Source organism: Aegilops tauschii, chromosome 2, assembly GCF_002575655.3.
Source record: "Aegilops tauschii subsp. strangulata cultivar AL8/78 chromosome 2, Aet v6.0, whole genome shotgun sequence".
NCBI classification, from domain to species: Eukaryota; Viridiplantae; Streptophyta; class Magnoliopsida; order Poales; family Poaceae; genus Aegilops; species Aegilops tauschii.
Window position 1 is genome coordinate 148283447 of NC_053036.3, and position 72089 is coordinate 148355535.

Sequence of the window (72089 nt, forward strand, 5' to 3'; positions counted from 1 at the left end):
TCTGACCTCCGGATGCTGACGACTTAAGTCACATAGTTCAACAGCCCGGAGAGTCAGCCAGGAAGCTCTAGACTAGGTTCTTAATTAAAAAGAACCAAATTGTTGATTGTCCGGATGCCGAAGCCCTGGCGGCCTTTAAGCATAGCGTCCGAGATGAGTGGCTCGCCCGCCACCTTGGCCAGGAAAAACCAAAATCCATGGCAGCCCTCAACGCGCTAATGACCCGCTTTTGTGCGGGAGAAGATAGCTGGCTGGCTCGTCGAATCAACAGCACCAGCAATCCGGGCACTTCCGAAGCCCGAGATGGCAACGGCAAGCCACGACGCAATAAACACAAGCGTCGAAACAATAATGAAGGAACGCAAGACACGGTGGTCAACGCCGGATTCAGCGGCTCCAAATCCGGTCAACGGAAGAAGCCATTCAAGGCAAACAGAGACGAACCATCCAGTCTAGACAAAATACTGGACCGGCCCTGCCAGATCCATGGCACCCCTGACAAACCAGCCAATCATACCAACAGAAGCTGTTGGGTCTTTAAACAGCCCGGCAAGCTCAACGCCGAACACAAGGGGAGGGGGCCGCCCAGTGACAGCGACGACGAGGAGACTCGCCAACCGAACACCGGGGGACAGAAGCAATTTCCTCCCGAAGTAAAAACAGTAAACATGATATATGTGACACACATTCCTAAAAGGGAGCGCAAGTGCGCACTGCGGGACGTCTATGCCATAGAGCCGGTCACCCCAAAATTTAACCCATGGGCGGCCTACCCGATCACTTTTGATCACAGGGACCACCCAACCAGTATCAGTCACGGAGGTTCGGCAGCTTTGGCCCTCGACCCAATTATCGACGGGTTCCATCTTACGAGAGTCCTCCTGGACGGTGGTAGTAGCCTTAATCTACTCTACCAAGACACTGTCCGCAAGATGGGCATTGATCCTTCGCGAATCGAGCCCACCACAACTACCTTCATGTCACGACCGGTTTTCCAATAAAAATATTTATTGAGACACCGATCCCTTTTACGGACCAGTAAGAAGAATTCCTTCTCACTGGTAGACAATATCTTGATCACAGAAGAAAAATGCCAGGAGTACTAAATATAATACCAGGTTGAGCGGAGACTGCTCAACAATTTATTACAAGCACGCCAATAAAACAAAAAGGCGGATAGGGTGGCATAACTACCAACTCACGATAAAAGCGGTGATGGATATATCACAGCGAAGCGGGTGACGTGACTCCTGAAACTAACAGCTCTTCGAGCGTCGGAGTGAGGCTCGAGGATACTTATTGCGGGTGGCGGAAGCGTATATAATACAAGTGACCAATATCCAGGATCGCACGGGACTGACTGGGACTCCTCTAGGCGTCGGACTCGCTATCAAACTCTTCATCCATGAGATCGCCTTCGTCAACATCTGGCCAAATCAACAAGCCAGGTGAGTACTATGAAAGTACTCGCAAGACAGTTCGGACATAAGATATAACAGATGTAAACATGATTCATAAGAACAGTTTAATAGAGCGCACTCAAACAACGGGATAATAATGCATGGAAAAAAATAAAAGGAAGTCGGGCGGTAGTCCTCCCGAAATCCCAAAGTAGTACTGAGGGCCAGACGAGTGTCTGAATGACTCCTCGAAAGGTAACAAATGAAATAACAATACTGCAGTCGGGCGTCAAGGCGACACCACATAAAGGGCTTATAGTGGAAAAATAAATGACAGTGCGTGCCACAGTCGGACGTCTGAAGCGACATCACATAAAGGGCTTATATTGAAAGTAAATAACGGACATGCCACAGTCGGACGTCTGAGCGACATCTCATAAAGGGCTTATCATTAAAAGTAAATAACAAGAATGCCACAGTCGGACGTCTGAGCGACATCTCATAAAGGGCTTAGATTACACAACTAGTAGCTCATGAATTTAATTCATTCCACGGGGATAATCAAAAGCGAGATAAAATAAAGGTTAGTCCATCCACAGGAGTAACAATGCGACCGGGTTTACCACTTAAGCTTGTTCACCGGGGATTTACCACGAGGATAGATATAGATATACTGGCCATGGTCCTTGATCATGGACATGATGACTCGGAAGGATTTGACTCTGCAGAGTTTGTACTTTAACCACAGCCAACGGATTTCAGTAGTCACAAGGACTAGTTCCGTTTATGGTGTTTTAGGAGAAACACATCTAACCAGTACACACCCATTTAACATTCCGATGCCAGGAATCACCCTCGGCCAACGTTCAAAAAAAAACCTTGAGACCGGGAGGCTACAACCTCGCGTAGCATGGGATCAAATTTATATACGCGCGCTCTAAGGGGTGCCCCCCTCTCGGTCCCAACAGGAAACACCCATGCCCCCTGACCGGATGACTGGCTTTAATCCAGGGCCATGGAACCCTCATCCCGGCCCCTCTATTTGGTGTGTACACGGAAAGAGGTTATCAACTTACTAAATCGTACTCTTTGCAGAAAACATGTGGCAGCACGAAAGGGAAAGGACGGTAACGTGGCTCAGTCCACGTTAACGTCGGAGTTTAACAGATGACGTAAGACTAGCATGCTACAACAATACCATCTTACTACCTTTCATGTCACCACATGAACAGGTCATCTCTCATCAGAGATCTCGATAACTTCGAAACACACGGTCAGTTGCCTTGCATGCAACGTCAAACTTACCGATGCTCATATGCCATGCACGAACCATTCAAGCAAACATGCAAAACACCTATCATATCAAAGGTTCAAACATGCTTGCCTGGTTCGGAGGAGTCGGAGTCTAGCTCGGCGAAGTTCACGGCTCCGTCACCTCTTCCGGAACCTACGGCATAGCGAAAACGGGTACTAACGTGAAAACCAACGCGTGCATAAAAATTGTCCCAATTTTTTACCAAATAAATACTATAAAAAACTAGACAAAAATACAAGACTGACAGAAAAAGAATCATTCAAAAATCATCTTTTATTAAAAAGTTATAAGGGTTTTAGTCTAGGGACTAATCTGTGATGAAACAGAAAAGATCCAGGGACTTAACTGAGAAAGCAGAAAACGGTTCGGGGGAAAAAGCGCCAGCCCACAGAGGAAACGTATTTGCCCGAAGGCGCCAACAGAAAACGTTTCGCGAGAGAAACAGAAGAGAGGCTGACCGGGGGGGGGGTCCCACATGTCAGGTTTAAAAAGTTCGCCGGCGCCCGAAGACTGCGGTGGTCGCCGGCGTCGAACCACGGCGAGGCAGGGAGATCGGAGTGTACCAAGAGGTTCAGTGCGTCCTTCCGCATCGGTGGGTGGTGGTCTTGACCGACGGAGAGCACCACGTCGACGGCGACACTTTCTCCGGCGGACGGCGGCTCGGGCGATGGTGGAGAACTCCGGTGGGTGCTGCAAACTCCGAATTGAAGCGCGGGTCAGGAGAGTGGATGCATAAGGAAGCTATTGGCAAGAGATGAGGGGTAGAGGTGCACGCACGGGAGCGAATCGAGCTGGATCCCGTGGCGGGTCGCGGCGGCCGGAGCTGGGGAAGAAGGCTCCCCCGGGGCTCTTCCAGTGGCTTGGCGTGGTCTAGGTGGAGTGCAGAGATGGTGTGGGTTCGAGTTCGAGCTCGGGGCCTCTATTTATAGGCGATTCGAGGGGGTGGCCGTGAACGGGAAATCTTCGGCGAGCGATTACGGCGAGGCAGAGGTTGAGCAGGGGGCTTAAGTGGCCAGGCAGCATCAGTGAGAGTTACTGGTGCCGTTCCACTGCTAACCTTGGTCGGGCATGGCGTAATGGCGCCGGTCCTCGACGGAGCGGCCGTACGGGCACGGCGGCGGCAAAGAGCGCGCTCCGCGCCTAGCGGTTCACGACGAGGGTGGCAGCGCGCACGGGGGAGTGGATGGCCACGCGGCGGCCTCCGGTGGCTTGGGCGGCGCTGGACGGCGGCGTCTGCGCTGCGCCTCTCTCTGGCGGCCGCAAAGCCGCCGCTGCCGTCGCTCACGGGGCGGCGCACCTCCTCCTGCTCGTCGCCGACGCCCGCAACCTTCCAGGCGTTCGTGCGGCGCAGGGACAAGGGGGAGGGGACGGGGAGCAAGGCGCCAACGCGGTTACTAGTGAGATCGAGGAGATGTTCTGAAGAAAACGACAGCAGCTTCTGAACTGCAACTCTGAATTTACTGAACTTGACATTGACAATGCCCTGCAGGTGTTCGACAGAATGATTTGGCAAGGAGAGAACTTTTTCTGGAGCTGGGACTTGGTGAGGTGACCTCTCAATGCACCCAGAGGCTGCCTGAATTTTCTCAGATTTTTAGGAGAAGAATTTAAATGAATTTCATCAAATTTGGCAAAAGAGGTCCAAACTTGCAGTAAGAATAGTTTGAAAAATTTGAACTGGAGACCAGTGGATCTCCATGGTTCTTGGTTGAGGGCTCAAAGGACTAGTTGGGGAAATTGGTTTGGAGGCACAACTCAAAGTAGAATTGGTAGTTCCTTTGAAAACCTCCAAGGATCAAAGTAGAAGGCAGAAATTATATATGATGGGAAATAAATAGAAATAGATATATGGAGAGGTTCAACTTGCTGGATTTGAAACCTAACATGATCCAAAGATGAGGAAAGGCTTATGGGAGTGGATTTTCACTTGGGTCATGGCAAGAGGAATTTTTGAAAAGGGGAGAAGATCACTTCAAAATGCCATAGGGCTATTTAAAAGATTTTTCAAAAGGAATCTTCCCAAGTGAAAAGCATTTGGTTTTGAGCCCAAATAAAAGGGAAAACCTCCAAGACCAAAATCAAGTCTTGGGTGAATCCAAATAAAAACACTTGCCATAAAAGAAAGTTTTTGAGAGGGTGGGTTCTTTAGAAGAAAATTTAAATTCCCTCCTCAAATAAAATTAAAAGTTTTGAAAAAATCCAATTAAATTTTTTGGGTGTCACACTTCAAGGGAGTAATACCTGGCGTAGAGGCCCACTGCACAGGCTCAATTACGGCTCGCCGAACAACTTTCGAAGCGAAGACTTGATCTTCGATATTGTCCCATTCCGCAGTGGCTATCATGCACTACTCGGACGGACCAGTTTTGCTCGTTTTAATGCGGTCCCACACTATGCCTATCTAAAGCTTAAGATGCCCGGTCCACGAGGCGTCATCACGATAGACAGAAATACGGAATGATCCCTCCGTACAGAGGAGCATACTGCGGCTATTGCAGCCGAAGTACAAAGCAGCCCCATTAAGTCGCGTATCTCATCGTCCATTAAGCCGCCGGCCTCTACTACACAGGACCGGTCAATTTCAGAGCTATATTAGCAGTTCGGCCTCCGTCGTTCGCCTCATATACTCGCGAAGTTTGTATCGTTCATACATCATTATGCACTTAAAATAACTTGGTCATCGGCGGAGGCACAATACGGACAGGCTTACAGTACGGTTCGCATTCCTCTAGCCTTCTTCCTTTTTTTCTAACTATTTTTTATCTTTTACTACAGGTGAATCAAAACATGTTCATCCTATGGACTTACAAGGAGTCTTTCTGAGTTCGGCTTCGTATAAATAACCAATGGCTATTCCTGTCAAGGAAGCTTTTAGCTGAGGCAAAGGCAGCGCAGACGTGCGACAGGAGGTCCAAATAATTTTTTGTAGACTGCACACTTTATTTCAAACCTGTAAAGTGCCTTTTCCCCTAGCCTTTGACCCCTGGCATGTCAAATAGCCTGGGTAGGGGTGGTGTAATCTTATAATTGCGTTTGACGTATAAATCAGATTCCAGTGAACATAAATACGTATTCAGTATTTGCCTTTTCCAGAACTGAATTTTGCTTCTCTGGTTGTTTCACACGTGCACCTCGGCTCAAATCGCCAGGGGCTCGATACGGCAACATATGTGTTGCCGAAAAGTCCGAACAGCTTTATAGCATAATTCAGCGTCACGAGTTTGGCCTTATATGCATCAGCTCCAAATCATGTCTTTGGTCAATAGTTGGGTTGCCCGGCTCCTGTCCTTACTACCTTACGTTCCGTCCTATCGGCTAGGGTAGTAAAGGGAGAACTACTGCGATTGTGTTTTCGGTTCACCTGGTCAAGCACCTCAATAGAGAAAGCCGAAAACTGACTGCCATGATGCGGTGAGAGCTGGTCAACCACTTGTTGACTTATCAGAATCTTTTGCGATTTCTTCCGTATTACACGAAGGACCGTTCTTCCGGTCACCTATGTAGCGCAACCGTATTCGGATAACCGCGTACATACAAGGGGCTATATCGTAGACCCACTGTCAAAATCCTATGGCTAAGTGAAGGTGTTAAAGCCCTATAGTCTGATTGCTTCATTCGCCGCATTGACACCTCCTTAATGGACCAAGATGTTGGGTTAAGCGTGGTCAGTTGCTATTCCGAACACCCCCGCATTATATGCGAGGGGGCTGAAGCCGACGACTGGCAAACTTTCAGATTATAAAAAAAACGGCCGCACAGGAGGAAATGCCTTTCAGGCAACATGAATAAATATAACACAGCCTTAATATATCATAATATTGTTATCACACTTCTGATACATTTACTCGAACATAATATCTTTCGAGCATTGACCCTCTATCAAGCGGGCGCCCTCCAGGACATCCTCAAAATATTGCTCCGGTGCACGATGGTCCTTGCCCTCGGGTGGACTGTTTGCTGCAATATCGGTGGCCTTCATTTTTGCCCAGTACGTCTTGACACGGGCAAAGGCCATCCGTGCACCTTCAATGCACGCCGACCGCTTAACAGCGTCGATACGCGGCACTGTATCAACAAGCCGCTGCACCAAACCGAAATAACTGTTCGGAATTGGCTCAGTTGGCCACAGCCGGACCACAACTTCCTCCATGGCAGCTCCAGACACCTTATGGAGCTCAGCCCACTGGGCCATTTGTTCGTTCAGCAAGGCGAACGCTTTGGCCCGTCGAACTGTGCCCAGAAAAGCTTCTCCACTGCACGTCCGTCTTGTGCTTGGTGAAACTGCGCCGCATCGGTGACACTCTTCGGCAGGTCCAAGAACGAGTCTGGAGAACTCCACATTTGGTTAAGTGGGCATACTTCGGATCGCCGAATTTAGTCTGTAAAAGAAAGGGCTTACCAGCTGCTATCTCCCCAGCTTGCCGAATCTCTTCTCGAGCCGCTCTTGACTCAGATCGTGCCTCCCACGGCTCTTGTAAGGCCTTGTCGAGATCGGCTGTCTCGGCTTTGTTATCCTTTTCGAGTGATTTGCATTGGGCAGTGGCATCCTTTAGCTCTCGCGCCATGGTAGATATTCTCTCCTCGCACTGGCGCCGAGTGGCCTGTTCGGCCTTTAAATCAGCAGCTGCCTTTTTGACAGCCGCATTGCTCACTCTGGCTTGCTCCTTGGCCCGGGCAAGTTCAGCCCGAAGGGTCTCAACCGCAGCAGCACCATCTACAATTATGCATGTCCCAGTTAAAAATTCTCAGCTTCGTGCTTATATTATTATACATGCATAAGCTGACTGCCCCAAAACATACCTTGTGCCTCGTCGAGCCGCCTGTTAATAAGAGTAATGTCCTCATCCGCTGACTCAAGTTTTTGCTTTAAATCTGCAACTTCCGCAGCGGGGGCAGTCGTCATTGACGTAACAACCTGTTTTTTTAAATTATTCATGTTATTTCCTGAGCATATCTTTGGATCCTCTGATCGCCTCCCTGTGGAAGCCGACAGAGTCTCAGGGGCTACTATCTATACACTGGCACATTTTGCATGTAAAGAGCAGTCAAGATATTACATTGCATACCTCACAGCCTCTTAGTAGGCCCGTGAAGGCTTCATTCAGTCCGCTTCTTGTGGACAGAATCCTCTCAACTACCATACCCATTAAGGTATGATGTTCCTCTGAGATGGACGCATTATGCAAGATGCTCATTAATGTATCCGGCGCCTCTGGACTCGTGGAAGCGTCTGTAGGAATACTAACTCCCTTCGAAGGGATATGTTTATTCGACCCTAGAGTCACTTTTGGTTGTAAATCAGATAGTCTGGGGCCTTTATTGTCGTTCCCCATAGGGGCTGCACACCCCAGACCCTTGACGACCGAAGTCTCACCTTCGGGCGCTGCCTTTATTGCCCCCCGCGCCACTTCGTGATCGGGGGGAGACCCTCCGGGATGACACCTCGAAGTCGTCCGCCCTAAGGGGCGAGGAAGCATGTGGAGGCGTCTCGCTTTCCATCATCTCCGGAAGCAGGTCACCCGAGGAGGAGGACTGTTGAGGAAGACTGCGGGCCGGACTGCAAACATATATTTAAGATGTTACCCTTGTGACCTAAAAAGAATGGGATATGTCTAAAACACCCTTGTTCACTTATGATTCGGCTAAGGGCTTGTCCTTACGGAAGAACTGTGCAGCATCATCTTCCGAACCGGCTAACAGGGACACCTTCCCTCTCTTGGGATCCTCCACCTCCAAATCTTCAGAGGCAGTCCTTTTCTTCCCATGGGGAGAAGTGATATCAGTTTCTTCTTCCCCTTCGTCTTCTTCAGAGGGAGTTCCAGTCTCCCCGGACATAGCGTCCGGTGTACCTTTCGAGTGGAGGCCACCTTTGGCCTTTCTGCTCTCCTCCTGGGCCTCCTCCACCGGCACTTGATACGGTGCCAGGGCCAGCATCCTTGTCAACACAGGATCAGCTGAGTCTTCGGGGAGTGGAGCCGAACACCTAATTCGTTCCGCCTTCTTTATCCAGCCCTGATCGGAGACAGGTTTCTTAGTATATTGTTACGGGATAATTAACTAAGCTGTGTTCAGGAGTCGAGTGCTTACCGAGGTATCCGGATGGTTGCAGTCGAGGCCGATGTCCTCGGTTGTATCCGGGCACTGTTTTCGGGTCCCGAAGAATAACTTCCACATCCCTCTGTGTGTTGTGCTGAAGAAGTGTTGAAGGGTCCGTGGTCCTTCTGGATTGAACTCCCACAGGCGGAGAGGCCGTCGCTGGCACGGTAGGACCCGACGGACTAGCATTACCTGGATCACGTTGATGAAGCCGGTGTCCTTTTCAAGGAGACTCCGGATACGGCTTTGTAGCGTCTGCACTTCATCAATTGGTCCCCAGTCCAGCCCCTTGTTAATCCATGATGCGAGTCATAATGAAGGGCCAGATCGGAACGTAGGTGTAGCTGCCCACTTGGTACCGTGGGGTTCAGTGATGTAAAACCACTCCCGCTGCCATAGGTTGGAAGTTTCTGTGAAGGAGCCCTTTGGCCAAGGAGTGTTGGCGAGCTTGCTCACCATAGCACCGCCACATTCTGCTTGCTCCCTATTGACTACCTTTGGTTTCACATTAAAGGTCTTGAGCCATAAGCCGAAGTGTGGGGGAATGCGGAGAAAGGCTTGGCACATGACGATGAACACCGAGATGTGAAGAAAGGAGTCCGGAGCTAGATCGTGAAAATCTAGCCCATAATAAAACATGAGGCCAAGAACGAAGGGGTGGAGAGCGAACCCTAGCCCCCGAAGGAAGTGGGAGATAAATACGACCCTCTCGCCGGATCTAGGGGTAGGAATAACCTGCCCCTTAGCAGGAAGCCTGTGGAGGATTTCCGCGGTCAGGTACCTTGCCGCCCGGAGCTTCGCGATATCCTCCTCAGTGATAGAGGAGGCCACCCACCGGCCTTGGAGGCTGGATCCGGACATGACTGGGAGGCTTGAATCGATTGAGTTGAAACCTGGGTGCTGGAGCTCGAGGTTGGAAAGGTTGAGGAAGAAAAAGACAAGTCTGTGCCCCTTTATAAAGGCAATGAATATCGAACGCCTCCTCATAAGCCTTGAAACTTGCCTATTCCCAAGGAATCGTGCCAACGGAGCGGTTGGATTACCCACGCCCGTATTGATGAAAATCCCGTAATAAGGGGACACGATCTCTGCTTTGACAAGACGTGCCAATAAAACCGCATCTCGAAATATGGAGCGGGAGGCTAAAAAACGGTTCAAAATAATAACCGGGCAGGGATGTGATGTCACGCTACAAAAAGTTGTCAGTAGATTGGACTCGTGAAATATTATACTCTCTGCGGTCGTGTGTGATACTTGTTTTGCAGAGCCGGACACGTTTTCTGTGTTCGAAGGCCGCTTTGGAGTATTCGGAGGAGGAACCCGCCTTGCAATGCCGAAGACAATCTGCGCGCCGGACACCTCGTCATTGAAGCCTGGTTCAGGGGCTACTGAGGGAGTCCTGGATTAAGGGGTCCCCGGGCGTCCGGCCTATGTGACGTGGGCCGAACTGATGGGCCGTGAAGATACAAGACAGAAGACTCTCTCCCGTGTCCAGATAGGACTCTCCTTTGCGTGGATGGGAAGCTTGGCGTTTGGATATGAAGATTCCTTTCTCTGTAACCGACTTTGTACAACCCTAGTCCCCTCCGGTGTCTATATAAACCGGAGGGTTTAGTCCCTAGAGGCAATCATAATCATACAGGCTAGACATCTAGGGTTTAGCCATTACGATCTCGTGGTAGATCAACTCTTGTAATCCTCATATTCATCAAGATCAATCAAGCAAGAAGTAGGGTATTACCTCCATCAAGAGGGCCCGAACCTGGGTAAACATCGTGTCCCCTGTCTCCTGTTACCATCGACCTAAGACGCACAGTTCAGGACCCCCTACCCAAGATCCGCCGGTTTTGACACCGACACCTGCAGTTAAGTCACTGAAGCTCAGTCCGCTGGAGAAGAAGCTTATGTTCGGCTCAGCCGGACACAGGTGGGTAGCTTCGGTTATTAATTATACCTCCAGCGCACCCCTTTTTAATTGAAGAATGTAGGAAATGTAATGAAATCCGGCATGTTTATATGAAATCCGACCGTGTATGAATGAATTTAGTTCGATTAGTTCGAATTCTTGTATCACTGGCATTGGATGAACATGCAAAACAATATGTACTAGCATTATTCCCAGGGTGATCACCTCGTTTGCAGCAGTTTCACATGTACTCCCTCCGGTCCTTTTTAGTCTCAATACAAGTTTTGTCTGCAGTCAAAGTATCTCTACTTTGACCAATAGAAAAAAGTATGAACATTCACAATGTAAAATCAACTGACTTGAAAGAAATCTAATATGCGAAGTAAAAAGGAACAGAGGGAGTACAAAGAGTTTGAGCAGCTTTTTAGCGTTCCTGTACATTGCAATGAAACACACAGGCCTGGCAATCCATAGAGAACATTCAAAATAATCGATGATTATGCATCTCAGCAATTCACATGTCAGAGCCAATATTGACTTCACAACTAAAGAATAAGGAAAAATCGATCGATGCTGCTGACAGCAAAGGGCGTCCCATTCGAAAATATCAAATGCATGTCTTCTTGCTAACATCAATGAGAAAAATTTGACAAGGTTGTCCCATTCCAAAATGTCAAATGCGTGTTGTTTTGCGTACATTAATGAGCAAACTTTGACAAGGTTTTCCCATTCCAAAATACCAAATCCTACGATTGTGGAATGGGCAGGGTTTGCCATCAGTTCGGACATTGACATGGCACCTCGTGCTAAATAAACCAGCTGTTCTTTTTGTGCAGTTCCACCAAAATCAACCAAATTCGCACGTAGCTTGTATGATTTCGCCTTTATATGTTGCAACGCCTTGAACATATCGGCACCTCCTTTCTTGTGGTGGAAATGAATGATTCGATGTATTCATGAACATTTTCTATAGTTCCCATTAAAATCAAGCTGAGCACCCCTGTTTGCACAAATACAAAAAAGTGATCAGTATAAAGCAAACTGTACTATGAATTGACAGTTTAAACAGGCACCTACATGGTCCATGTAGAGCACACTTTTAAAAAAATGGAACTCACCAGAAAGAATACTAGAACAACATTGTACTTGCGCATCACAGCAAAAAAGATGGAGATCTGTCAGACCTTCTGAGATGAAATTAGTTTGGGAGTAATGTAACCATCCTTCAACTGCTCCTTCTGATGAGAAGATAGACAGGAAAAGAACCAAATGGAGATCTGTCATTCCTAGAACAACTGCTCCTCCAGTTTGCTCGAAAAAAGGAAAGGAAATATTTAAAACAGCACAGATGAAGCACTTCTAAAGGACAATATCACTTTCTCATGACAGTATCTAAACAGTAGCACAACACCAATAGAGATGACAAAGCTAAATCATATGGATGAAATCCATGGGCGAGTACCAACCTTTGTCAGGAGGCTTATTGTGTAGAGCATACAGATCAAGCACTTCTCCGGAATCATCTGTTGTTATCTAATGTGGTTGCCATGCTTACTATATACTCCTCGATTAGTTTAATGTTTCCAACATCTTCTTGTGCAGTTCAACTAGAATATACGGTATCTTCAAAGAAGATCCCTGTTTGCACAAGTAGATATAATTACATATTACATTAAGAGTGGCATCAAATCAGTGGCAAAACAATTGCTCGTTCCAGCCATAGCAATAAATTAAGATGCAAAACTATATCATTACTTGTGTCATCACAGTTCCAGTAGTTCATTACAGCACCGGGAGTTGATTTTTGTTTTTCTTCTGCTTGTTCTTCCCCTTCATCACTTGGTTCAATAACAGACAAGCTTCGCCTTCAATGTAAGATTTGGCATGTCAATTAGGGAGCACAAGTATAACACTAAACAATGACATTAATTTTCTGATGAAAGTGGCAAAATACAGGCCAACAGTTGTGAAATATCCTTATCTTACCTCAATGGGATATTATGGTGCACATACAGATTGGAAGTCTTGTCTCCATTTGTGCAGTTCACTAAATTCAAGCAACATTACCGTACAAGTAGCACAACATATGAAAGCACACTGCACAATCATGTGAAAGAAGGCTAGTACTGACCTCTCATGATGCGGAATTCAAACAACTCACAAGAAGAAGATCTGAACCAAATTTGCCAACACGGATAGGAAGTAAGATCTCCTCTTGTGCAGTTCCACTAAGATCAAGGAATCAAGCAACATTGTCGGTGTGACATTTTGGTTAAACTGCACAAAACACTCTTAAAACAAAAGTGTTTTGTGCAGTGCAACAAAAGGTCACAATAGCAACAAGGTGAAGTAGATAACCCTGTTTACACAGAGGTGCAAAGGAAACAACTAGTGGTCAATAACGGCGGATGACACAGAAGCCAACAAAAAGAAGCATCTAACTTATCTAAATGGGAAAGAAAGCAAGACAGTAGCATTTCTCAAACTGGTGGCATTGATTCATATTAACAGAGAGATTATATTAACAATAAAATTCGTTAAACATGTAATTTGCTTTTAACTGTGGCATTGCATCAGTTTTCCAGCGGCATTATTAGAGGGTGTTTGTTTACAGGGACTTTTTGGTGTATGGACTGAAAAAAGTCCCTTCAGTCCCATCTAAACCAAACAGGAGGGTCTTTTAGGGACTAAAAGTGGGCATTTGGGACTAAAGAAAGAAGACCCTGAGGGAGAGTCTTTTTGGGACTTTTTCCAACAGTTGCCCCTGCCCTGCACCACACCTTATCTCTATTAGTTCATTACTAGGGGTAACATGGTCTTTTAGCATGTCATTTAATAACCTCTAGTCCATGTTTAGTCCCTGGACCCAAGCAGGTAGGGTCTAGGGACTTTTTAGTTGGGACTAAAAAAAGTCCTAGGACTTTTTAACCAAACAGGGCCTTACATTAACAATAGCTAAACATTTGCACATGACAGTGGACGCACCAGCACCATGTGCATCTACCGATGTATGAAGGGGTGATGCACAGTCTGTTGCAACAAAGAACAAACAACCAAGGAGCATATTTGTGTTGGTCCCAGATTTGTTATCTTTAGACACCTTTTCCTATGTGAGCGCAGCAAATCTAGTCCTGCTCAAACTCTACAGCCTTGTCCCCCAAAACAAAAAGATAAGTTTGTTACAGATGTGCGTACTGCATTTGTCATTGTTTTCCCTTTTCGACCAACATAGGTGCTGGATAACCAGTCTGTACTAGTACTTTCCCCCTTCCTTTCCTCTTTGAACCACGTCCTAGATTCATGCTATACAACTTTCCCCACTACTTTCCCATATTCCTTTCCTCTTTGAACCACGTCCTAGATTCATTCTATACAACTTTACCCACTACTTCCCCCCTTCCTTTCCTTTTTGAACCATGTCCTAGATTCATGCTATACAACTTTCCCCACAACTTTCCCCCATTCCTTTCCTCTTTGAACCATGTCCTAGATTCATGCTATACAACTTTCCCCACTACTTTCCTGTTTGATCCAACACCTAGATTCGAGTGCAGAAGCGGAAAAAGCCCACATGCAGCTAGAGCAATGCATGTGCAATAAGTAAATTATACCTTAAGGTTCTTGGGCTGTGGTTCGGTGGGCGACCGGAGGCCGTTCTGCCCACACTATGTATGGCGGCGAGGAAGAAGGGGTCGGAGGCCCTCCCGCGCCACCGCTGGGTGAAAGAGAACAACTGCGCCGGTAGTAGATTCCCTTCCTCGATGACGGCGACAACGTTAAGCCTCCTTCCCTTCCCGATGGATGGATCCTGCCGGCTCTTTGACCAGCAGTGAGGCCAACGAAGTCTTGTTTAGATCTGGAGAGGGTGAGAGAGTGTGAAGAGAGCAACTATAAGTGCTGAGGCTCCAGCGTGTATATTATAGTGGAGAGAGAGTGTGAAGAGTGCAAACCCTAGAAAACAAGCGTCGAGGCTGCAATGTATACGTGATGAGGTGATTATACGGTCACTATGAGATCGTATAGCTCCGTATCCATCCATTTTGACCAGTCAAAGAATCCTCCTGGCACCGCCCCAGATCACTTTCTCTCTCTGTCATGTGGGGCCTACCTGTCATTGGGTGGAACAAAGAAGTCGAACAAAAACAAAATTATGCTCAAGTGTGGTTATTGGTACGTCTCCAACGTATCTATAATTTTTGATTGTTCCATGCTATTATATTATCTGTTTTGGATGTTTAATGGGCTTTAATATACCTTTTTATATTATTTTTGGGACTAACCTATTAACCGAAGGCCTAGTGCAAATTGCTGTTTTTTTTGCCTATTTCAGTGTTTCACAGAAAAGGAATATCAAACGGAATGAAACCTTCGCGAGGATCGTTTTTGGAACAAACGCAATCCAGGAGACTTGGAGTGGACGTCAAGGAAGCAACGAGGCAGCCACGAGGCAGGGAGGCACGCCCAGGGGGGTAGGCACGCCCCCCACCCTCGTGGGCCCCTTGCAGCTCCACCGACCTACTTCTTTCGCATATATATACTCTTATACCATGAAACCATCAGGGAGAGCCACGAAACACCTTTTCCACCGCCGCAACCTTCTGTACCCATGAGATCCCATTTTGGGGCCTTTTCCGGCGCTCCGCCGGAGGGGGATTCGATCACGGAGGGCTTCTACATCAACACCATAGCCTCTCCAACGATGTGTGAGTAGTTTACCACAGACCTTCGGGTCCATAGTTATTAGCTAGATGGCTTCTTCTCTCTCTTTGGATCTCAATACAAAGTTCTCCTCGATCTTCTTGGAGATCTATTCGATGTAATTCTTTTTGCGGTGTGTTTGTCGAGAACCGATGAATTGTGGGTTTATGATCAAGATTATCTATGAACAATATTTGATTCTTCTCTGAATTCTTATATGCATGATTTAATATCTTTGCAAGTCTCTTCAAATTATTAGTTTGGTTTGTCCTACTCGATTGATCTTTCTTGCAATGGGAGAAGTGCTTAGCTTTGGGTTCAATCTTGCGGTGCTCGATCCCAGTGACTGAAAGGGAAATGACACGTATTGTATTGTTGCCATCGAGGATAAAAAGATGGGGTTTATATCATATTGCTTGAGTTTATCCCTCTACATCATGTCATCTTGCCTAATGCATTACTCTGTTCTTATGAACTTCATACTCTAGATGCATGCTCGATAGCGGTCGATGTGTGGAGTAATAGTAGTAGATGCAAAATCGTTTCGGTCTACTTGTCACGGACGTGATGCCTATGTTCATGATCATGCCTAGATATTCTCATAACTATGCGCTTTTCTATCAATTGCTCGGCAGTAATTTGTTCACCCACTGTAATATATGCTATCTTGAGAGAAGCCACTAGTGAAACCTATGGCCCCCGGGTCTACTTTACATCATATAAGTTTCCAATCTATAATCCTAGTTTACTATTTATTTTGCAATCTTTACTTTCCAATCTATACAACAAAAATACCAAAAATATTTATCTTATTATCTTTATCAGATCTCACTTTTGCAAGTGGCCGTGAAGGGATTGACAACCCCTTTATCGCGTTGGTTGCAAGCTTCTTGATTGTTTGTGCAGGTACTAGGGACTTGCGTATAGTCTCCTACTGGATTGATACCTTGGTTCTCAAAACTGAGGGAAATACTTACGCCACTTTGCTGCACCACCCTTTCCTCTTCAAGGGAAAACTGTCGGCATCCTGGGAACGGGGGTCCCCAGACTTGCCTGCCTGCGACCCACGACGTGGCTCCACCAGCGGCCCTGTACGACCCATTTTCACCAGCAAACACTTAAGACCCTCGCGAGGCGGACAATGCAAGACCTCCTCGGGGGCAGCCTCACCAGGCTGGCTCGCGAGGGGCGGAGAGATCAAGGCAAGGGGCACCTCGCGAGGTTCCTATGATGTAAGCCATGACGACCGGTGCCAGGTGGGCACCAGGCAGGCGCCAGCGCGCGCAGTGTCCTCGTTTCCTGTTTGGTGCTAAAGAGGCAAGCGCAGGCGAGGAGTCCCGAGGCATTAGGCAAAGGTTTCCATATCGGTGCAACGAGACCAAGACCAGCAGGACGACAGGATGGGGGTCACCGTGGAGCCCAAGACGGCGTCACCAACAGAGCCTTTGGCAGGCGAAGACCACCTTTAGTCAGGATAACTTGTACTGGCTGTCTCCCTTCAAATTTGGCCGTTGTGGCATCCCTTCCCGCGCAATATTTGGGAAGAGGACCAGGGCCTCTATAAATAGGACTAGCCACCACCTTAGCAGAGGACGGATCATTCAGACCACCAGCCACCTCACAAGCTTACCAAGCACAAGAACACCTCTCCTCGGGATGCTGTTCTCCCCTTGTAACTGTTCGTCCTCAGCCCAAGAGGCAATCCACCACACCACACTGGAGTAGGGTATTACACCACATCGGTGGCCCGAACCAGTATAAACCTTGTGTCTCTTGTTCTGTGAGTTCGACGCGTCGAGCTTTGAGATCGCGGTGAGGGCGTGAGCTAAGGGGAGGAGAGATCTTCGTGCGCACCCCAGTCTTCGAACCTCAAGGGTTTTGCCGGAAGCCGAAATCCAACATTTGGCGCGCCAGGTAGGGATGCGCCAAAGCTTTCCTTCCGTCAATCCACGCTCCTTCACCGCAGCACCTTGCCCCCATGGCCGACGTTGCCTTCCAGCTGTGATGCGGATGCCCATGGCGGGGACAGGGGCTCAGAGCCTTAGCCCCCGCCTTGCCGCGGGTGCAGTGGCCACCCAAGTTCAAGCCAGAGATGCCGCCGCGTTACGACGGCGCGGCGGACCCGTCGGCCTTCCTACTGGCGTATGAAGAGGCCGCCCTGAAGGCCGGGGGCGACGACAAGGTCATGGCCAACTGGCTTCCCGTGGCCCTCGCTGGTGCACCGCGCGCTTGGCTGCTCAACCTCCCAGGATCCACGGTGACTTCTTGGGAGGAGCTGCGCAGACTCTTCGTTGCGCGCTTCGCGGCACCGGCGCTCCCCGCCGTTGCGGCCCTCCTCGGTGGCTCGCTAGCGCCACCCTTGGGCCGTCACACCAAGCCGTTCTTTCGCCAGATCGGCGCCACCTCCGCGCGGCAGGGGGCTCCCCCGAGTTGGGCGGCGCCCAAGGCCGACCTGACCTTCGACTCGGGGGATCACCCTATCACTACCGTCGTCTCGGGCGTGCTCCCGATGCTTTGCACGCCCACCATCTGCAGCGTAGCCGTCACCAAGACCCTCATCAACGGCGGCGCCGGCCTCAACGTGCTCTTTGTGGAGGCTTTTAGCCTCCTTCACGTACCGCTCGAGCGGCTCCACCCCAGCAAGCCCTTCTCCGGGGTCGGCGGTGGCTCCTCCAGCCCCCTGGGGCAGATCCGTCTTCCCGTGACCTTCGGCACCCGCGAGAACTATCGCACTAAGCTAATCGAATTTGACATCGCCCGTATTGGCCTCCCGTACAACGCCATCCTCGGGTACCTGGCTTTGGCTCAGTTTATGGCGGCAACCCATCCGGCCTACAACCTCATGAAGATGCCCGAGAGCAAGGGCGTCCTCACCGTAGTTGGAGATACCAACGAAGCTCTGGTAGCGCTCAAGCTTGCCCTCAAGACTGGCGCGGCAGCGCCGCCGGCCGGCGAGGTCACCGCCGAGGTCGCCGTCGGAGTTAAGGAAGTAGTTGTTCACTCAAGATCGGGCAGAGACCAAGCAGGTGCCGGTCGAGGAAGATGGGACCTCCAGAGCTACCTTCACCATAGGTGCCAACCTCAACCCAGATCAAGAGGAGGCATTGGTGAAGTTCTTGCATGCCAACAAGGAGGTATTCGCCTGGGAACCTAAGTAGCTGGTAGGGGTCCCGAGAGGGGTGATCGAGCATCACCTGAGGGTGTGCCCCAATGTGCGGCCTGTGAAGCAAAAGGCGCGGCGACAGTCCACGGAGAAGCAGTCCTTCATCATCCAAGAAACCCGCAAGCTGGAGGCAGCAGGTGTCATTCGCGAGGTTCGGTACCTTGAGTGGTTGGCAAACCCTGTCGTTCTGCCGAAGAAAGGCGGGAAGGAGCGCATGTGTGTCGACTTCACCAACCTCAACAAGGCCTGTCCCCAAGATCCGTTCCTGCTTCTGCGCATCGACCAGATCGTTGACTCCACCACCGAGTGCGACTTGCTATGCTTCCTGGATGCGTTCTCAGGCTATCACCAGATCAAGATGGCGGTAGAGGATGTAGAGATGACGGCCTTCCTGACCCCGTGCGGGGTGTACTGCTACACCTACATGCCATTCAGGATGCGTAACGCGGGCGCGACCTTCCAACGGCTGATGCACATCGCCCTGGGTCAGCAGCTCGAGAGGAACGCTGAAGCCTACGTCGACAACATTGTGGTAAAATCTTGGGAGGCAAGGACTCTGATTCAGGACTTGGAGGAGACCTTCGCGAGCCTGCGCCAGGTGGACTTGCGGCTCAACCCGGAGAAGTGCGTGTTTGGCGTCCCCTCCGGCAAGCTGTTGGGCTTCCTCGTGTCCCACAGGGGGATCGAGGCCAACCCGGAGAAGGTCAAGGCGATCGACGACATGAGCCCACCGCAAACCCTCAAGGAAATGCAGAAGCTTGCCGGCTGCGTGACCTCACTAGGGCGCTTCATCTCTAAGCTGGGAGAGCGCACCCTACCATTCTTCAAGCTGATGAAGAAGAAGGGCCCATTTGAGTGGACCCCGGAGGCTGACCAAGCATTTTAAGACCTCGAGAGATACCTGACTAGCCCCCCGGTGATGGTGCCACCCCGCCCTCTTGAGCCCCTGGTGCTCTACCTCGGCGCCACTCCTTACTCTGCCAGCGCAGCTCTGGTGGCGGTCTGGGAAGAGTGCCAGGTCAAGGATGCGTCATGCCGAGCCGCGCCCCCAGCTGGGGTGATACAAGACCCGGAGGGCACCGCAAGGGCTGCGGCGACGCCAACGGACAACCAAGTTCCGCAAGACGGCGCCCTCGGGCCTGCAGAGGCCCCAATGAGCGACCAGGCTTCGGGGGTTCCATCACCTAAGGGGGCGCCTCAACCTTCGATGGATGTAGGCCCCGTCGACGCGCAAGGGCACAGCACCCTATGCCTCAGAAGCTCTTGCTCGCGCTCTTGGTAGCCTCGCGTAAGCTACAACACTACTTTCAAGGTCACCCAATCAAGGTCGTCTCGGCTTACCCACTGGAGAGGGTACTCAGGAGCCCCAATGCAGCTGGAAGAGTCGCCGAGTGGAACATCGAGCTGCAAGCATTCCAGTTGGAGTTCAGCACAACCAGGGTCATCAAGGGAGCCGCGCTCGCCGACTTTGGGGTAGAATGGACCGACGCTCCGGGGTTTCAAGCAGGCGAGGATCGATCCCTCTCGCCAGGAAGTGAAGCACCAGATGGCTGGGTCATGTATTTCGATGGCGCGTTCGCACGCCAGGGCGCGGGAGCTGGAGCAGTGCTCATCTCGCCTACTCAAGACAAGCTCTGCTACGCCATGCAGCTCTGCTTCCAGTATGGCGAGAAGGTCTCCAACAACATCGCAGAGTACAAAGGCCTCATTGCTGGCCTTAAGGTTGCGGTAGCCCTGGGGGTGAAGCGCCTTACCATCAGGGGCGACTCGCAGCTCCTCGTCAACTTCTCCAACAAGGTATACGAGCCAAGGGACGAGCACATGGAGGCATACCTCGCGGAGGTACGCAAAATGGAAAAGCATTTCCTGGGTCTAGAATTGCAGCACGTGCCCCGTGGCACCAACAAGGAGGCTGACGACATCGCCAAAAGGGCATCCAAGCGACTACCCCAAGGACCTGGCGTCTTCGAGGAGCGGCTCTTCAAGCCGTCGGCAGCACCTCCGCTTTCGAGACCGGCGCCGCCTCGGGAGGAGCTCCCCCAGCCACCAGCTACCACTACAAAAATAAGACACATCCGTGACATTTTGGGCCGAATGAATTTTTTTTCTGTCATACTTATGACACTTCTATGACGATAATTGTGACAAAACCCGGTATCATCATCGATGTGGTGGGGTCCTACTTCTATGACAAAAAATCATGACAGAAAATGGGCTTTTCGTCCTGGGCGGGCCGGAGACGCAGCTGCATGACATTCTTTCGGCCATCCATGACGGAAAAAACCGTGGTAGAAGCGAGGGCGAGGAAAATATCGGGGTGTTCCTGGTTACGGTGGGTGGTTGGGGCCGAGCGATGCGCGTTTCTCTCGTACATGCACGCGCGTGGGTGCGAGGCGTTGGGTTCTAACTGAACCCGAGCGAGGCATTGGGCTCTAACTGAACCCGAGTGATTGCACTGCAGGCTACGCGTTACTGAACCCGAGCGATCGATCGATGGCTGTTAACTGAACCCGATCGAGCGATTCCTTCGCTACTGCTGCTAACTGAAGCCGATCGATGCTGCCTCTGGATGAACAGTGAGCGTTGCTGGGGGGGTTGGATGAACAGTTCACGGTGGGGGTGGATGAACAGGACCCCGTGGTGTTGCCTCTGGATGAACAGGACCCCGATCGATCGAGCCGGTTGGGGCTGGATGAACAGGACCCCGTGGAGGGCAGGATGAACAGGATCACCCCGTGGAGGGCAGAATGAACAGTAGACGGTGGAGGGCTGGATGAACAGTAGCCCGTGGAGGGGTGGTTGAATAGGAGCCCGTGGAGAGGGCTGGTTGAACAGTAGCTGGTGGAGTAGCGCGTGGTGGAGGCTTGATGAACAGGAGCCCGTGGATGAACAGTCGTAGGTGGAGGCTGGAGGAGGTCGACGGTGGATGAACAGTAGCCCGTGGAGGCTGGAGGGGGTCGACGGTGGAGATGAACAGTATCCCATGGAGTCCCGTTTTGCGGTACGCCACACCCCTCCCGATGAACAGGACCCCTGTTTCGACCGTAGCGCTCCAACACAAGTCCGTTTCCTCCGTTTTGCGGTACGCCACACCCCTCCCGATCAACAGGACCCCCGTTTCGACCGTAGGAGGTCCGTTTCCTCCGTTTTGCGGTACACCAGACCCCCCCCGATGAACAGGATCCCGTTTCAAACGTGGCCGGTCGAACACAAGGCCGTTTCCTCCGTTCTACGGTACGCCAGGCCTCGTTTCCATCGGCTGTTCCGTCCAAGCCGTCCCGATGAACACGACGATGCATTCCGTTCCGACCCAGCCGGTTGGCTCCCCATGAACACGACGACGACGCTGTTTCTCCGTTCCGACCCAGCGATGTACACGAGCCCTGGCCGTATGTATGCGCGAGTAGGCGTTCGAGACCCTGCCCGTATGTACGTACGTGGCCGTATTTTCTTTCTTGCACACTGGCCGCTGTACGTACGTGTACATGCTACAAGCGCGCCTCTACTACGACACGTGCGCGCCTCTACATCGACTAGTATGTACGTACACGTTCGCGACCAGAATGACAATGCTACGTACGCTTCGACCAGGTGGGTCCCGACTGTCAGGCACTTCCTTGCGTGCGAAGATCTAACTGGTGGGTCCCAGCAGTCAGGGGGGTGAATCGTTTTTTTTGCCCGGACGCACTTCCTTGCGTGCGAAGATGTAGCTGGTGGGTCCCCGCAGTCAGGAGGAAACGTTTTTTTCGCGAAATACGGTGGCCCGTTCGGTGGGTCCCCACTGTCAGGTGGAGGAATAATTATTTTGCGCGTAATAAGGAGGCACTTCCTTGCTGCGGCTGTGGACCCAGCTGTCAGCCTCTCCATGTACAGTCCACGTTCGATGGAAGCCGTTCCTTGACCACATTGACCACGCCACGCCGAGAGCACCAGGGCGGTGGACGACGGCGAGGCCTAGGAAGGGGATGACGCAGAGTCGGGGAAGACGCGAAAGTGGAAGCCCGCGCGGAGAGGAGTACGAGGGTTCACTGGTTCGGCTGCGGTGTGAGGCTACCGTCGCCGCAGGGCCTGGCCAGCGGTGGGAATAGTAGGGGGCGGTGAGTTCTCCGCGGCAGCACAGCCGGCCACGAGAGGCAGGAGCATGCGGCACGACCGGCGCTGCTTTGGGCGGCTGGAGCAACAAGACCAGAGGTTGAAGAAGCACTACGGACGTTGGATGGACATCATACGATCACTTGAGCTAGAATCGTGCATATTGACTAAGTTGACAAAGCCCTCCGTCCCCGTCAACTTAGTAGGCCCACAAGTCAGCTTGCCACTATACTGGGTCCCAGCTAGCAGGGGGAGTATTCATTTTTTTGTGCGTAATAAGGACGCACTTCCTTGCGTGCGAAGATATAGCTGGTGGGTCCGAGCTGTCAGCGGCGGTAATGTTTTTTTCGCGTAATACAGAGGCCCTTTCAGTGGGTCCCAGATGTCAGGTGGAGGAATCATTATTTTGCGCGTAATAAGGAGGCATTTCCTTGTGTGTGGCCGTGGACCCAGCTGTCAGCCTCTCCACGTACAGTCCACTTCAGATGCATGTCGGTCGTTGACCACGTTGACCAGGCCGCGCCGGGAGCACCAGGGCGGTGGACGACAGCGAGGCTTAGGAAGGGAACATCATGGAGGCAGGGAAGACTCGGCAGTTGTTTCCCACGCGGAGGGGAGTACGACTATACGAGGGTTTACTGGTTCGTCTGCCGTCGCCGGAGAATAACAACACGTGTGGGTGAGTAGAGGGATGGCTAGGCCAGTGATGGGAGTACGATGGGGCGGTGAAGCCTGCGCGGCAGCACAGCCGGCCGCGGGGAGGAGGGAGCAGGCTATCCCACCGGCGCTTGTTTGAGCGGCTGGAGCAGGAAGAGCAGAGATTGAAGAAGCACGACGGCTGTTGGATGGACATCCAACAGTCACTGCTTGTGCGTCAACTTTTTTTAGGAAAGCCTCAAATCTGTGGAAAACAGCATACAACCCATCTGCCATTATTTCTAATAATTTACAGCCTATTTGCTAATTCTGAAGGTTTTTTTGGAGCCCATATTCTTTTTGTTAGCATTACAGCCCATATTGTCGCCACGGTTAAAAAATTATACGAAATGTTGCATATTTTGGTGCGGCCCGAACTGTTTTTAATCCCGAAATATCAAGTCACATTCAAACTGATTTTAAAAATAAATGTATATCAATATAAAATCCAACAAATTGTCCACGCATAAAAATTAATGCAATTTAAAATCTTGAAATGAAAAAAAGAAATTTGAAAGTAATTGCCGGTTTGATGTGTTTTAAAAATGTACAGCCCATTTCTCATTACTGATAGGCCATTTTCTCGTCCAGCCGAATGAAGCTCTCCTCGTCGAAAGATTTGCAGCCCAATAGGCCTGACAAAGCGACTTACTTGGCAAATCACAAAAAAACTGGGCTAGCCATTTTCAGAAAAAAAAACTACTGGGCTGGTTTGTGGTAAACATAAAAGAGGAGGCTGTCTAGACATGCCAGAGTGCCCTGCACAACCCAGTTGACACCCTGCTTCCGTCTCAAAAACAAATTAGATAAATGCCACAACAAATATGGCAATTCATAAAAATGCCACTGCAATTTCCAAACTTTGAAAAATGCCACTGCAATTTCCAAACTTTGAAAAATGCCACTGCAATTTTTGCAAACTTTGGAAAACGCCACTGCAATTTGCAAACTTTGAAAAACGCCACTCCAGACTTCGAAAAATGCCACTGGGATGGCATGAAATGGCATTTTTCAAAGTTTGGAAATTGCAATGGCATTTCTTAGAAACACCAGAGTTGGAGTGGCATTTATCAAATTAACCCAAAACAAAAATAACTGGGCGAGCTGTTGGGTCCCTCATGTCAGCCGCTCGTTGTGCAACTCTCTCGTTTATTGACTATGTTGACAATGGCATGGGACCCAGATGTCAGAAATCCATTACGAGGAGCCATTTTTTTATTGGATTGAAATAAGGAGGCACTTTGCTTGCGTACTGCCATGACCTTGGCGGGTCCCTGCTGTCATCCTCTCCACGTACAATCATCTCCTGGTTGTGTACGCGTCAACTTGGTAGGCCCACAAGTCAGCCTCTAAACCCGTGGAGGACAAATACAACCCATTTAAAAAAATAACAGCCCATTCCATATGTTCAAATGGAAAGTTCAACATTCAGAGCAAAGTAACAGGTCTGATCCACATATAGAGTAGTGAACTTCCATGTTGACAACCATCATAGCCAAGTTAACTATCTACTTCCACTAATACTCTAGTAGCATACAATTACTAACTTACTCTTAGCTAACTAGACGATGCCGGCCGCCATCTGCGGTACACGCTAAACACCGGCACTGGCGTCCTCTGCCTCGCCTCGGACTTGTCAGGTGGGTCCCAGCAGTCAGGGGGCAAATGTTTTTTCACAAAATACGATGGCCCGTCGAGTGGGTCCCTGCTGTCAGTTGGAGGAATCATTATTTTCCGCGTAATAAGGAGGCACTTACTTGGTGCGGCCGTGGACCCAGCTGAGACTCTCCACGTACAGTATACTTCCGATGGAAGTCGTTCCTTGACCATGTTGACCTTGCCGCGTTCCGTTGCATGCATGCGTCCATGGGCGTGGTGTGTCCCCACTGTCAGCCTCTCACGTACAGTCATCTCCCGATGACTCTCGGTTGTTGACCACGTTGACCACACCATGCCGAGCGCACCCAGACTGGAACGACCCGGAGATGGGGAAGACGGGGCAGTGGAGTCGCAGATGGAGAGGAGTGGGAAACTTCACTAGTTTGGGTGCGCGGCAGCACAGCCGTGGTGCCGCCCACGGGAGACAGGAGCAAGAACAGAGGTTGAAGAAGGAGCACGGCTGTTGGATTAACATCCAATGGTCCAGCTGCTAGAATCATTTGTTGATTAAGTTGACAAAGCCGTGCGTACACGTCCGCTTAGTAGGCCCACAAGTCAGTCACCAAATCTGACGGGTCCCAGCTGTCAACGGGATGAATAATTTTTTCGCAAAACAAGGAGGCACTTCCTTCCGTGCGAAGATACAGCCGGTGGGTCCCAGCTGTCAGGTGGAGGAAACATTTTTTTCAGCTTAATAAGGAGGAACTTTCCTTGCGTGCGACCATGGACCTCGTGGGTCCCAGCCGTCAGGCTCTCCACGTACAGTCCTCTTCCGATGACTCTTGTTTGTTGACCACGCCGCACCGAACGCAGCGAGGCGGTGGACGACGGCGAGGCCCCGGACGGCAACGACTCGGAGATGGGAAAACGCGGCAGTGGAGTCGCATATTGAGAGGAGGAGAAGGGTTATAACTGGTTCTGTTGCGGCATGGGGCTATAGTCTGTGGAGAATAACAGGAGGTGTCAAGGGGTGGAGGGATAGCCTGGCCGGCGGTGGGGTAGCGCTTCGCAGCGATGCGTGCTAAGCAGAGCCGCTAGCCGCCGAAGGCCGGACCAGGCGGTCCCGGCGACGCTGGAGGAAGAAGACGAAAGATTGAAGGTGCATGCCGGCCGTTGGATATAAATCCAATGGCTGTGGACGACACAATCATTTGTTGACCAAGTTGACAACGCCCTGCGTAGGCTTCGACCTATTGGCCCACATGTCAGCCTGCAAAAATGTGGCATATATTTAGCCCATGTTTTCTAGAATGTAGAGTCCATTTGCTGGGCTGGGTGAACAAATAATTTCGCGTCAATCAAGCCCATTTATATTTTCTAAGAAATCCCAGCCCATTTGCACTTCCTTGAAATACATGTATTAGGTGGGCTCGTTATATATAATGTTATGTTAGAAGGAGTAATTAATATCAAAGAATAAACCGGAGAGGCACATTATATATATATATAATTAAGAAATCAGCGAGTTATTGCTTAAAATAAAAAATGAGCGCATTATTATTAAATTGGTCCTTAAAATCTTCGCATGCTTTTGTATGCAATCACTAGGATTTTCCTTGCCTGTGAGTCAAAAACAACCAGGATTTTCCTTGCCAACTTCCGTTAAACATTTACTTTTATAAGTTAATAACACATGGGATGTTTTTATAATGTATATATAAGTCTCTATAAAATATACGATGATAGTAATAATATAAATATATATAATGTGGTTAGAAGGGAAAACATAAATTGGACACAACATTACTTTTATAAGAGACATGCGTTTTATACTCCACAGTAGGCATACTAACAAGTTCACACACAAATACAACAGAAAAGGTAAACATTCATATGAAACTCAGGTTCACAGGACACGTTCATATTCCTAGCCAACATTCACTATCAACAACTCAAAAGATTCATATATACACAAGCTCAGCATATCTATGCATCCAAATGATTGATAGATCACACGACAATATTCATACATAATTCACAAAAAGATTCAGATATACACATGTTCAGTATGTTTATGCATCCAAATGATTGAGATCATAGCCAATATGATCCATGGACGAACTTTAATTACCTAGGGTACAGACTGGTAAATGGTGTTCAATCGGAGGTACTTCTTGCTAAAATTAGTTCTTGTACGAGTAAACTTTCGAGTACATAAGAGGCAGCACAGACAATCTGAACTTTGCTTGTAGGTTTATCCTCAAATAATGGCCTCGTGCCGAGGGAGGTTTGAGCAACTTGGCCACTACTTTCATCCAACTAGTTTACTGGCTCATCTTGGTCCTGTATCTCGCCAAAATTCTACATTGCAGACGAGAAAGGAGGCGGTTGAGAAAATGAACCACCCAAATTTTTTGTGCAGTTCAACTGAAATGGAGCACCCTTGGCGTGCAGACTGATTAAGTGCCAGGTGAATATACGCGTCAACCAACTTGTCTGGAATCCTTAGACTCCATGCCATATAGTTCGCTACCATATGTGCCGATAACCAAAAGGCACAAGTTGGGACCAAAGACTGGACTGCATTTTTCTGGGCTATGCACCAAGCAATATTTTTGGCGTTCACTCTCCTAATACTTGGAGTTTGACAATTGGTTGACGCTGGTTGATACTCGAATGAATATAAGCACTTCTTGTCAACATCGATGCTTGTTTGAGTGAACTTTGGAGTACATAGCAGCAGCATAAGTACCTGTCCATCTGATCATTTTGTGCAGTTCTACTGAAATCACCCGATGTAATGATTTGCCTGCGAGTTCAGGCTCCAAATTACTCCTTTATGAAATCGGCAAACAGTAGCACAATACCAAATTACCAATACATATGACAGGCACAATAATCAGGATAAAGACCAGTACCAACCTGTGTGAGGTAGCATATCAATTACTATTTCCTTTGACTGGAAGCCGAGATAAGCCAAGCGGCTGACAACAAAGGAAGAAAGCAAGCGGAGATTAGCGACTAACAGGAAAGGACGGAAGCTGTCGAGGCAATGAAGCACCCAAAGTTTTTGTGTAGTTCCACCAAAATCGAGCATCCCTGTTGGCACATATATTGAGAGAGTGAGATTACTGTAATAGTGGGACCAGTTGATGGAACATACACTAACAACTAGAAGCACCCTAATTATCTTAATGGGTAAAGTTAGCAACATAGTAGTCTTGCTTAAAGAGAGGTATTAGTTTATTTAGTCAGTGCCAATTAGCTCAACTCAACACTCAAAGCATTGCCATTTATCATAGGTTGCAAAACTTTAACGTGCAAAGATAAAGGAGTTTCTCATGACAGTAGCATGATACAAATAGAGATGACAACAAACTAATATGGATGAAGGCCTTAGGCCCGTACCAACCTGAGAAAAAAAGCTTATTCATGTAGTCCCATAAGAGATGATAAAGCACTCACTGGAATCACACAATAGTATATATTTTGTGCACTTCAAATGTATGGTTGAAATCACTCTTGTTTACCAGTGCTGAGATTATATCGAAAGATTATCAAGAACTTCCAGCAGAGTTAAAGCACTGGCTGGGATACAGTTCATTGTATTGTCTTGTGTAGTTCCACTAAAATGTATGATTGGCACAACATGATCCCTGTTTGCACAAGTAGGAACAAGGTGAAACCTTCATTAGCTTAGTGAGAAAGGATAGGAAGACATTAGCATATTACTCAAACAGTAGCATCAAATTCATGATGGACAATACGCAAAACATTGCCTCATTGAACCAATGGCAATAAATTGACATGCAAAACAATAGCACTATTATGTCATGACACTAATAATATTCCCTCCCTGCTCCACCACATGATTCACCTCCATAGACAAACATACACACGTACATGATTCAGCATAGGGTCCTACTAAAGATTTGTTTAACTCCAACAGGAAAATTAGGCAGTAATAAATTAGTGGTACTTGAGTACTCCTAATTAATTAAGTGAGACAGCAGAAGTGGAAGGGCTCCCTGGAGGATCGTCTCACATGTAAGGTAGTCATTGCCGGAGCCCTTGAATGGCCTTGACTGAGGCCTCTGGCTTCAGCAAGATCGCCTTGGCACTGTTTATTCTTCTTCTTCTTCCTCTTCATGCTCTGTTTCTCTTTCTCCTCACCAGTTGGTGAAACCAAGTACATGATTGGCCTTGTAATTCAGAATTGGTTTTGTCAGTGAGGGAGTACAAGTGTACTAGTAAAAAACAACATTATTTTCTCATGGCAGTCGGAAAATAGAGATGAACACATGCATTAAATATCATTCTTACCTAAAGGAAGGTTATGGCGCCAATATGTATGATGAGGATTGGAACATAGATCTCCCTTTGTGCAGTTCCACCAAAATGAACCAACTGTTCCATTCTGACATTCCAGTTAAACAGCACAAAAGTCACTTCTTTTAAGAAGAGTTTTGTGCAGTGCACCAAAAGGTCACAACAGCAACCAGGTGAATTGGATATCCCTGTTTGCACAAAAAGGCACAGAGGAAACAGTCAGAGTCTCAAACAATTACAGGCAAAAACATTTGGCTAAACTTGTCATGGCTTATAACAGTGGCATGGCTTCATTTTTACCAGGGACATTAGATTAAGAACAGCTAAGGCTGCGTTCGGTTCACAGGTTTGGTGCAGGATTTTCATAGGAACACAATTCCTACGGTATTCTTTCCCTTCCAACCGTTCGGAACACGGGAAAGGTGAATAGTGTTTCATAGGAAAGCTGGTCTGGTAGTATTGATTCCATAGGATTAGAAACATCCACGCGCTGCTCATTTTTTGGGCGAAAGCCCGAGGGAGGCGCTCGCTGCCATGCGTTAGACAAGTTGTTGTGCTGTGTTGCCGGAATAAAAGAATCAACCTATGTGTGGTACGTGAGGTGAGGACAAGAGTAGTCACTGTGCAGCTGAATAAACAAATAGCATCTCATACTGCCAAGCATGCTACTCTAAAAAAACAAATATGTACATTTCGTAGTCCATCCGAACACATTCTCTTGAGAGTTTCCTCCGGTTCGCTGTTCCATAGTTTTATACCTACATTCCTTTCCTATTCCTCTATTTTCATCAAGACCTATGTTTTCTGCCCCTTTATTCCGAACGGAGCCTAAATATTTGGTATAAGGGCATGGGACAGTAGGTGCACCAGCAGTCCAGCACCATGTACGCAAACAGGGGCATAAAGTGGTGATTCATAGTTTGTTGCCCCGAGAAACAAACATCCAAGAAACATATATGGGTTGGTCCCATTTTTGTTCACTCTATCCACCTACTCCTATGTGTGGATAGAAAATCTAGCCCTGGTCATACCACTGTGTACAGCGTTACCTCTATATTTCCCTTTTCGACCAAGAGACCGGTTGGATGACCAGTCTGTACTACTTTCACCCCCTTTCCTTCCTGTTTGTACCAAGTTCGATGTACATACTAAATTCCCCCACCCCCACTTTATTTCTTGTTTGAACCAAGTACTCCCTCCGTCCGGAATTACTTGTCATCAAAATGGATGTGTCTAGAACTAAAATACATCTAGATACATCCATTTCAATGACAAGTATTTTCGGACGGAGGGAGTACAAGATTCGACTCCATGAAGTAGCTTTGCCTCTAACAATAGAAAAAAATGTGATGTTGGACCATCCGATCGAGAGGGGCTGAGAGGTAGAAAACGATGCACATGCAGCGACGTAGCCAGCTGGGCAAGTAGAGCTAAGGCGGTTTCGAACGAAGATATACCCGAAGGTCATCGGGATGTGGATAGGTGGGCGGCGGGAGGCCGGATCCGCCCACAGGCAACGACGAAGGGATCGGAGGACCTCCCGCGCCGGCGCTCGGCCAGAGACAACGGTGCGGCCGGCAGTGGGTCTCCTCCCTCGCTATCGACGACGGCCTAAACGCTGCCCCTCCTCCCCTTCACCGGCGGAGGGGGATACGTCCGGATCTGTAACCAGCAGTGAGGATAGAAAGCCAGTGTTTTTTGAAGGGAGAAAGAAAGTGTTACTACCCCTATCTTGTTTAGATCTGGAGAGGATGATAGTGTGTGAATAGAGCAACCCTAGCAAGCAAGCGCGGAGGCTCCGACCTATATATACGTAGTGGGGTAGTTTTCCTTTTTCACTCCATCAAAACAATCGTTTAAAATTGTGTACTACTACATGCCAGGTCGCGGGTTTTTTTAGTTGTTGATTGTTTTTTGAGATAGCTACCCGCTTGTTCCAAGTGGTGTTACGGTGTGCCAGGTCGCACTTTGTATCGTTCAAGTCTGGTACTACAAGTCCCTCCATTAAATGAACAACCACCCCCTCGTAAAAATTGTGAACAAGCCCATGGCTAAAATTAGCGAAAACGTGGGTTGCCCCAACATGCATTATTATTTATATTTTCTACTCCCTCCGTTCCTAAATATAAGTCTTTTTTATTAGCCACACCTAAGACAAGAATTTTTCTATTAGCAGTGAACCCCACATGTCATAGACACAAAAATTGTGGCAAGATTCCCTTAGGCAAGCCAAAGTGTGTCTAACAATTTGAGCAACTCAGGTTAGGCAAGTGTGGCAAGTGTGGGAAAAATAATGTGGCAACACAAGACAAACATAGTCACAATCCAAACAGCCCCGTATTTTTTTGTGACATGCATGAAAATTTGGTTAGTTAAATTTATAGTCAAAATTTGGCAAGGTGCATCAAATCAACACATGCAAGTATCAAAAGGAAAGTCACGGCATGCATGCATGCGTTGTACTCCCTCCGTTTCCAAATATAAGTCTTTTTAGAGATTGCAACAAGTGACTACATACGAAGCAGAATATGTCTACTCCTACATACGAAGTAGCCCATTTGAAATGTGTAAAAAGACTTATATCGAGTGCAGTGCTTTGATGTGTCGCGTCAACTCGTACAAGACCGAGAAATTTGATTACTACAACGCCCTCTCCCTCGCGGACTGAGCTCCGGTGCCTTAACTGCACCTGCCTTTGGCTGCATGACAGGAGGGCCAACCACCTGTTGGGCCCACCTGTCATAGACGCAAAGGCAGGAGCAGTAAGTAGAAGCTTTCGCTACATGCTATCCCTCCCGCACGAGGTGGACGGACATGCAGCAGTGGATTCGATACTGTAGAAGTAGGAGTAACATCATTGTTCGTCTTCTCGAAGAGGCGAAGAGCCAAGCGCAACCCGAACGTGGCAGTTGCGAACGCTCGCGTGGTGCGGTTCCTTGGAGTACTAGCCAGGCTCTTGCATGAGACAAAATTGCTATTGTTTAACAATTAAACTCCATTATCCATTAGTTCATACTCATTCTGCATAGGTCCACGCGCTTAGCACCGTTTCCTCCTAGGGTCACCAATGTTTATTTGCTAATTAATAGCATTGCATGCAATGAACTAGCCATTGCAAGTCATTAAAAGCATGCACACCTCTCATCTCTTATTGGTTGATATGTCAAGAAACAAGAAACAAGGTAGAAGTTAATGCACCGTGCCTAAGTGTTTTGGGACTATTTGGTTTTCGTAAGATGACTTACACACCTAGACGCAGGGACTAGTACAGCCCTGTAAACCGGAAAGGAGTATTTGCCTTTCTAGAGATTTCAACAAGTGACTAGACTACACCGTGTGCAGTACTCCCTCCCTTCCGGTTTATAGGGCTCAAATCTCAAATCTCATGAACCAAGGCATTTTGCGATTGGAGGAATGTATCTCGTACTTTACAAAACTACCCTAATTAAACTCATGCATTAATTACGTAGTTCTCTCATTTTCCCCTCTGCCTTGGTCGCGGTGCACAATATTGAGCACTCCTATATGACTAGCCGCTCTATCTACATGCGGGACATTTCAAAGCATCCGGGCCCGCGTGCCATCCACCAAATCACAGCGAGGTGCTACAGTCGAGACTCACCTGTCACCCCGGTGTGGCTGTCCTGACCCGTCATATCACAAAACCCACACCTTTACCAGCAGTGGTAAGGTGGCCTCCAAGTTGGACTGGACGAAGCAACCATCATTTCACTAGAACGCTTGTTCAAGCCCTTTCTTCCCTTTCTTGAAGAAAACCTCACTCCAGGCTACTCACTTCTGCCATTTTTCTTCTGTACCGACGAAGGAAAGGTGGGCGAATCAGTTATGCTGCTATATTTTCATTCCAAGAATCTTCTTTTTGTGAAGCACCGACCGATTCTCACATACTATTCTTTTCCCGTTTTCATTGCGATTGTGGTTTCCTTTCGATTGCTTTTTGTTTGTCAGTTCATTGATGGATCCTGGAGCACTAGGCAAAGAGTTGTCGGCGGACAACCCACTGGAGACAGCGATCTCCAGGAAGCGAGCACCGACCAACGAGTTGACCATGTTGGCGGGCCAACCCATGGAGACGAAGAACTCCAAGAAACAAGCACTGGCCAAAGAGTTGAGGATGTTGGCGGACGAACTCCTCAAAGAAAGTTGGAAGAACAGCAAGGGCCCCACCATGCCTACCCCAGGAACTCCGATTGCCACCTATGTGAGGCTCAAGACCGAGTTTGAGGAGATAGTCGCCGTTGAGAAGCAGTATTCCCCTGGCAAGGTGATAGCCCCCATCGAGGACGAGGAGATGGCCCCCGGAGGGATGAGATCCCCCGATGAGCTGCGCAAGGTAAAAAATAATGGCTTATTACCATAGTTGTGGTTTTTGAATATTTGCAATGTGCTTGCTAATATGTTAGGGTTGTGCATGTGCCGGTGGACGTCCTTGATGATTCCGATGTTGTGGCCAGTCCTGTTGGCATCGCCCCGGAGATCGATTCCGATGCCGCTGTCCATCCTGTTGACATCACCCTAGAGATCGATTCTGATGTCGCGGTCAGTCCTGTGGACATCGCCCCAGAAATCGATTCCCATGCCCCTGTCCATGTTGTGGTCATTGCCCGAGAGATCGATGACAAGAAATAGTTGGTCGCGCTAATCCTTCAGGGTAGTTTGCATTGCCCTGTGTTTAATTACCAAAACGATGCGTGTTATCAAACCATCTTAGGGCTAGTGCACTGTCTTGTGTGGGCGGATCTTGCTACTTTTCTTTGATAGTGAATCATGCGATGAATCATGCGAACCCTCTCCGAGTTATGGAAACAGATGTATCCTCACCAGCTTTTGATGTAATATATGGCATGCTTAGATGTAAGTTTGAACTGTTTATCATATCAGCAGGGCTTGTTTGATTATTGTTGGTGTTAGTAGGCTAGCTACTGTGCAAGCTATACTACTTGCAAAACACTCACCGAAGAGAAACGTTGGGGCTGATGAGCTCGTGGTACGCTTATACTTATCCCTCATCGATCGACCAATAGCCCTAGCTCCTAAAATTGTAGGCTTAGCGATTGATCAGACAATAGTCGACATACATTCAGGCCTCATTTGGTTCATAGGGTAGGAAAATCGTAGAAAAAGTACAGAGAATGTGCAACAAAAAATCATAGCAGTGCAGAGATGTACTCCCTCCATTCCAAAATAGTAGATGACCTAGGCGGGCTAGTTTGGCCTAGTGGGTTTCAGTGATATGACGTGGTACAGTGTCGTCCAGTCTTCGCGTGTGGTAGCAGTATTGCGGGTACAGTAAGTTTTCTTGAAGAAGCGGAATTCAACGAAGTCATGATGGTTCCTTCGTCCGAAAAACTTACAGTGGGAAAGGTTGGGCCTGCGATACGACCGGGGTAGACCAGGATAATTTTGTGCATGGCAGGTGGACCAGGATGGTCGACGTCCCACATGTCGGCGAATGAAAGTATTCTTTTCGATATAGAGGACGAGCAACGAGTATTCATTGTTTATTTTTGATGAAAGCTATTGTCTCCACTGTTACGACGGAGGAGTGTGAAACACGGCAGCCCAGTGAACACTGCATGTGCACCACTCCCTCCTTCCTCATGTAATGCCCAGGTTACAGCTTTTTCTCACTTTCTCTCTATCTATTTCCTCTCAAATGTTTTTTACCTTTCTTTTTTAAGACACAATTGTTTTTTATGCCTTTTTTAGAATTATTTTTTATACCTAGGAGCACGTGTAGAGACGGGCTCTTGCAGAGCCCACTCCTTGACTTTGTCAATGCCTCTCTCTCCTCCACATAAGGAGTACTACTTGCTATGCATGCATGCGGCGGGCAGCTGGTGTCTTGAGGGGCCAGGGCGGTGAGAGCGGGCTCCGGAAGCGGTCCGGACTCCAGCATGGCCCACCTCACATTATCATCATATATTTCTTGGAGTCCGTGCGCGGCGGGCGGGCGATCTCTTCTCCCTCCCTCGTTTCTCTCTTCTCAGCCGACGCCCGCCGAGCGATTAGATTTCGGCTATCGACGGTTTATTCAATTGCGGTCCCACATGTTAGTGAAATTGCAAGACAACACATGTCCCCTCTGGTGAGCGGCGTGCGAGCCAGACTGTCGGGGTTGCGACGCGTATGAGTCGTAAGTGTGCTGCCTTTTCCTTTAGAACTTGCGAAGCGTAACATTTTCACGCGATCGATCGATAGAAATCCAGAACAAAATGACGAGGGCGGTGCTTTCCCGCTCGTTAGGCAGGCTAGTTCGAGTGATATGACGTGCTACAGTGCCGTCCACTTGCTCCATTTTTATGTAAGCAAGAGTTTACACTCTTACGCGGGAGGAGTGCGAAACACCGTGGATCTGATTTTGATCGAGGGATAACTTTTCCCTGCCAAATAATGGAGGATTGTTAGCGATTATAGCATGATAGTTAGGGCATCTCCAGCGCTGGCCCACAAATTTACACTGGCATCTGTCCGAGGACACTGATGGATGCCATCCGATGCTGCCCGCATACCTTTCGACAACTATATGAACTAACCGGACGAAATTCGTGCAAACAAAGCAAATTTCAAATTAACCGGATGAAATTCATTACATTTCGAAAACTTTTCCTACAAACTGGACGAAATTCATTACATATTTCGCACAAACCATACTAAAACCTACTGTAAACCTAATCTAAACGTTCGCCGGCGCCCGACCACCATGTCCGGCCATGAACCCGAGAAAGCCGGCCATTGCCTTTGCCTCCTCCTCATCCGCCTCGATAACCTCCTCCTCCAGAGCGGCGGTGACCTACCGTGTACTACTCTTCCTCGCAGCCGGCTGCGCCCGCGCACGCGCGCCGGCTTCGTGGTCGTGGCGGCAGAGGGCGGCCGGGGGGTGCCGGTGATCTCCTTCGTTTGCTCTTGCGACAGTACGTCGAAGAGAGCTTTGGAGCGCGCCCGGAGCGGAGCCGCCGATGTCCCTCGTCTGCTCCTGCGACAGTACGTCCAAGAGAGCTTCGGAGCGCCAGGAGGTCATGGTTGAAGTGGTGCCGACAGAAGGAAGGGACCGGAGGAGAATAAGTGTGGGTCTTTGGCTATGGCTGGGAGCTGGGGCTCAAGTTAATATAGCAGGCGAATGGCAATGAGCCGCGGTAGACGGATGGACAACTGGCGCCAGAGTAGGTACGTCGGGCGTGAATGCGGACGCTGCTTCAGTGACTTAACTGCAGATGTGTTTGGGTTACTGACATGTGGGCCCAACAGGCATCTGGCCTGCATGTCAGTGACACACCAATTGCACCTGCAGTTAAGTCCGGTGAATGCGGCATTGACATTCTGGAGAGACGGTGACCGTTTCAGGCGGGAAGCGCGCGCTAGCGATGGAAGGGGTTTCGGTGTGCAGTGGCACTAAGATCGGTCACTCACGATAGTACATACTCCGTACCATACTACCATAGTACCCTCTCTAGCTTAGGCTGTTTTATAGATTGTCATTGTGATGGACGATATACATGAGCAAGGCAGTCCGAGTATGACCGTTGGTGTTGAGCCAGGTGAATACATGCTCGGCGTTCGCGTAGGCCTCCATCAAACGTCTAAACAGTAATGTCAGGCACCGCCAGGGCGCGCAGGTGATGGGCTCGCCGTTTGCGTTGCGCCATGAGCAGGACTTTGATTTAGAGGGCGATGTGCATGCATTAGCATGCTTTGACAGCATGAGCGTGAGTGTCTGACGCGAAGTATTTCATTTTCCTTTGGCTGACGAGGGTGCGTTGCAGCGACGAGTCCGTGGTTTGATTCCCCACATACGCATAATTTTGGTTTTTACAGTATTTCTTTCTCCGTTGACAGGTAGGCCCGCGTAGATAGATAAAGAACACAAGCTGATGAGGCGCATGCAGACTGTTTGACTGGTCAACCAGACAAATACGGAGCTATACGCTGAGCCACTGACCGTATAATCACCATATCTCATATACAATGATCAAAGTGAGATATCAAGACAAGTTCAATGACCGCCAATGCATTTTACTCGGTAATAAATGAACAGGATTGAAGGGGAATCCAAATTTGCTTCGTCTTCTGTCCTTGAGCTCTTGACAAACCAATGCACTATACGGTTGTCCGGCCACTCCACCCCAGAGCTCTCACCAAGCGTCGTTCATGCCACCGCGCTGCACACTAACCGGTAAGGCAGCGATGGCATCCCACCGCGCCGAGTTCCTCGCCGCCCACGACCGCACACAAAATGGTAGGGAAGCGATGGCATCCCGCCGTGCCGAGTTCATCGCCGCTCGCGACCTCACAACTATGTGGGAGGAATTTGAAGATGCCAAGGCCGAATGGGCGGTAGAGCAAGAGGCGGCCAAAGCCGCACAGAGGGAGCGTAAAAGTCAGAAAGCACTCAAGAAAAGAGAGGCCCGCCGCCGCAAGAAAGAAAAGGACACACGCCGTGCTGCGGAGAGGTCGGCGGAGATCCAAGCACGGTAGGGTGTCGCCGACAAAGCCGGGAAGGAGAACGACGGCGTCTGGCCAGCATGTGAGAAGTAGTAGTACTAGTAGTTAGTGTGTGTGTCTGTGTCTGAGTACGAGCATGTACCGATACTACTAGTTACTACTGTAGTTTTTAGAGCAAATTACCAGTACATTAGCCTAGACTAAATGGAAAAATTCCTATCCTAAGCATCAAATGACATCTCTTTCTCTATAGGAATTGAGATGCATGTCATCTCACTTCCTATGCTTTTCATATTCCTATCCTATGAACGAAAGGAGGCCTCTGTTGGAGTAACTACTGTAGCTAGCAGTACTGCTGGTACAGTAGTTTTCTTCAAGAAGCGGAATTCAACGAAGTCATGATGGTTCCTTCGTCCGAGCAACTTCAAAGTGGGAAGTGGGCCTGTGATTTGATGGCTCATTAGTCATTGTTACTGCGGCGCGACGACCTGGGTGACTCTCCCTTGGATTTCTGCGTGCATGGCAAGTGGACCAGGATGGTCGACGTCCCACATGTTGGCGAACGGAAGTATTCTTTCCGATATCGAGGAGCAAGGAAACCGCGTGGTATAGTATCACTGCTGATTGGTTCGCAAAAAATAGTATCACTGCCGATTTATAATTATTTTTTATTTCTGATGAATGCTAGCGTTTCAACTCTTACGACGAAGGGTGCCAAACACGGCACGTGCTGGATGTCCCACACATCAGCGAAAGGAGTGGGACATGAACAGCGTGGTAGAGCCCAGCGTAAAAAAACAGCGTGGTAGAGCGTCTCCACTTCTTCCACTTCTGGGTTGGAGGCCACACGTAGTAGTACTTAGTGGTATGAACGATACAAAGTGCGACCTAGAGAGAAAGACACGTCTAGTTGGAAGGTCTCGGGGCATACACGTAAACAAATATAAAAGTTAATATGTGCCTCCAACTAATATAGTAGTAGTAGAGTACTGAGGCACGTACTCCATAACATCACCGTGCATTGCACATACAACATTTAGTGGTAGTACGCAGTAAGAGACAAATGCCGCCCAAGAGTTCCCTTCTCGACCTACTTTTGGGTGTTTGGTAGAGTGTATGGAGGGTGCATGAGTCCACACTAGTTTAGCAAAAATACACTAGAAGCATGCATGAAGAGAGCATGCATGAAGAGGGGTGTTGAGTTGAGATGCATGAAGAGGGAACAACTATGCTAAGACGAGAACACAAGCAAACACACCCTATATGCCACGCATGTTCATACCATTTGTGCCTTTCTACTTCACTTACTGCGCTACATTACTCAGGTTCGTACGTCCACTCCTGGGTACATGTCCGTCTCGTAGTTCCAGTCCCACGTGTTCTTCATATAGATGGAATGATCCTTGCATAACACGTGCACCTTGATGCTAGATGTCTCGCGTGTTGGCAAAAGGATGAACAAAGCTCACGTAAAAAATAGAGTGGAAGAACATAGATTCCGGACGACCGAGAAGGAGCAAGGAACCTCGTGGTGGAGCATCTGCACTCATAATATTTAATATTATTCAGCGATATAAAATTAACCAATCATCTCCACAATGGACTGGAAGAGTACGAAACACGGCAGCCCAGTGTAGTTACATCATACTAGTACATGGCTAACCCACGCTATCACCATATTTCTTGGCTTCCGTGCGACACCTATCTCTAGTAGTCCAGGAGCCTGTATCGCTTCTCCCTCCTCATCTCTATCAAAGTGCGGCGGGTTGGCGTTTCTGCCGTCTATTGAGGTCGGTTAACTATCACATGTTAGCGACATGCCAAGAGCATTCTAAAAAAAATTCCTTTCACGTTCCGTTTTCAAAAAGAAAAAAATCCTTTAACGTACGAATTTGCCTGTATGCTTTGAGCAACTTGCATGTCCTATACTGCTCCTGTTTGATACTCTAACTTAGCTAGAGGTTAGACTAACTCATGACTAACCCTGAACTAACTATAGCCAAAGAGGTGTTTGGGTGACAGGGTTAGATTGACAATAAATGCACTTCATGGAGAGAGAAAAGTGATTTTTCAGTGGTCCCAATGAGAACTATCTCCAGTTAGCACCTCTTGGGTGGGATAGTTTTTTTTGGTGGGTTCGGTGCAACTTGCTCCAATTTAAACCCTCATGCTTGGATACTTTAGGGCTATTTGAGCCCCAACTAGCTCAAACTAACTCTAACCCATGGATCCAAATAGGGCCTATGGCCAGTCTCGACGCGGAGCAGTCGCGTGCACCGGGAAGCGGCGCTCTCTCGGCCGTCGCGCCACTTCGAAGCCGGCGCCAGTGAGAGGTCGCCTCCGCTCTGGCCGGGCATTAATGCGGCACTGACGCTCTAGGGCGACACTGACCGTTTCACGCGGGAAGCGCGCGTTGGCAAGGGAGTATAGGTTTTGAACCGTTTCAGGTGTAGTACTGGTAGTTTGCAAAACTACTCAATTATTGCACTCAGTTTCCTAAGAAATTGTGGTAAAAAACGTTATTCCACAGCCCGCTTCCCTTCTCCTTCCTCTTCCACAGCCCGCTTCCCTTCTCCTTCCTCTTCCACCGCCCGTGCACGTCCGCGGGAACCGACCGGTCGACCCTTATATAGGAGTGCTAGCACAAAAAGATGCATGCATGACCACTAAAATTTCCATATTAAAGCGCCGCTCCGGCGGGAGTATGGCGTATGTTGTTACCTTCGGCCGGCCCATGGCTACCGGGCGACGGCGACCAGAGAAGAGGCGGCGGGAGGGGAATGAATGCAGCTACTGTTTGGGTTCGCCTTCCGGCTTAAATAACTGCGCAGCATCACGTGTATCCGCGGGTGCACAAATTGTAACATACGTGTTTGCTTAAGTGGGCGTCACGTAACTGGTGTGTGTGTGTGAGAGAGATTCTGAGAGACAGAGTGCGTGTGTGCGACTCTACTCTTCGGACATGTACTCAACCTTTTGCATCGGGATATAAGTATAATGGTATTTACTTTAGCTAGTGATTTACGTGGCCATGTTAACGTGGTTGTGTCAAAAAAATGTCACTTCCTACTCGTGATTTGCGTTATATAATTACAAGCAAGATTCTCGTGCATTGCACGGAACATCAATATGCAATTTTTTACAGAACACCTGTTGTGATTGACCCATGCAGGAGTAATCCCATGTGTAAAACTAATGATATCTCGAGAATTTTATCGGAAAACTGGTATCTCAAGAATGTCATCGAAAAAATGAAAGATGAGAGATAAGGCGAGGAGGAGTGGAGCGTGGTGGTGACTGGTGGTCGGAATGGGCGAAGGCATGGGGATGGACGGCGCCGGTAGGCGGCAGCGGCCACCATGCATGCTAGATTGTTCCAGAGACTTATTCCTTTTTTAATTGCTGAGCAATGAGGTTGCGGGAGATAATGATGTGGAGATAGGTGCGGGTATCTTTTGTAAAATTATCATAGTTTGCTTTCTATCCCCAGATATAGATCATACGGTCTGTATTACAAGATGGCAGGCACACCATCACCGCCAACTCGTTTTTTATAAGGGTACAGATGATAAGTTTGCTGACTACTAAAGTAAAGTGGAATTTGTCCATGTTATGCAAGTAAATAAAGGTGATTGTTTATCATACGGGTAAGGTTGGATGAAGGGTGGTAGGAACAAATGCTCCGCCTAGAGCATGTGTGTGTGAGATGGAGTCTTAGTGTGTGTGTGGGGTGTGTGTGTGTGGGGTGTGTGTGTGAGAGAGAGAGAGAGAGGAGAGAGAGAGATGGAGTCTTAGTTTGTGTGTGTGTGAGAGAGAGAGAGATGGAGTCTTAGTGTGTGTGTGGGGGGGTGTGCGTGCGTGTGTGTGTGTATGTGTTTGTGTTTGTGTGTGTGTGTGTGAGAGAGAGAGAGATGGAGTCTTAGTGTGTGTGTGGGGGGGTGCATGCATGCGCGCATGTGTGTGTGTGCGTGTGTGTGTGTGTGTGTCGCGGGGTCCTCTGTGGCGGATGTAATTTAAGTGTGCATGGCTTCATCATAGAGAGGTGATGTGTATGGCAGAGGCCACCAACGATGGGGTGCGAGAGAGAAAATGCCCGTAGAGAGGGAAGAGAAGGTGTGTGCGCGTGAGAGGAGTCGACATCGAGAGAACGTGTTTGTTCGAGAGACACCGAGGAAGACTACTATATATCGATGGTGCATGTAGGTGGGAATTAAACAAAGGGATGGTCTTATTGGTTTCGGGGATATAGGGGAAGAGTGAGAGCCGGGGGGGTAGCTAGAAGGAGATTGTTAAGTGTGAGTGTGTGTTTTACCCATCCAGGAGGAAGTTATGTGCACAAAAGAGGAGAACGATTCGATGTGGCGTTAGGATTGAGGGTAATTAACTACGTATGGAGACATAGAAACCTTGAACGTGCATGTGTGAGAGGTATACATGTATACGTGGGATGTGTGTGTGTGTGTGTGCGCGTGCGCATGATCGAGATAAAAGAAAGAAGACATAAGTCATAAGATCAACGACATGGGAGAGACGGATCGGTATGACAATATGCATGCATGTGAGAATGCAGGGAAGAAGGCCCGACAATTGAGCATGTGTTTTTGTCTTTAAGAGATAGTGGCGTGGGCTGGAGCATGCATCTATGGCGAGCAGAGGGAGTGAGGCGCAACGATTGTGCAAAAGAGACCAACCTATAAATGCATATGTATGGAGAGACATATATAGTGTGAGTGATAGGAAGCAAGACTCCGTGCGAGAAAGAAATGTTGACGGAGAAACTATAGATAGATACAGAGATGGAGATGCTAGCTAGAGGGACATCCGCTAGTTTGGGTGTTGGAGATGACCGCCGGGTGGTTCAAAGGGTGAAGTTATATATGTGTGTGAGAGGGCACTTGACTACATGTAGAGAGAAACATATGTAGTGTGCGTGATAGGAATCAAGAGTGAGGGCGAGAAAGAAGGTTGATGGAGAAACAGATAAATAGAAAGATAAAGATGCTAGCTAGTGTGCGTTAGAGATAGGAGTCAAGTGGATCAGAAGGCTGGGTTATGTGTGTGGGTGTGAGAGAGATAGAGAGAGGATGCATGTGAGTCACATACAAACAGATATCAGAGAGAAATGAGATCCAGAGAGACGGAGTTTTGTGTCTGTGAGAGAGAAAGATATTTCACAACGAGAGTGATAGCTAGAGAGACATACGAAGGAACGCAAGATATCTCTAGGGAGAGAGGGTGTGTGTGAGCGACATACAAGAGAACAATGGAGAAATATGAGACCCTGGGAGACAGAGTTTGTGTTTGTGTGTGAGAAAGAGATATTGAAGAGGAAGAGTCGTAGGTTCTCATATCTAAAAAGCGAAAGACATCTCTGTATGAGGGGTGTGCGAGTGGCACACATGGGAATAGTAGAGAGAAATGAGACCCCGGGAGACAAAGTTTTGTGTTTGTGTGAGAGAAAGAGATTCCACATGGAGAATCATAGTTAGATTCACATAGCAGGGAGCGAGATATACTTAGAGAGAGATAGAGTGATGAAGGTCGAGGGAGAGAGTACCACCAGTGTGTTACGAAGATAAAAGATCATTGTCGACATACAGGTAGCACGAGAGATACCTGAGAGACGATGAACGCGTATAGGTCCAGAGAGATAGTCCTATATAAGCATGAGTGATAGCTATATGAGACGAATATCTGGATTAAAGGGGATTCAAATATTTAAACTGGTGATCACGACATCGATAATATCATAACGCAAATTGGTGTATCAAACATGCATATTCTTTGAATTTGGGCACACGTGTAATGTTATATAGTTTATCAATATTGGTGATCCATAGATTCTTCAATTACAAACAATGCATGGTTTATATGTAATTAATGTCTAAACGGGATTACACTATATGTTGCGTGTGTGAAACACATTATACATGTTTGAGAAGTAAAAAAAACCCGCATGAAACACACATTAATTGGAGACAGTTAGCGAGGAATGCATACATTGGATTTCAACATAAAGTGGTTTCAAATATTTGAAAATCCGAATTGATGGATACAACCTTATGAATCTGAGAGCATGCCATTTGTAAACCATATTTAGGTATAAATGGTGTTGTGCTTTTGAAAGTATATAAAAAAATGATGTATATAGAATGTAATTCCAATTGAAAATGGATCCCGCCCGGAAAAAAATAGAATACAAACGGGATTCGAACTGAGTTGGCACGGTAAACGTGCACTCTGCAAAATTTGAACGAAGCGGGGAAAGTCGCAGTAACCGCCCGAAACCAAAATCTGCGAGATGGAAATCACTACTGCCTATCCCTGCCACGCAATGCCTATCTGCTGGATTTCTAAAGGTTTCGATAGGGGTAGGTTTGTAATTTCACCCAAACATGACGTAACCGCCTCTCACCCGGATTCATACACGGTGACGGCCCGTGCGGTGTTCTGTATGGGAAGAATCAGAGACGAGGAAGAAGAGGGGTTAGGAGACGTAGGATCTTCATCCAACCGCCTGAAATGGTCGAGAGACTGCTGGGAGTTGCATTCTTAATGCGCTCTGGTTCATCATGTGTGGGCACTGTGCAACCAATACAGATACATTTTAGAGTGTAGATTCACTCATTTTGCTCCATATGTAGTCCATGGTGGAAATCTCTACCAAGACTTATATTTTGGAACGGAGGGAGTATGATAGTAGTACAGTATGTTCCTTGTACTGAAGATGAGCAGGGACATTTGCAGTGTAGAGGTCTATACGGTCGGTTGTGATGGACACTTTGAGCCTCTTTGATTCGTAGGATCTTGTAAACATAGGAATAGGATTTGTAGTGGCCTGCCCACTTGAATCCTATAAGAATAGCAAGGAAATGCGGGGAGCTGTGTCGCCTTTGAGAGTTACACTAATATTAACAGTACCGCACCTTCACTTTGATGGCAAGTCTATAAACGAATTTCCGGTGAAGTCTCCTGTGCTAAATTTAGAAGACATTGAATTGAAAAACCTTGTTATGCACTGGTCTCGTTCCCAGGATGAGGTACTGTCTATGAAATCACATGACAATTTGAACTTCTACTTTTCCGCATGTGCCTTACGGATATTTTTTGCAGGAAATCTGCTCGAAGAAGAATTCCGGTTTGACAAGAACGACAGGATATCGCAAATATGCTGCCCGCTGCTTTGCTCTTGTTAGTACCTGTTGTCCTGTATCACTGTACTTGCATACATACCTGGTTCATTATGTGACAGCAGTATGCATGATAGCTTGCTTATCAATTGTTCGCTCCAAATTATCTGATCTGTATGAATGGTTACATTAGTGTAGAATATATCCAATGCCAATGTTTTTTTAGCTCTGCATTGTTCTTGTAAGTACATGCTGTCCTTTATCAGTGTACTTATAATGACAGGTAGTTGTTCATGTACCATCACTCTGCAGCTTATTTTCCTTTGCCCTCCATTTTCTACACATCAGATCTATATTTACTCTTACCATAAGGTTGGTACTGAAGAAGTTTAGTAGTGCATTGCTCTTGGCTGTACCTTTTGCCTGTATTGCTGCACTTACATTTATAGCTACTTGGTTATGTAGCATCACTCTTCATCTTATCTTAAATATTCTCCATTTTTTCGTATATTATCACATCTATATTTACTCTTAACAAAATGTAGAATAAAGGCAATGCTTTTGAAGAAGATTATGTGGTAAACTTCTTGAATTGCACCCCCATCAGCATGGACAAGGCCTTTATAGAGCCTGTCTTCACCAATAATGTAAGTTTGTCCATCTCAAGCCTTCAAATGTTTGTTGTATATATTTGGTTAGGCATGACTGCAACAACTGTTTATTTTTGGTGTTTGCATCAAATTGCTTGTTTAAAGTTTATTATGTAGTTCATAAACAAAAGTTTGTCCTTTCTCAATTTAAGTTTTCAGTTGTACAACCAAGTTCCTTCTTCATACCATGTAAATTAAACTATACAAAGCAAGTGATCTTCTTTTGCACTGCATGTATGCTTCTGTTTTTCATCTGTAATCCAGTGGTGTGGTGAACCTACCCACTACAGCACACTGTCATATTCTGCAATGTCTTAACTATGAACAATGTCATATCATTCTACTATTATTTAAACCATCTCTTTATTTGCCAATCTGAAATTGTATAAATTGACACCACACTAACCATTGATACTTATGAGTTCTTGATCTGTAATCCAGTGGTGTCGTGAAGCTGCCAACTCCTTCACAATGTCATTTCCTGCCATGTCTTGCCCTGAACAATACCATATCGTGTTAATGCAATTTTAAACTGTGTCACTTTATTCGTCAGTAAGAAATGTGATGAATTGTTAGCACTGATACTTTTATGTGCAAAACCTGTCATCTGTCTGCTTGTTTATCTTTCAGAGTGAGGAAGATATGTCACGACCGGATTTTCGGGATGTAATTTCCCAGAAAACGGCCTTTGTGCTCACCAGCCCCAGGATTACTGTTAGCTGATGAGGCACCAACTTGATACAAGAATTCCAAGCAAGGTACAAAAATATGTAGTACAAGACCATTATGGCCTAGGAGTACAACATTTGGTTTCTAATGGTTGAGGGCGGAAGCGGTTGGGTACATCTGCATCTATGGGACTCCATTTCCCACAAGAACAGCTAACCAGGATAACTCCTATCTTCGTGAGGCTGCTATCGTCAATACGTAGATTCCGAGGCTGTCTCCGCGATGCTCATCTCCATGCGCGAAAATCTGGCCAAGACAATAGCCAGGGACAAGCCAGTGAGTACGTTTGAATGTACTCGCAAACATTAAGAACACGGGTATAATATAACAGGAGATAATCGTACTCCGAATCATTTATGATGATAAGTCTGCCATGAAGTAGACAAAAATCTGTGATGCACGCGTGCAGAGAAAATCTGGACGTGCAATACGGAAGTAAAAGAAATGCACTGAGCGAGTGTCTAAAATGACTCCTCGAAAGGTTGCAAATAAATTAACGGTGCCGCAGTCGGGCGTCTGAGCGACACCACAAAAAGGGCTTATAAAAGATAAATAAACAACCAGTATGCCACAGTCGGGCGTCTGAGCGACACCACATAAAGGGCTTATAAAGGATAAATAAACAACAAGCATGCCGCACTCGGGCGTCTGAGCGACACCACAGAAAGGGCTTATAAAAGATAAATAAACAACAAGCATGCCGCAGTCGGGCGTCTGAGCGACACCACAGAAAGGGCTTATAAAAGAATAATCACAGTGAATATCCAGGAGGTAGAACCATCCCAGGGATACTCCATAAAATACATAATGTAAATGGTTAGTCCATAATAATAACAAAATTAAAACATGATCCTCAGACGTCACAGGTCATAAACAAAAATCTAGTCTAGCCGTTTCTCCATCCGAAGACCGTCACTGAGTTCTAGCTAATTCGTTCTCCATCCGAATACCGTTACTATGATCCAGTTAGCCGTGTCTCCATCCAAAAAACCGTCATTAGATTCCACTCAGACTGTGGTCCTTACCTATGAACATGGCTATCCAACAGGATATATCCTCTGCAGAGGGAGTACTATTTTCCCACGAGTAACGGATTTATTTAGTCCATCGGGACTAATTCCGCCTACGGCCTTTTAACTGAAAACACGCCCGACCTGCACACACCAGCTTAACTCACCGGTGTCTGGAATCACCCACGACACCTGCCAAGCAAAACTCTAAGTGGGGAGGCTACAACCTCGACGTAGCATGGGATCAAATTTCTATACGTGCGCTCTAAGGGGTGCCCCCCTCTCGGTCCCAACCGAAAACACCCATGCCCCCGGACCAGGTGGCATGCCTACCGGATGCACCCGGTATCTTCCACCATGGCCTCTCTGTACGGTGTGTGCTTTGGTAAGGGGTTGACAACCTACTGAACCATACCCCGTCTGCGACAGGGACAAGTGGTGGTACCAACAAATAGGGAAGCTACTGACCAAGACTCGACTTATGACCGACTCAGGTGGTCCAAGTATCCTCCAACAATATTACCATTAGTGGAATAAATCACCACTCATCAAGCCTCACCATGCCATACCGGACATACTCGTCTCAACGAGGGACTAGGGACAAGCTCGTGTCTACCCAAGACCACGACTTTCCCGGCTTCCTTCCGGCATACATGAGAAGCTCACGAGGGTGAACATCATCACCAGCATATCCATTACTAATAGCAAAAATATCTCCCTTATGCACTTACGCGATTGATTTTTATTGTCACATAAAAATAATGTATGCTCCAAGTCAAATGGTGCTGTAACCATATCAAAACACCACACAAAATATTATGCCAGAGTTCAGAAATGCTTGCCTTCAAGAGTATGCAAGGGATGCACTTTTTGGAAGCTTTCCCTTTTCTCCAAAAATCCTATTTTGAGAAATATTCAAACAACACATATTTTAAACACAGTACAAAAGGTTGTCTCAAATATTTTTGAAATAAATCTTAAAATAAACTAGGTGGAATTTGAGAGAGGTAGGAAAAAGAATCAACTCATTTGGAGTTTCATTTTAAAAGTTATAGCTGGTCAAAGTCTGGTCAAAACTCTGTTTTTAATAAAACCAGAAAAAGGAAAACGCTTCGAGGGGAATACGCTTTCGCAGCAGAGGAAACGTACTCAGGACGTCTGCGTCTTCACTTAATCAGAGGAGACGGGCGCGCGGGTCACTGACAGTGGGTCCAGAGGGCCCACTGGTCAGGTTTGACCGTTCTTCCCTCTCCCTCCTCTTCTCTGCCCGACGGGAGCGGGACTCCGGCGATCGCCGGCGACGAACGGCGGCTCCTCGAGGGCATCTGAGGGCGGGGATGGACCGGCCAGACCGAGGCGGTCCTCTTGGTGGTCGCTGGGTCATCGGGGGTGGGAGAAATCGCCGGCGGCAAGCTCCGCGGCGGAGGGGGCTACGGTGGTGAAGTGGTTTTTGGGCTCCGGTGGTCTCCGATCGAGGTTGGGTAGTTGGGCAGCTCCGCAAGGACCAGGGGAAACTACTGGTGGCGTTGGTTGGGCGAGAGAGTGGCTGGCTGCGACGTATTGCACCGGAGTTCGGCGGCGGCCGAACTGGCCGGAGTTGGTGAAGACGGTCTTCTCCGGTCAATCCACTGCTAGGGAAGCTCTACGGGGAGGGTCTGAGGTCGCCTGAGGTCTTGAACGAGTTCGGGGACCCTTTAAATAGGCGCTCGAGGTTGGACCGCGGCGGCTGGGGATAAGATCACCGGCGACAGCCGTGCTGTAGCCGCAGGGCGACGTGGTGGCGACGAGCGCGTGCCGACGAGCTTCGGGATAAGACTGAGCTGTTCACGGGGGCAGCTGGCGCGCTGGGGTGGCTTGGGCGGCGCCGTCCATGGCAGAGGTTCGCTGCCGACGCCGGCGTGCCGCCAAACGCTCTGCTAGCTGCGCTGCAGGGCGCCAGAGATGGCGTGGAGAGGGGGCGAGCTAGTGCGCGGTTCAGCGGTGGAGCAGGGGCCAGGGACGGGTCGCGTCGAGTGCGGCAGTGCGGCGCGGCGGCTCAGTGTGCGCGCGTGCAAAACGTGCGCTCTGGGCGCGCCCAGAGCACGCACGAAACCTGCTCGACGAAATGCCAGGGCGGTCTAGAGCGCGAGGGTGGAGCTGGCAATGAACAGGACAGGGGTAGGGGTAGCTAGGAGCTCAGTGGACATGGTTGCTGGGTCAGTGGAACAAGATCACAGTGCAAACAAAGAACTCATGCCAAAATAGGCTGTGCACACCAACTGTTCGACAGAATGCCAAGTGCATTTAGGCAACTCTTGGAGTGGCCAAAATCTCCAGATCAGGGTCTCTTTAGGTGTAGGAGATGATGTCAAGATCATAAGGGCAAAACCAGAAACTTGTTAGTGCAAGTTTTGCAAAACTCCAGTTTTGGACAGAAAGAAAAAGGGTTTATTGCATGCACTTAAAAACCTCCAATGAGTCCACTCTCCTGGACTTAAGGGTTTTGAAGGGAGGGCTACAAGTAGGAAAAAGCTCAGGGTCACTAGAGCAAAATAAAATAAGGTTGCAGTACAAACCACCAAATTGGACCAGAATGCAAAAGAGGGTGATTCACTCAAATTTTTCAAAGAACATCACTGGGTTTTTGCATAGAGTTGAATTGTATGCATCCACTGACATCTCCAAACACTTGGAAGAATTTTTAAAGAAATATTTAAATGGGTTGTAGTACAAAAGTGCCTACTGGACCAGATTGGAAAAGTTGGTGTAGAGCTCAAAATCTCCAATGGCCAAGAGATATTTTTGCATAAATGTGATGTGGAAACATCACATGACATCCCCAAATTTTTGTGGAAATTTTAAATGCATTTGTCAAATGGTTGGAGTGCAAAACAGGCTCCAAATTCAAAGAAATCATTCTTGAGAGAATAAAGTTCTGAGAAAACAAATCTTGCAATTAAACCCACTATTAAAGAATTGTTTTATAAAGAGGGCATATAAGTCCAAAAATACTCTTTGAAGGTTTTCTCCACTATAGGTAAAAATCCAAAATAACAAAAGGGTAAATCTTGACAGATGGAAAAGTTTTATTTCCTGGCAAAAAATTTAATAAATAAAACAAGGTCAAAATTTTGGGGTGTCACAACACTACCCCCCTTAAGAAAAAATCTCGTCCTCGAGATTTGTTAAAAGCTGTTTTGAACAAAAACTGTTTTTATCAAAAGAAATCATTCAACTGCACCAAAAACAAAGCGGCTATAGTGAGAGGGCAATAAGTGGTGTAAAACCACAGTGTGATACACTGGCGTAGCGTGGAAAAAGATCCAAGGTCGGGGAAAACGAGATATTTCTACGCGAACACAGTAATTTAGAATAAATTCTAAATTACTAAAATGCGCTGGTCGTAGCCGAGAGCACAGTGCTCTCACTGGCTGACTGGTGGACCCGGGGCCCACTGTCGGCCTCTTCCTCTACCTCTGGCTCTCTCTTCTCTCTCGCGTGCTCTCCCGCACTTCCTCCACTGGCGATGCCTAGCTTGTAGGGCATCGAGGCCGTACCGTGGTAGTGCGCGGCGTGCTAGCTGCCGGTGCAGCGTGCACTCACCTCGCGGGCCAGTGCGCTGTCGGCACTGCTCGCGGACTCGCCTCCGAACACCGGCGGTTGAGCGACGAGTGGCGCTGGTGGACCTCGCCCACCGTACACCGATCTTGAGCTATAAAATAATCGCGGTGCTCCTCTCTCTTCCTCACATCTGGTCTCGTTCCTACTCCTCCTCCCTTCTCCTCCATTGCTGTTTGCAGGAGCTCGAGACGAGGCTCTAATGGCGGAGGCGATGCCGGACTGGTACGTGGTCCTGGTGTGTGGAGGTTTGGCAGTGCTGCTGGGGTTCTCCGTGCTCCTGTGCGCGATGATCCTGGATGATCGTCGTGATGCTGCCGCTCGAGTGCTAGCTCTTCGCGGCGGCGGCGCTCACGTGGATTAGGCGCGGCATCGGGGCTAACTGCTGTCGGAGTGCTGGGGCAGCTCGCGCCCGAATGATCACTCACAAATCTCTCTTACTGAGACTGTGGAGTACTCGGGTGTGATCCATTAGGCGCAAAAATGTGCTCAAGGATTTGTAATAATGCCCGAGGTCGAGTGGTTGCTGCTGTGAGTCTGCTGTTACGATGCTGCGCGAATAAAAAATCTATGTCGTGAAAATATATACGCTGCAGCAACTCGGGGAAAGAAAATCTCCTCAAAAACATGCTGCGGGAGAAAAATAATTAAAACAAAACTAACAGCAGTAAAACTGCTCACATAACTGAAACTAAAGCAAAATCGGATCCGTCGCACAAAATTCGGGAACCACGAACATGCTACCACACATAAAGTACTGGGATAATAAATACAGCGGAGGCGTTTACAAGGAGAACGGCAAAAAGACAGGGTCCTGAGAAAACGCCTCTGGTACTGGGGCACACTCCTCTTCTATCGGGGGAAGTGGGTTGACCAGTCGATGAATGCGCCTCTCCTGGTCAGGCCTCAGTGGTCTGCCAATAGCGATCCGGGGATTTAAATCAGCGAGGCTGTGGAGATAGCCCATTACCCGCTGAGTCAAACGCTCCTGGGCGATAACGTACTGGGCAAGGTTGGCCAGTACTGGATCTCTCTCAATTCGTCCACCGGGAAAAGATGCAACTTCACCGGGTGCTGCACGACTCGGAAAATAATAGTATCCTCGCTCGCTGGCATAGGGTACTGCGAATCGAAGACGAGTGAGCGCCTCGTACGCGGCAGCTTCTATGGCCATATGCGGAGTCGGCATGGATTTCCCCACGAAGGAGACTTCCGTTGGGTCTTGGTTTGGGTAGGCTGGAGGGATGTGCACCACTGCCCAATATTTCGAGGTGGAGGGGGTGATCCTCGATTTGAGCAACTCGTACTAGGGTGGACGGGTGGCACTCATAGTACTGCAGGTAAAGTCCCACAATAATTTAACAAAACTACCCGGGGTTGCGTCTGGGGTTCTCAGATAAATACCGGGGGTCGGCATGGCAAAGGAATGGCTGTGAGTGCTGCGCACAAAGGTGAGGGGTACTTGGCAAGGTCACGAAGTGGCCTTTATATAGCATCGGGGCTGGGTTATCCACCGGGGTGAAGGGTAACTGGTTGTCGATCCTGTACTTGGGCCAAAGCCACAGATATACGCATCACATAAATGTGACGCATTACTGTGGGTGCCGTCGGGGTTGGTCTTGGTAATTGTGCCCGAAATTTAAAGAAAATGCAACTGTACGCTAACGTACACATGCATAGCTACTACTCCAAACTAGGAGCGTTCGAGCAGACAGCATGTAATAAAAGCGATATAAGATCACACCATTACAAAGCGTAGGGAAACTAAGGCTTGATACAACTCGAGCAACTTAGTCTACTTCGTTAATGTCTAAGTGAGCTGGCCTGGCGGGTGCCGAGGTTTCTCCACTGGTTTCTCCGTCGGGATTTGCTGGTTGAGGCTGAGGGGATGCAGAGTCGGGGTAGTGGTGATGACCATCGCGGGGGTTGTTGGCCACAATCCTGTTGGAATGGGTTCCCAAAAGGCGACGAAGCGCTTCTGGTGACACCAAAGTACTCTGGTTGATGGCTGGGGTGGACCTCAAGGGATCGATCGGGTGTCCGAACAGCACGACTGGGTTGTCGGCGTCGGGCTCTGCTTCTCTTGGGGCTCGGCGGACCAGTTCTCCACGAGCTGCGATCAGATCAAGGGTGACCTGATCGAACAGTTGCTCTAGTGCGCTTACATAGCGCACCAGATGTAACAGCGCAGGATCTGTCTCGTGGTCTCCGTTGGCAACCTGGGGCGGCCTACCATACCCGTCATGACTGGGGTAGTAGTAGAATGAGCGACAGTTAACTCTGGGCGACAAGTGCCGGAGTTGAACTGTAGCTTCTCGGGCTGCCAGTTGGATGGCTTGTGGCTCAAAGGAAGTTGTCCTTCCAGTGAACCTGTAGGGGCGTTCTGGCGACAGACCCCTACAGTAGATGTGCACAGTGGCCCAGTACTGACGGCTCTCACCATACATGGGTCCCTGGTACACAACATATTCAGGAGGCTCCTCTAACGCATAGGCACGGCGGGTGAGGTTTGCGAGCACGGTCACAAAACCTCCAAGGTTGGTTGCTGTGGTCTCATTGTGAACAATGGGGCCAGGCATCGTGGCTTGGTTTGGGGAAAGAGTTTGTGATGTGTTGTGGCTAGCGTGCCCTTTTTATAGGGAAAAGGGGACGGAGTCTTCCTCTGCACGCTTGCGATAGAGACGGGTTGGGTGTCGGTCACTGGCGCGTGATCGACGGGCTAGGCTGATAGGTTGGGCACCGTCCGCCGAAAGGCGTCGGGTCACTGTGGGGCTATCTTACGCGGGAAGCTTGACCGGGGTTAGGCTAAGGTCTGGTGGTTTGGTTAACCTAAGCTTATTGACCTGGCTAAGATAGGATTAGCCAATGGTTAGCCAGGCTCTGATACCAAGTCTGTCACGACCGGATTTTCGGGATGTAATTTCCCAGAAAACGGCCTTTGTGCTCACCAGCCCCAGGATTACTGTTAGCTGATGAGGCACCAACTTGATACAAGAATTCCAAGCAAGGTACAAAAATATGTAGTACAAGACCATTGTGGCCTAGGAGTACAACATTTGGTTTCTAATGGTTGAGGGCGGAAGCGGTTGGGTACATCTGCATCTATGGGACTCCATTTCCCACAAGAACAGCTGACCAGGATAACTCCTATCTTCGCGAGGCTGCTATCGTCAATACGTAGGTTCCGAGGCTGTCTCCACGATGCTCATCTCCATGCGCGAAAATCTGGCCAAGACAATAGCCAGGGACAAGCCAGTGAGTACGTTTGAATGTACTCGCAAACATTAAGAACACGGGTATAATATAACAGGAGATAATCGTACTCCGAATCATTTATGATGATAAGTCTACCATGAAGTAGACAAAAATCTGTGATGCACGCGTGCAGAGAAAATCTGGACGTGCAATACGGAAGTAAAAGAAATGCACTGAGCGAGTGTCTAAAATGACTCCTCGAAAGGTTGCAAATAAATTAACGGTGCCGCAGTCGGGCGTCTGAGCGACACCACAAAAAGGGCTTATAAAAGATAAATAAACAACCAGTATGCCACAGTCGGGCGTCTGAGCGACACCACATAAAGGGCTTATAAAGGATAAATAAACAACAAGCATGCCGCACTCGGGCGTCTGAGCGACACCACAGAAAGGGCTTATAAAAGATAAATAAACAACAAGCATGCCGCAGTCGGGCGTCTGAGCGACACCACAGAAAGGGCTTATAAAAGAATAATCACAGTGAATATCCAGGAGGTAGAACCATCCCAGGGATACTCAATAAAATACATAATGTAAATGGTTAGTCCATAATAATAACAAAATTAAAACATGATCCTCAGACGTCACAGGTCATAAACAAAAATCTAGTCTAGCTGTTTCTCCATCCGAAGACCGTCACTGAGTTCTAGCTAATTCGTTCTCCATCCGAATACCGTTACTATGATCCAGTTAGCCGTGTCTCCATCCGAAAAACCGTCATTAGATTCCACTCAGACTGTGGTCCTTACCTATGAACATGGCTATCCAACAGGATATATCCTCTGCAGAGGGAGTACTATTTTCCCACGAGTAACGGATTTATTTAGTCCATCGGGACTAATTCCGCCTACGGCCTTTTAATTGAAAACACGCCCGACCTGCACACACCAGCTTAACTCACCGGTGTCTGGAATCACCCACGACACCTGCCAAGCAAAACTCTAAGTGGGGAGGCTACAACCTCGACGTAGCATGGGATCAAATTTCTATACGCGCGCTCTAAGGGGTGCCCCCTCTCGGTCCCAACCGAAAACACCCATGCCCCCGGACCAGGTGGCATGCCTACCGGATGCACCCGGTATCTTCCACCATGGCCTCTCTGTACGGTGTGTGCTTTGGTAAGGGGTTGACAACCTACTGAACCGTACCCCGTCTGCGACAGGGACAAGTGGTGGTACCAACAAATAGGGAAGCTACTGACCAAGACTCGACTTATGACCGACTCAGGTGGTCCAAGTATCCTCCAACAATATTACCATTAGTGGAATAAATCACCACTCATCAAGCCTCACCATGCCATACCGGACATACTCGTCTCAACGAGGGACTAGGGACAAGCTCGTGTCTACCCAAGACCACGAATTTCCCGGCTTCCTTCCGGCATACATGAGAAGCTCACGAGGGTGAACATCATCACCAGCATATCCATTACTAATAGCAAAAATATCTCCCTTATGCACTTACGCGATTGATTTTTATCGTCACATAAAAATAATGTATGCTCCAAGTCAAATGGTGCTGTAACCATATCAAAACACCACACAAAATATTATGCCAGAGTTCAGAAATGCTTGCCTTCAAGAGTATGCAAGGGATGCACTTTTTGGAAGCTTTCCCTTTTCTCCAAAAATCCTATTTTGAGAAATATTCAAACAACACATATTTTAAACACAGTACAAAAGGTTGTCTCAAATAGTTTTGAAATAAATCTTAAAATAAACTAGGTGGAATTTGAGAGAGGTAGGAAAAAGAATCAACTCATTTGGAGTTTCATTTTAAAAGTTATAGCTGGTCAAAGTCTGGTCAAAACTCTGATTTTAATAAAACCAGAAAAAGGAAAACGCTTCGAGGGGAATACGCTTTCGCAGCAGAGGAAACGTACTCAGGACGTCTGCGTCTTCACTTAATCAGAGGAGACGGGCGCGCGGGTCACTGACAGTGGGTCCAGAGGGCCCACTGGTCAGATTTGACCGTTCTTCCCTCTCCCTCCTCTTCTCTGCCCGACGGGAGCGGGACTCCGGCGATCGCCGGCGACGAACGGCGGCTCCTCGAGGGCATCTGAGGGCGGGGATGGACCGGCCAGACCGAGGAGGTCCTCTTGGTGGTCGCTGGGTCGTCGGGGGTGGGAGAAATCTCCGGCGGCGAGCTCCGCGGCGGAGGGGGCTACGGTGGTGAAGTGGTTTTTGGGCTCCGGTGGTCTCCGATCGAGGTTGGGTAGTTGGGAAGCTCCGCAAGGACCAGGGGAAACTACTGGTGGCGTTGGTTGGGCGAGAGAGTGGCTAGCTGCGACGTATTGCACCGGAGTTCGGCGGCGGCCGAACTGGCCGGAGTTGGTGAAGACGGTCTTCTCCGGTCAATCCACTGCTAGGGAAGCTCTACGGGGAGGGTCTGAGGTCGCCTGAGGTCTTGAATGAGTTCGGGGACCCTTTAAATAGGCGCTCGAGGTTGGACCGCGGCGGCTGGGGATAAGATCACCGGCGACAGCCGTGCTGTAGCCGCAGGGCGACGTGGTGGCGACGAGCGCGTGCCGACGAGCTTCGGGATAAGACTGAGCTGTTCACGGGGGCAGCTGGCGCGCTGGGGTGGCTTGGGCGGCGCCGTCCATGGCAGAGGTTCACTGCCGACGCCGGTGTGCCGCCAAATGCTCTGCCAGCGGCGCTGCAGGGCGCCAGAGATGGCATGGAGAGGGGGCGAGCTAGTGCACGGTTCAGCGGTGGAGCAGGGGCCAGGGACGGGTCGCGTCGAGTGCGGCAGTGCGGCGCGGCGGCTCAGTGCGCGCGCGTGCAAAACGTGCGCTCTGGGCGCGCCCAGAGCACGCACGGAACCTGCTCGACGAAATGCCAGGGCGGTCTAGAGCGCGAGGGTGGAGCTGGCAATGAACAGGACAGGGGTAGGGGTAGCTAGGAGCTCAGTGGACATGGTTGCTGGGTCAGTGGAACAAGATCACAGTGCAAACAAAGAACTCATGCCAAAACAGACTGTGCACACCAACTGTTCGACAGAATGCCAAGTGCATTTAGGCAACTCTTGGAGTGGCCAAAATCTCCAGATCAGGGTCTCTTTAGGTGTAGGAGATGATGTCAAGATCATAAGGGCAAAACCAGAAACTTGTTAGTGCAAGTTTTGCAAAACTCCAGTTTTGGACAGAAAGAAAAAGGGTTTATTGCATGCACTTAAAAACCTCCAATGAGTCCACTCTCCTGGACTTAAGGGTTTTGAAGGGAGGGCTACAAGTAGGAAAAAGCTCAGGGTCACTAGAGCAAAATAAAATAAGGTTGCAGTACAAACCACCAAATTGGACCAGAATGCAAAAGAGGGTGATTCACTCAAATTTTTCAAAGAACATCACTGGGTTTTTGCATAGAGTTGAATTGTATGCATCCACTGACATCTCCAAACACTTGGAAGAATTTTTAAAGAAATATTTAAATGGGTTGTAGTACAAAAGTGTCTACTGGACCAGATTGGAAAAGTTGGTGTAGAGCTCAAAATCTCCAATGGCCAAGAGATATTTTTGCATAAATGTGATGTGGAAACATCACATGACATCCCCAAATTTTGGTGGAAATTTTAAATGCATTTGTCAAATGGTTGGAGTGCAAAACAGGCTCCAAATTCAAAGAAATCATTCTTGAGAGAATAAAGTTCTGAGAAAACAAATCTTGCAATTAAACCCACTGTTAAAGAATTGTTTTATATAGAGGGCATATAAGTCCAAAAATACTCTTTGAAGGTTTTCTCCACTAGAGGTAAAAATCCAAAATAACAAAAGGGTAAATCTTGACAGATGGAAAAGTTTTATTTCCTGGCAAAAAATTTAATAAATAAAACAAGGTCAAAATTTTGGGGTGTCACAAGATATAAGTGTTGAACAAGCGCAGTCTCATCATCTTGCTCAGCTGCTTGCGCTGCAGCTCCCCAGCAGGGCTAACCTTTCTTGAACTCTATTGAAGTGCTAACGGTTTTGTATATTATTTTGTCGGCGTGTTTATTTGCACTGGTGGCGATCTTTGATGCCCAGTGTATGTAATCTGCTGTCTGCTTGTGCTTTATTATCATAGTGGCGAACTTTGATGCCTAGTGGATGTAATATGTCGTAATTTCTTTACTGTATAGTCTAGGTTTTTTCTTATTCACGATGCTGCAGTTATTTTACTGTATATATATCTTGTCTTCGCAGTAAACCGGCCAAACCGTAAAATTACGGTACATAATCGGGCCGTCATGCAATCACGATGTAGGTTGGGCCTGAAACGTGCCGAACAGCTCACGGGCCGGCAGCAGCCCGAAATGAACCCCGACCCATGATTGCGCGAATCAAATCACAGGCTTTTAACAGGCCAAAATTGTCTCGGTCCTTGTTTGGCCCAATCAGATATCGGCTGCGAGCAGGCCGGATGCAAACCGGGTCGTAGTTAGGCCCAACTATATGACGGGCTTTTAACAGGCCGAAATTAATATAGGGCCGAAATGTTAAACAGGCCCTTAACAGGCCAAAACTAATATCAGGCTGAATTACTAAGTGGGCCTTTAGCAAGTGGGCCCAAAAGCATAGTGTCCAGTTGACGGGCCGAATCTGATATGGGCCATAATTGAGCCCAAAGCCTCTTAATGGGTCGGACCTGATCTGGGCCGTAATTTGGCCCAGAACGTGGTAGGCTTTTAACGGGCCGGATCTCATATGGGCCACTATTAGGCCCGGAACGTGGCAGGCCATTAATGGACCAGATCAAATATGGGCCGGCATTTGGCCCAAAACATGGCAGCCAGTTAATGGGCCGGCCTACTAGGGTCCTCAAAATCTTGTGGGCCTACAGCTGGGCCGGCCCATTAATGTCGACGAAATCTCGTGGGCCTTTAGCTGGGCCGGCCCATTATGATCCACAAGAATCTTGTGGGCCTTTACCTGGGCCGGCCCATTATGGCACACAAAAATCTTGTGGGCCTTTACCTGGGCCGGCCCATTATGGCCCGCAAAATCTTGTGGGCCTTTAGTTGGGTCAGCCCATTATGGTCCGCAAAATCTCGTGGGCCTTTAGCTGGGCCGGCCCATTATGGTCCGCAAAATCTTGTGGGCCTTCAGTTGGGTCGGCCCATTTAAACTTGATGGGCCGGTCCATGTGTCAACATATCATAGGCGCGTCTCCCCCATCGGATGAGTGACACCTGTGCCAACGCGGACCTGACACATGTCTCCTCCAGCCAATGATGATTTTACACGTGGAAAATCCCCATTAGTCGGGGCTGTTAACGGGTTATCGGATCCAAAACCCGACCCGATAGCTTAACGGCGTTCCGTTACGGTGGATGCCACGTGTCGGTCACCCTTGACGAAAGCACTTCTGTGACGCGCGATTTATCGTCATGGAAGTGGACACTTCCGTGATGATAATTTTGGTAATGTCATGGAACACTTCTACGACAGCACAGGTATGACTATCTTGATTCTGTCATAAATTTGTCATGGATGTACATGCATGACAAAAAACGCGACCTACTGTGACAAACACGTATCATCACGGAAGTGTATTTTTTTTGTAGTGTACGGGAGCCCCGGCCTGCGGCCCGACCTCGGGAGCGCGCCTACTCTTGGCGCTTGAGCCTCAGGAAGGGTGCTGGACCAAGGAGTTCAAGGGATACCTGACGCAAGGGACGCTGCCGGAGAAAGAGGAGGACGCAGAGCGCGTGGCCTGGCAGGCCACAACGTACTGCATCCAGGATGGTAAGTTACACAGGAAGCGGCCGAATGACGTTTCTATGTGTTGTATCTCCCGAGAACAGGGGAAAGAATTGTTAGCTGACATTCACGGCGGAGACTGCGGGCACCACTCGTCGTCACGAACCCTCGTCGGCAAGGCATTCCGGAGCGGGTTCTACTGGCCTATGGCGCTCAACGATGCGACTGAGCTGGTGAAGTCCTGCGAGGCCTGCCAATTCCACGCCAAGCAGATCCATCAGCCGACTCAGGGCCTCCAGACCATTCCGCTCTCATTGCCATTCGCAGTCTGGGGATTCGATATCTTGGGCCCGTTCCCCCAGCGCATGGGGGCTACCGCTACCTCTACGTCGCCATCGACAAGTTCACCAAGTGGGCGGAGGTAGAGGTTGTCCGCACTATCCCGGCCGGATCCGCGGTCAAGTTCATCAATGGTCTCGTAAGCCGGTTCGGGGTCCCTAATCGCATCATCACCACTAGCAATCTCTTCAAGACATATTGTGCTAACCTTGGAACGCAGATCTGCTACGCTTCGGTGGCACACCCCAGGAGCAATGGCCAGGCCGAACGCGCCAACGCGGAGGTCCTGAGAGGCCTCAAGACTAGGACCTTCAAGAAGAAGCTCGAGGCCTGCGGCAGGGGCTGGCACGACGAGCTCCAGTCCGTGTTGTGGTCCATCCGCACCACCGCCACCAAGCCAACGGGCGAGACCCCGTTCTTCCTCGTCTACGGAGCAGAAGCGGTTCTCCCTCATGAGGTCAAGCATCGCTCCGCGCGGGTCCTGGCGTTTGATGAGACGCAGTAGGATGCCATGCGGGGGATGGACCTTGTGCTGGGGGATGAACGCCGCCGTGAAGCCACGCTTCGAGCGGCAAGATACCAGCAGGCGCTGCGGCGGTATCACTGCTGCAGCATCCGCTCAAGGACCCTCGAGGTGGGTGACCTCGTCCTAAGGCGGGTGCTCTCCAGGGAAGGGCTGCATAAGCTTTCACCCATGTGGGAGGGCCCGTTTAGGGTCGCCCACGTCTCCAGGCCTGGCGTCGCGCGCCTGGAGACGCAGGAAGGGTCCCCATCCAAAACGCCTGGAACATCCAGCACCTCCGAAAGTTTTACCCATGAAGAAAGGCTCGACGCCTGTGAAGCAAGGCCCAGTGCCTGTGAAGGTCTCCGCTCGTGACACTCTCACGTAATAATGAGTGGGGCTATACACGCCCCGGAGTCTCAGGAGTGCCGCCCTCGAGCCTCGGGGGCTCCCTCCCACGTCCTAGTGGCAGCACTTAGCTCCGCGCTGGTGAGAAGACAAGAAGACTAGACTAGGTGCCAGACGCAGCTTTTCATTTGCTTTCCTTAGTTGGCTCGCCTCTCTTTAGTGAAAATGTGCTTTCTGGTGTTCCTTGCCAACTTGGTTCTACCTCCTTTTGCCTCTGTTTTGCCCTCGGTTCCTTGTTTTGACCCATACTCTCCCTCGCATGCCTCGCGAGGGGGCTAGACAGGTGCCCTCGTGAGTGTTTTTCCTGTTCTCTCGTGAGCTCTTTTCTTGTTCTGTGCGAGGCACCCTCGCTCAAGCTCGCAAGCTGGCGCACTCCTCTCAATCCGTGCCCCTCGGGTACCGCGATGCGAAGCGCTAGGTCATGGCCGGCTGCGCCTGCGACTAGGGCACGGAGGAATAAGAGTTTCCTAATGAATTTTTGCAGTTCCTTGACACCCCAAGCCAAGGAGGCCTCGCCAGGTACCGGGAAATGCGCGCCTCACGAGGCGGAAACTACTTCGAGCACGTCAAGCTAAGTTATTCTTATGTGCCTACATAAAACGTTGATGCTGCAACATGACACAGGAACGATAAACATAGCATAGCAACTTGGAAATCATGGTTCATTGCACGCCCCTGCGGGGTCCCATACTTGTATCTCTCTTAATGCAGGAAGAAAAGGAAGAACGAAACAAAAGTGGCGCGTGCCCTCGCAGCAGTTCACGAGGATGAGCCCGTGGCACTCTCCCGGGCTCAGCCAGACCCCTCCTCGCGCTTCACTGGGGCGCGGCGACGAGACGACCCACTACCGCCCTCGAAGCGGGTGTGGCGGCTGGTCATAGCCGCCGCTACTGGAGCTGTCGCCGGAAGAAGAGTCGTTGTAGTTGGGCGAGCCACGACCGTCGCCGAGGACAAGCCCGCCTTCGCCCTCGTCGCGGCCGTCGCCGAGGCTGAGCACCTCACCGCCGTCGTTGTCCTCAGGGCAGCACCTGATGCGGCGGCCATCTTCCCTGAACACCCTCACATAGAGGGTCATGTTGCCATCATACTTGAAGTGGAGGGTGCACCACCGGCCCAGGCCGCGCGCGCGGGCAAACGTCTGCCAACCGCGGGACAGGGCTGCGTTGCCCACGACGGAGACCTCGACCGCGACCCATGAAGCCTTGCTGCAGCAGCCGTCAGCCTGCAGCCAAAGCCCGCTTGGACCTGTGACCGGCAGCTCACCGGGGAAGAAGCATGGGAGCTGAAGCCATGTGCCGGTCCGGTTCTCCGACCACACGACGAACTCAGGCAGCACCTCCACCGAGTGGAAGCACGGCCGGGGAGGCCGCGCGACCATGGCGCGCCTCCCTTCATTGAGAGGGCTGCCACGACCTGGGCGACTCCCACCACGCGAAGAGGCGCCACTGTGGCTGTGAGGGGCCACGACGGGGGTCGCGGCGTGCTTGCGGGGGCGGCCGCGCCCCCTCTTGGGCGGCGGTGAGCCGGGCCCCTCCTGGCGGGCCTTCCCCTTCTCTGCGGCCGAGAACCTCTTCGCAGGTGCCATGGGTGTCGCTACTAGCAATGAATCAAGGAAGAAGAAGCGAGCAGAGCAGGAAGATATGAGCAACGGGGGCTCCGCCCCCCCTCCCCATTTATAGCGGGAGAAGGCCGACCGGCGATCCCCACGATCACAGGTCATGATGATTTTTCTCTGCATGCAGCAGGGACTCGTCAAGTCGGGCGGTTGCCGAGGTAGCGTGGGGAAGCGAAGACGCCCACGTCCAATCAATCGCCACGCGTCAAGCGGGGCCAAAGGCTGTGGGGCCCGCGACGCTCCGCACTTGCCCTTTGGCTTCGCCTCGAAGCCAAGTCCAAGCGTGCCTTGGGCCCGGGGGCTACTGTCGGCGTCCTGGGAACAGGGGTCCCCAGACTTGCCTGCCTGCGGCCCACGGCGTGGCTCCACCAGCAGCCCTGTACGGCCCATCTTCACTAGCAAACACTCAAGACCCTCGCACGGGCCAAGCCTCGTGAGGTGGACGATGCAAGACCTCCTCGGGGGCGGCCTCACCAGGCTGGCTCGCGAGGGGCGGAGAGATCAAGGCAAGGGGCACCTCGCGAGGTTCCTATGACGTAAGCCATGACGACCGGCGCCAGGGGGCGCCAGGAGGGCGCCAGCGCGCGTAGTGTCCTCGTTTCCTCTTTGGTGCTACAGAGGCAAGCGCAGGCGAGGAGTCCCGAGGCATCGGGCAAAGGTTTCCATATCGGTGCAACGAGACCAAGACCAGTAGGACGGCAGGACGGAGGTCACCATGGAGCCCAAGATGGCGTCACCACCAGAGCCTTTGGCAGGCGAAGACCACCTTTAGTCAGGATAACTTGTACTGGCTGTCTCCCTTCAAATTTGGCCATTGTGGCATCCCTTCCCACTCTATATTTGGGAAGAGGACCAGGGTCTCTATAAATAGGACTAGCCACCACCTTAGCAGAGGACGGATCATTCAGACCACCAGCCACCTCACAAGCTTACCAAGCACAAGAACACCTCTCCTCGAGAGGCTGTTCTTCCCTTGTAACTGTTCGTCCTCATCCCAAGAGGCAATCCACCACACCACACTGGAGTAGGGTATTACACCACATCGATGGCCCGAACCAGTATAAACCTTGTGTCTCTTGTTCTATGAGTTCGACGCGTCGAGCTTTGAGATCGCGGTGAGGGCGTGAGCTAAGGGGAGGAGAGATCTTCGTGCGCACCCCAGTGTTTGAACCTCAAGGGTTTTGCCGGAACCCGAAATCTGACAAAAACCAACGCATGCTTAAGAGGTAGCAAGAAGGATTTCTGGCGCCGTTGCCAGGGAGATTTGCGCCAAGTCAAGTCAAGATTTGATCTCCTGTCAACTAGCCGATTTCTGGCGCCGTTGCCGGGGAGATCTACGCACAAGTCAAGACATACCAAGTACCCATCACAAACTCTTCTCCCTCGCATTACATTATTTGCCATTTGCCTCTCGTTTTCCTCTCCCCCACTTCACCCTTGCCGTTTTATTCGCCCTCTTTTTCCGTCCGTCTCTTTTCGCTTGCTTCTTGTTTGCTTGTGTGTTGGATTGATTGTTTGTCACGATGGCTCAAGACAATACTAAATTGTGTGACTTTTCCAATACCAACAACAATGATTTTATTAGCACTCTGATTGCTCCTATTACCGATGCTGAATCTTGTGAAATTAATGCTGCTTTGTTGAATCTTGTTATGAAAGATCAGTTTTCTTGCCTTCCTAGTGAAGATGTCGCTACCCATCTAAACAACTTTATTGATTTGTGCGATATGCAAAAGAAGAAAGATGTGGATAATGATATTGTTAAATTGAAGCTATTTCCGTTTTCACTTAGAGATCGTGCTAAAACCTGGTTCTCTTCTTTTCCTAAAAATAGTATTGATTCATGGAACAAGTGCAAGATGCTTTTATCTCTAAGTATTTTCCTCCCGCTAAGATCATCTCTCTTAGAAACGATATTATGAATTTTAAGAAACTTGACCATGAGCATGTTGCACAAGCTTGGGAGAGGATGAAATTAATGATACGTAATTGCCCTACACATGGTTTGAATTTATGGATGATTATACAAATTTTTTATGCTGGATTGAATTTTTCTCTAGAAATCTTTTAGATTTGGCCGCGGGAGGCACTTTTATGGAAATCACTTTAGGAGAAGCTACTAAACTCCAAGATAATATTATGGTTAATTATTCTCAATGGCACACCGAAAGATCTACTAGTAAAAAGGTTCATGCGATAGAAGAGATTAATGTTTTGAGTGTAAAGATGGATGAACTTATGAAGTTGTTTGCTAATAAGAGTGCTTCTTCTGATCCTAATGATATGACTTTGTCTACTTTGATTGAAAATAATAATGAATCAATGGATGTGAATTTTGTTGGTAGGAACAATTTTGGTAACAACGCGTATAGAGGAAATTTTAATTCTAGGCCGTTCTAATTATGGTAATTCCTACAACAAATCTTATGGAAATTTTAATAAGTTGCCCTCTGATTTTGAGACTAGTGTTAAAGAATTTATGATTTCACAAAAGAATTTCAATGCTTTGCTTGAAGAAAAATTGCCTAAGATTGATGAGTTTGCTAGGAACGTGGATAGAATTTCTCTTGATGTTGATTCTTTGAAACTTAGATCTATTCCACCTAAGCATGATATCAATGAGTCTCTCAAAGCCATGAGAATTTCCATTGATGAGTGCAAAGAAAGAACCGCTAGGATGCGTGCTAAAAAAGATTGCTTTGTAAAAGCGTGTTCTTCTAGTTTTCATGATAATAATGATGAAGATCTAAAAGTAATTGACGTGTCCCCTATTAAATCTTTGTTTTCCAATATGGGTCTTCATAAAGATGGGACTGGACATGAGTTCACTTTAGTTAAAAGGCGCCCCAATGATTCGGAGTTTTTAGATCTTGATGCAAAAATTGGTAAAAGTGGGATTGAAGAGGTCAAAACTTTACATAGCAATGAACCCACTATTTTGGATTTCAAGGAATTTAATTATGATAATTTTTCTTTGATAGATTGTATTTCCTTGTTGCAATCCGTGTTAAATTCTCCTCATGCTTATAATCAAAATAAAGCTTTTACTAAACTTATCGTTGATGCTTTAATGCAATCCTATGAAGAAAAGCTTGAATTAGAAGTTTCTATCCCTAGAAAACTTTATGATGAGTAGGAACCTAATATTAAAATTAAAATTAAAGATCATGAATGCTATGCTTTATGTGATTTGGGTGCTAGTGTTTCCACGATTTCAAAAACTTTGTGTGATGTGTTAGGTTTTCGTGAATTTGATGATTGTTCCCTAAATTTGCATCTTGCGGATTCCACCATTAAGAAACCTATGGGAAGGATTAATGATGTTCTTATTGTTGCAAATAGGAATTATGTGCCCGTAGATTTCATTGTTCTTGATATAGGTTGCAATCCTACTTGTCCTATTATTCTTGGTAGACCTTTCCTTAGAACGATTGGTGCAATTATTGATATGAAAGAAGGAAATATTAGATTCCAATCTCCATTAAGGAAAGGCTTGGAACACTCTCCTAGGAAGAAAATTAAATTACCTTATGAATCTATTATGAGAGCCACTTATGGATTGCATACCAAAGATGGCAATACCTAGATCTATTCTTGTTTTTATGCCTAGCAAGGGGCGTTAAACAATAGCGCTTGTTGGGAGGCAACCCAATTTTATTTTTGTTTCTTGCTTTTTGTTCCTGTTTAGTAATAAATAATTCATCTAGCCTCTTTTTATATGTGTTTTTATGTTTTAATTAGTGTTTTGGGTGAAGTCTTTATGATCTTGCTGTAAAAAACAGAAACTTTAGCGCTCACGAGATTAGCTGCCATTTTTTACTGGAGAGTGTGTTTAGGTTGATTCTTTTTGCAGATGATTAATAGACAAATTAATCACGTCCAACAATTTATACCAGAATTTTTGGAGTTACAGAATGATACGTTTGATACAGATTACTACAGACTGTTCTGTTTTTGACAGATTCTGTTTTTCGTGTGTTGTTTGCTTATTTTAATGAATCTATGGCTAGTATTGGGGGGTATGAACCATAAAAAAGTTGGAATACAGTAGGTATAGCACCAATATAAATAAAGAATGAGTTCATTACAGTACCTTAAAGTGGTGATTTGTTTTCTTATACTAACGGAGCTCATGAGATTTTCTGTTGAGTTTTGTGTTGTGAAGTTTTCAAGTTTTTGGGTAAAGATTTGATGGATTTTGGAATAAGGAGTGGAAAGAGCCTAATCTTGGGGATGACCAAGGCACCCCAAGGTAAAATTCAAGGACAACCAAAAGCCTAAGCTTGGGGATGCCCCGGAAGGCATCCCCTCTTTCGTCTTCGTCCATCGGTAACTTTACTTGAGGCTATATTTTTATTCACCACATGATATGTGTTTTGCTTGGAGCGTCTTGTATGATTTGATTCTTTGTTTGTTATTTTACCACAATCATCCTTGCTGTACACACCTTTTGGAGAGAGACACAGGAATCGGAATTTATTAGAATACTCTTTGTGCTTCACTTATATCTTTTGAGCTAGATAATTTTGCTCTAGTGCTTCGCTTATATCTTTTAGAGCACGGTGGTGGTTTTATTTTATAGAAATTATTGATCTCTCATGCTTCACTTATATTATTTTGAGAGTTCTTTAGAACAGCATGGTAATTTGCTTTGGCTATAAATTTAGTCCTAATATGATAGGCATCCAAGATGGGTATAATAAAAACTTTCATATAGAGTGCATTGAATACTATGAGAAGTTTGATACTTGATGATTGTTTTGATATATGAAGATGGTAATATTAGAGTTATGCTAGTTGACCAGTTGTGAATTTGAGAAATACTTGTGTTAGAGTTTGCAAGTCCCGTAGCATGCACGTATGGTAAACTTTGTGTGACAAATTTGAAACATGAGGTGTTCTTTGATTGTCATCCTTATGAGTGGCGGTCGGGGACGAGCGATGGTCTTTTCCTACCAATCTATCCCCCTAGGAGCATGCGCGTAGTGCTTGGTTTTTGATGACTTGTAGATTTTTGCAATAAGTATGTGAGTTCTTTATGACTAATGTTGAGTCCATGGATTATACGCACTCTCACCTTTCCATCATTGCTAGCCTCTTCAGTACCGTGCATTGCCCTTTCTCACCTCGAGAGTTGGTGCAAACTTCGCCGGTGCATCCAACCCCCGTGATATGATACGCTCTATCACACATAAACCTCTTTATATCTTCCTCAAAACAGCCACCATACCTACCTATTATGGCATTTCCATAGCCATTCCGAGATATATTGCCATGCAACTTTCCACTGTTTCATTTATTATGACACGCTTCATCATTGTCATATTGCCTTGCATGATCATGTAGTTGACATCGTATTTGTGGCAAAGCCACCATGCATAATCTCATACATGTCACTCTTGTTTCATTGCCCATCCTGGTACACCCCCGGAGGCACTTATATAGAGTCATATTTTGTTCTAGTATTGAGTTGTAAATAAATAGAAGTGTGATGATCATCATTAATAGAGCATTGTCCTGAAAAAAGGCCAAAAAAATAAAAGAAAGGCCAAATAAAAAAAAGAAAGAAAAGAAGGGGCAATGCTACTATCCTTTTTTCCACACTTGTGCTTCAAAGTAGCACCATGATCTTCATGATAGAGAATCTTTTATTATGTCACTTTCATATACTAGTGGGAATTTTTCATTATAGAACTTTGCTTGTATATTCCAACAATGGGAGTCCTCAAATGCCCTAGGTCTTCGTGAGCAAGCAAGTTGGATGCACACCCACTTAGTTTCTTTTGTTGATCTTTCATACATTTATAGCTCTAGTGCATCCGTTGCATGGCAATCCCTACTCCTTGCATTGACATCAATTGATGGGCATCTCCCTAACCCGTTGATTAGCCGCGTCAATGTGAGACTTTCTCCTTTTTTGTCTTCTCCACACAACCCCCATCATTATATTCTATTCCACCCATGGTGCTATGTCCATGGCTCACGCTCATGTATTGCGTGAAAGTTGAAAAAAGTTTGAGATTACTAAAGTATGAAACAATTGCTTGGCTTGTCATCAGAGTTGTGCATGATGAGAGCATTTTTGTGTGACGAAAATGAAGCATAGCCAAACTATATGATTTTGTAGGGATAAGCTTTCTTTAGCCATGTTATTTTGAGAAGACATAATTGCTTAGTTAGTATGCTTGAAGTATTATTATTTTTATGTCAATATTAAACTTTTATCTTGAATCTTTCGGATCTGAATATTCATGCCACAATAAAGAAAATTACATTGAAAATTATGTTAGGTAGCATTCCACATCAGAAATTCTGTTTTTATCATTTACCTACTCGAGGACGAGCAGGAATTAAGCTTGGGGATGCTTGATACGTCTCCAACGTATCTATAATTTTTTATTGTTCCATGCTATTATATTATCTGTTTTGGATGTTTAATGGGCTTTAATATACCTTTTTATATTATTTTTGGGACTAACCTATTAACCGAAGGCCCAGTGCAAATTGCTGTTTTTTGCCTATTTCAGTGTTTCGCAGAAAAGGATTATCAAATGGAATCCAAACGGAATGAAACCTTCGCGAGGATCGTTTTTGGAACAAACGCAATCCAGGAGACTTGGAGTTGTCGTCAAGGAAGCAACGAGGCAGCCACGAGTGACGTCCATGAGGCAGGGGGGCGTGCCCAGGGGGTAGGCGCGCCCCCCACCCTCGTGGGCCCCTCGCAGCTCCACCGACCTACTTCTTTCGCCTATATATACTCTTATACCATGAAACCATCGAGGAGAGCCACGAAACACCTTTTCCAACGCCACAACCTTCTGTACCCGTGAGATCCCATCTTGGGGCCTTTTCCGGCGCTCCGCCGGAGGGGGATTCGATCACGGAGGGCTTCTACATCAACACCACAGCCTCTCCAACAATGTGTGAGTAGTTTAACACAGACCTTCGGGTCCATAGTTATTAGCTAGATGGCTTCTTCTCTCTCTTTGGATCTCAATACAAAGTTCTCCTCGATCTTCTTGGAGATCTATTCGATGTAATTCTTTTTGCGGTGTGTTTGTCAAGATCCGATGAATTGTGGGTTTATGATCAAGATTATCTATGAACAATATTTGATTCTTCTCTGAATTCTTATATGCATGATTTAATATCTTTGCAAGTCTCAGTTTGGTTTGGCCTACTCGATTGATCTTTCTTGCAATGGAAGAAGTGCTTAGCTTTGGGTTCAATCTTGCGGTGCTCGATCCCAGTGACAGAAAGGGAAACGACACATATTGTATTGTTAGCATCGAGGATAAAAAGATGGGGTTTATATCATATTGCTTGATTTTATCCCTCTACATCATGTCATCTTGCCTAATGCGTTACTCTGTTCTTATGAACATAATACTCAAGATGCATGCTGGATAGCGGTCGATGTGTGGAGTTATAGTAGTAGATGCAGAATCGTTTCGGTCTACTTGTCACGGACATGATGCCTATGTTCATGATCATACCTAGATATTCTCATAACTATGCGCTTTTCTATCAATTGGTCGGCAGTAATTTGTTCACCCACCGTAATATATGCTATCTTGAGAGAAGCCACTAGTGAAACCTATGGCCCCCGGGTCTACTTTACATCATATAAGTTTCCAATCTATAATCCTAGTTTACTATTTATTTTGCAATCTTTACTTTCCAATCTATACAACAAAAATACCAAAAATATTTATCTTATTATCTTTATCAGATCTCACTTTTGCAAGTGGCCGTGAAGGGATTAACAACCCCTTTATCGCGTTGGTTGCAAGCTTCTTGATTGTTTGTGCAGGTACTAGGGACTTGCGTATAGTCTCCTACTGGATTGATACCTTGGTTCTCAAAACTGAGGGAAATACTTACGCTACTTTGGTGCATCACCCTTTCCTCTTCAAGGGAAAACCAATGCATGCTCAAGAGGTAGCAGTTATCGAACCCGAGACCTCAAGTTTGATGAGCGAACTGGCTAACCAGCTACACCACCCTCACGTTATGTTTAACGAGAGGAAAATAACCTTTTATACATTCCTGCATTCGTGTGACAAGCATGCCGTGTTTTTTTGCATGGGAGTCATTGGGATTTAAATCATAATCGTGTCATGTGGCTTTGGTGGTAAGGTCTTTTGAGATTTAAAGCAGTGTTGGTAGTACAGAAATAATGCAGCCTTAGTCACCTTACCTCTCTCCACATAGTACGTTGGGTCCCACCAGTCAGAGGGTGAAACAAACAAATTAATAAGAAAATTAAAAGTGCCAGCGGTGTATCTTACCTCACACATTTCGCTACTGCTCGTGAACACTGTCCAATTGATCCCTGTGTTCGCTCACGTACTATTTTAAGTGAATCCTTATTATAACATGCACACAATTTTGGGCACTTGTATTTGACCTAAGTCAGTGTGCCACCGTATCTCGTACTACTCCCTCCGTCTAGGTGTAATAATAGTCACGTTAGAAGGTGCAGTGGGACCAAGGTGCAAGCAGATTGGAGGAGAAGGAGAAACTTGACCGGTCCTTCCTCCAATCAAAGCCCTGATTTCTGTCTCTAAACGCAACAATTAATCACAACAACTAAGAGATGTCGTTTTAGCTACCATGCAGGGCCACGTATTAACTCGCATGCAAGTCGACTTTGATTTCTTGACTGATCAACGCGTAGTTGCGCTCCATGCATTGGGTTTTCGGGGGAGATAACAAGGCAGAGTAAGGAGCGTTTGGTTACATTGCTTGGCTGGTCATAGTGGTGAGTAACTTGGACTAGTAACATGCATATGTTACTAGTCTATGTTACTACCTTCATAGTGGGTAGCAACATATGGATGGTAACATGCAAGTCTTCATTAATTGAGATATAGACTCATTTTACCTCGGGGTGTGTTATGTTACAGTAACATATTATGTTACTACAAGCATCTCTTTCCTCATTAACTCCATGCCACATAAGCAATTTTTTCTTAGGATGTGCTATGTTACTACCTAAGTTACTCCCACTATGGCTAGCCTTAGTAAGGGCATCCATAATGTGATGTTTTTGTGCCTCTAAGGCCGCCTCTAAGGATTTCTAGTCTGCTTCTATACACTGCACGATTTAGTTTGTCCGCCTCTATGCTTAGCGTCGCCTCCAACAGTAGAGGCAGCCTCCAAGTGAATAAACAAATGGAAGAAAAGAAGAGAGGAGGAAAGAGACTTGCATGCACGCGGATGAGAAGTTGTAACTTGGATTTTTTATTTGTTGTAGGCTTATGGTGGGCTCCACCTTGGAGGCATGTTAAAATCTTTATACAATGCGAAAGTTCCATTCATGCTTAGAGGCACTAACGTGGGGCCTAGCTTAGAGGCTGCACTGCCTCCATACATTGGAGATGCTCTAAGGAAATTGCTCGGCTAGCCCAGCTAGCC